The sequence below is a fragment of the Lissotriton helveticus genome, chromosome 12 (assembly GCF_964261635.1).
Source record: "Lissotriton helveticus chromosome 12, aLisHel1.1, whole genome shotgun sequence".
NCBI classification, from domain to species: domain Eukaryota; kingdom Metazoa; phylum Chordata; class Amphibia; order Caudata; family Salamandridae; genus Lissotriton; species Lissotriton helveticus.
Window position 1 is genome coordinate 348433562 of NC_136073.1, and position 72089 is coordinate 348505650.

Consider the following 72089-nt stretch of genomic DNA (forward strand, 5'->3'; position numbering starts at 1 on the left):
CGGGCACGTTGCCGGCAAGCCCGTTACTTTGCACCCGGCCGCGCCTGACCAGGTCCAGGGGCCACAACCCCTGCCTCATTTGGCAAAAATAATATCAGGAAATACTCGTCTAAAATTTTACTGAGTATGTAAAAGAGGTCCAAACCTGACTGTATCATTCTTAAGCCAGGCAGCTCTATTCTTCCTTGCCCTTGTTGTAATTTTACATGTACCTCCCTCCTAAATAGGAAACAGCTACTTAATAATTGTGGTAACTCAAACACTAGCACATCGCCAGCAGCGGGGGGAAAACAAACGATAGTTCATCGCACAGAGTTCACTTTTTTTTTATTTAAACTGCATATCTTTATCAAAACACAAAGAAGATATCTTTGACCTGTTACATAACTCTCAATGTCAACCAGATGTAATATTTCTCACTGAGACCTGGTTACATGAAAGTTCAGGTCCTGACATTGCAATGTCCCTTCCTGCCAATTATTCAATCGTTCGGAAAGATAGAGTAGACAAACCTGGGGGTGGCATTGCAATAATTTTTTAAAAGAATACTCATGTAAATGGGAAGACGGTTGTCTTGAGGGCTGTGAAGCCGGTCTTTTTAAGCTCCTTCTTACTCCGCAATTTACAATTACAGGCCACATAGTTTACTACCCTCCTGGCCCAGAGGGACGTTGGGCAACTAGCTTCCTAGAAGTCATTTCCCCTTTCTTGCTTAATGCTGCAAATTTTACTGTTGTTGGTGATCTTAACATACACCTTAATGACACTGCATGTAAGATTGGCTCTACTTTTAATAATGACTTAGAAGCCATTAATATGCTTCTTTGAAATTCTGGTTCTACCCACTGGGCGGGTCACCTGCTCGACCCTGTCTTTTCTAATTTACCCAATGTCCTATGCCAGAAAGCTCTCCCACTAACCTGGTCCGATCGTATTCTGGTAGAGTTTAAGGTAACAGCTGATGTCAGACTAAATAACTCCTTTAATCCTCTACTCAAACAGAAGTGTAGAAACTGGAAAAAGTTGAATATTGACTCTCTTAATCATCAGCTGGCATTGAATATGCCAAATATTCCTTCCTTAGTAATAGCAGATGCTAATACCATCCAAACTTGGATTATGGATTATGTAAATGCATGCCTTCCTTTATCTTTTAAGAAACTGAATAACAATTGCCCTCCTGCCCCATGATTCACGGAAGACCTATAGTTTGAAAAAACTAGATGCAAAGATCTCGAAAGACACTGGAGAAAGGATTACGCCTCTGAATTCAAACATAAATATAAAACTGCCAAAGAAATTACAATTCCCTATGTAAAGCTGCACGTGCTTAGCATGTAAATCATTCCATACTATCTTCTCAGAGCAATGCCAAAGTATTGTTCAAACTAGTTGGTGAACTTTTGGGAGCTTCTTGTCAACAGGCACCCCAGGCACTTGATGAAGCACATTGTAAAATTGTAGCAATTTTTTTTATTGAGAAGGGTGAAAAGATCTATAAGGAACTGGAAATGGCAACTAATAATGGGTAACAACAAAAGAATAATACACCTTATAACTCTAATGATAATAAGTCAGAGGAGACCCCTCCTTTCGCATCCTCTCACAAAATCATGAACTGGCAACCACTTGACTCTCTGTGGTAACATGAGATGGTTGTTCCCCTGTTGAAGAAATCTAACGCTGATCCAGTCCCGTCTAATTTCTGACCAATTTCTCTTCTCCCCGTGTTTTCTAAGATAATAGAAAAACATGTGAACCAATAGCTCGTTCAATTTGTGGAAACTAATAAAATCCTGTACGGATCCCAATCAGGTTTCAAAGCCAGATACTCTACAGAAACTCTTTTGGGGTTAACTGAAACAATCCTCCAGCTACTTGATAAAGGGGAAACGGCGGCACTTATTTTGTTAGATTTAAGTGCCGCAATCGATACCGTGTCACACCGTACCCTTCTAAATGTTTTACAATCGCTGGGAATTGCAAGTTTAACTCTGGACTGGATTAAAGACTTTCTTTCGGGAAGAACCTTCCAGTTTTTCTCCTTTTCAGCCAGTTCAAAGAGCTATGGAACCCCCTATGGAGTACCGCAGGGCTTAATATTGAGCCCTATATTATTCAACCTTTATGTTAGCCCACTGGCCAATATAGCGGAGTAAGCTGGTTTGTCCATCTTTTCTTATGCTGATGACACCTAGCTTCTTTTTTCCCTGTCTGCTAATGATACCTATAAAGTTTCTTCCTTGCAGACAGGGCTGCTTAAAATAGCTAGCTGGATGCACAACAACTGGCTGAAACTCAATGGGGGTAAAACAGAGGTCCTGATCATAGGGAAGAAAAAGATCTTTAGGGCCCACGTCATTGGCCCCCGGAAATGGGTACTCTTCCTCAGCCAGTCCAATATGCTGGCAACCTGGGTATAATGATTGATGATCCACTTTCCATGAAGCAGCAAGCCATCCAAACTGCTTCCATCTGCTTTACCATCTTGAGGTGGCTCCGGAAGATACTATGGATGCTGCCGGGACCTTCCTAAAGAACTGTAATCCAAGCATTGATAATGTCAAGATTGGACTATGGCAACATCCTTTATCTAGGAGCCAACAAGGAGGTAATTTGCATATTTCAGGTTGTACAGAACTCTGCGGCCAGGATTCTCTGTCATGTTCCTAAAACATCCTCCATTTCAGGCACCCTTCAGGACCTACTCTGACTGAGAATTTAGAACAGGGCTACATTTAAAGCTTTGTGCTATTTGCAAAAAATTTAACTAGGTACAGATCCCCATTATTTACGTTCCCTGGTTCCAGACTTAGCACCCAACACACCTGCTCAGATCTTCTTCCCAGGCTCAGTCCCAAGATTCAGATTTGCTCGTCTAAGGGGGCCGCTCTTTCTCTTATCTTGCACCCGTGTTGTGGAACACTCTCCCTATCCCTCTTTGGCATAAAACCAGTCATATAGGCTTCCGCAGGAACCTTAAGACCTGGCTATTTAACCAGTAACTTTGTTCTTTCTGTTGCTCTTGCCCTTGGCACCGGGAAACATCTGGGTAGCTGTGCGCCCTACAAATTTAATAATAATAATAATAATAATAATGAAAAATTGAGATACATTACTATATTCATCACACACCAAACTTTTCAGATACAAGCGCCTCAACTACGGGATCTCGTCAGCGCCCGAGATCTTTCAGGAGGCTGTCATGCGAGTAATCTAAAACATCCCAAATGCATTCAACTACAGTGACGATATCCTGGTGTTCAGAGAGACCGAGAAAGACCACAACAAAGTGCTGGACCAGGTGTGTCACGCCCTCCTCAACGCCACTCTCACACTCAACCAAGATAAATGGGAGTTTCATCAGTCGACTCTCAAATTCCATGGCCACATCTTCTCAAAAGAGGGCATGAGACCTGACCCCGAGAAAGTATCAGAACTGTCAGACACTCCACAGACACATGACGTCAGCGCCATCTGCTCGTACCTTGTTATGGCTAGTTATCACACCCGTTACATCAAAGACTATGGAACTATCAGCTACCCGTTACGAGAACTGACAAGACAAGGACAAAGCTTCCAATGGTCAGCTAAGTGCGAAGATGTCTTTAACAAACTTAAGACAGCTGTAAGCTCAGTTATCAACCTAGAATATATCACCCCCGAACGGAAGGTGTAATTCTGGCTCAATACGATGACGAAGACGACCAACGCCACATCATTGCATTCGCCAGTCACAGCCTCACCGACATTGAAAAAGCATATTCCCAACCAGAAAAAGAGAACCTGGCAGTCATGTGTGTGTGTGAGCACTTGCACCTCTTCGTATATGACAAGCTCTTAGCACTCATTGCCGATCACCAAGCTCTGACAACCATCTTTGGAAGCCCACGGGCGATGATGCCTCCGCGAATTGAACAATGGGGAATTTGTTTGCAAGATTAACATATACCATCATTCACAAACCGGGGAAGGTGGAGAATCCAGTTACATTTCACGGCATCCACAAGCCCTGACGCGAGTGCGACACTCTGTAGCTGAAGAATATCTCCACATTGTCAGTGACCAAGCCTGCCCACCTGCCGTTCCACTAGAAGCCATCATCGAGGCTGCTGCCAAAGAGGCCAAAAATATTTACAACAAGGGGTGGTGAGGGACAGAGTCTCTGAATTAAGCAGAATACTCTCACCCAGTCAAGAGATCAGGGCTAGATCCAACACCGTTTTTTAGCTCATTGCACCATCCCAGTTTCAGAACCTGGCTGTATGCAAATTAGTCTGTCCCTGGCCCAGTGCATCATGGGAACAGGGCAGACCAGACTACAAAATCCAATTCTTACACTGGGAAGGAAACAAGCTTCCGGGAACCGGTTTCTGGCATTACAGCCGTCTTCGGCCCAGCTTGCTTGAATCCTGATGGTGCAATGAGCAAGGGACTCATGTCTGAGTATACCCTTCCACGCTTAGGGTGGACAAAAATATTTACAGCAAGGGGTGGTGAGGGACAGAGTCTCTGAATTAAGCAGAATACTCTCACCCAGTCAAGAGATCAGGGCTAGATCCAACACCGTTTTTTAGCTCATTGCACCATCCCAGTTTCAGAACCTGGCTGTATGCAAATTAGTCTGTCCCTGGCCCAGTGCATCATGGGAACAGGGCAGACCAGACTACAAAAGCCAATTCTTACACTGGGAAGGAAACAAGCTTCCGGGGACCGGTTTCTGGCATTACAGCCGTCTTCGGCCCGGCTTGCTTGAATCCTGATGGTGCAATGAGCAAGGGACTCATGTCTGAGTATACCCTTCCACGCTTAGGGTGGAGAAAAATATTTACAACAAGGGGTGGTGAGGGACAGAGTCTCTGAATTAAGCAGAATACTCTCACCCAGTCAAGAGATCAGGGCTAGATCCAACACCGTTTTTTAGCTCATTGCACCATCCCAGTTTCAGAACCTGGCTATATGCACTGGGACAGGAACAGACTAATTTGCATATAGCCAAGTTCTGAGCTGGGATGGTGCAGTGAGCTAAAAAATGGTGATGGATCAAGCCCTGATCTTTGGACTGGGTAAGAGTGGTCTGCTTAATTCAGGCACTCTGTTCATCACCACCCCCTTTTCTGAATCATTTTGTCCACCATAAGCGTGGAAGGGTATACTCAGATGTGAGTCCCTTGCTCATTGCACCATCAGTATTCAAGCAAGCCGGGCCGAAGACGCCTGAAATGGCAGAAACCGGTCCCCGGAAGCTTGTTTCCTTCCCAGTATAAGAATTGGCTTGGTAGTTTGGTTTGCCCTGTTCCCATCATGCACTGGGACAGGAACAGACTAATTTGCATATAGCCAAGTTCTGAGCTGGGATGGTGCAGTGAGCTAAAAAACGGTGATGGATCAAGCCCTGATCTTTGGACTGGGTAAGAGTGGTCTGCTTAATTCAGGCACTCTGTTCATCACCACCCCCTTTTCTGAATCATTTTGTCCACCATAAGCGTGGAAGGGTATACTCAGATGTGAGTCCCTTGCTCATTGCACCATCAGGATTCAAGCAAGCCGGGCCGAAGACGCCTGAAATGGCAGAAACCGGTCCCCGGAAGCTTGTTTCCTTCCCAGTATAAGAATTGGCTTGGTAGTTTGGTTTGCCCTGTTCCCATCATGCACTGGGACAGGAACAGACTAATTTGCATATAGCCAAGTTCTGAGCTGGGATGGTGCAGTGAGCTAAAAAACGGTGATGGATCAAGCCCTGATCTTTGGACTGGGTAAGAGTGGTCTGCTTAATTCAGGCACTCTGTTCATCACCACCCCCTTTTCTGAATCATTTTGTCCACCATAAGCGTGGAAGGGTATACTCAGATGTGAGTCCCTTGCTCATTGCACCATCAGGATTCAAGCAAGCCGGGCCGAAGACGCCTGAAATGGCAGACACCGGTCCCCGGAAGCTTGTTTCCTTCCCAGTATAAGAATTGGCTTGGTAGTTTGGTTTGCCCTGTTCCCATCATGCACTGGGACAGGAACAGACTAATTTGCATATAGCCAAGTTCTGAGCTGGGATGGTGCAGTGAGCTAAAAAACGGTGATGGATGAAGCCCTGATCTTTGGACTGGGTAAGAGTGGTCTGCTTAATTCAGGCACTCTGTTCATCACCACCCCCTTTTATGAATCATTTTGTCCACCATAAGCGTGGAAGGGTATACTCAGATGTGAGTCCCTTGCTCATTGCACCATCAGGATTCAAGCAAGCCGGGCCGAAGACGCCTGAAATGGCAGAACCCGGTCCCCGGAAGCTTGTTTCCTTCCCAGTATAAGAATTGGCTTGGTAGTTTGGTTTGCCTGTTCCCATCATGCACTGGGACAGGAACAGACTAATTTGCATATAGCCAAGTTCTGAGCTGGGATGGTGCAGTGAGCTAAAAAACGGTGATGGATCAAGCCCTGATCTTTGGACTAGGTAAGAGTGGTCTGCTTAATTCAGGCACTCTGTTCATCACCACCCCCTTTTCTGAATCATTTTGTCCACCGTAAGCGTGGAAGGGTATACTCAGATGTGAGTCCCTTGCTCATTGCACCATCAGGATTCAAGCAAGCCGGGCCGAAGACGCCTGAAATGGCAGAAACCGGTCCCCGGAAGCTTGTTTCCTTCCCAGTATAAGAATTGGCTTGGTAGTTTGGTTTGTCCTGTTCCCATCATGCACTGGGACAGGAACAGACTAATTTGCATATAGCCAAGTTCCGAGCTGGGATGGTGCAGTGAGCTAAAAAACGGTGATGGATCAAGCCCTGATCTTTGGACTGGGTAAGAGTGGTCTGCTTAATTCAGGTACTCTGTTCATCACCACCCCCTTTTCTGAATCATTTTGTCCACCATAAGCGTGGAAGGGTATACACAGATGTGAGTCCCTTGCTCATTGCACCATCAGGATTCAAGCAAGCCGGGCTGAAGACGCCTGAAATGGCAGAAACCGGTCCCCGGAAGCTTGTTTCCTTCCCAGTATAAGAATTGGCTTGGTAGTTTGGTTTGCCCTGTTCCCATCATGCACTGGGACAGGAACAGACTAATTTGCATATAGCCAAGTTCTGAGCTGGGATGGTGCAGTGAGCTAAAAAACGGTGATGGATCAAGCCCTGATCTTTGGACTGGGTAAGAGTGGTCTGCTTAATTCAGGCACTCTGTTCATCACCACCCCCTTTTCTGAGCCAAAGAGGCCAGGCTCCAAAACATCATGCATCTTGCCCACACCGATTCATGGAGACACCTGGAAGAGCCAAAGACGAGTGCGCCATCAAAACTCAAGAACTCATGGCATTCAAACACGTCAAGGACAAAATTCCCCATCAGCACCAACGGCTTGTTACTAAGAGACCGGAGGATCATCATCCCTCACCAACTGAGACAAGGAACGGTCAACTTGGCACACGAAGAACACTGAGGGGTGGTAGACATGAAAAAAGCTCTGCGAGGGCGCGTCTGGTTCCCGTCCCTTGGACAGATGGTGGAGACCACACTCCAAGACTGCCCACACTGTCAACTGGTAGGGCGAGAAGAATCGCATGCCCCACTGCAGATGTCGAACCTCCCAGACAGAGTATAGCAACAAGTAGCCATCGACTTCTTCGGTCCGCTAAAGTCAGGAAAGTACATCATTGTCATCATGGATGAGTACTCCCGATTTCCCATTGCTCACAAAATTTCCTCCTCTAAAACGACCACCGTCATACTTGTCATTGACGAAGCATTTGCGGCGTAGGGAATCTCTACGGTGGTGAAGACGGATAATGGACCACCTTTTAACAAACAGGAATTTGCAGAATTCACGAGACATCTGAATTTCAAGCACCGAAAGATCACTCCCTTGTGGCCCCAGGCCAACGGGATTGTTGAACGATTTATGGCCACCATAAAAAAGACATTGCAACAATCCGAACTAGCTCATCGTGACATTTAGCCAGCGTTAAATGTACTACGGGCATAAAGGACCATGCTGCACAGCACTACAAATCAATGCCCTACCATTCTGATGCTCGGGCGAATTCCACGCACCCGGACACCGACCGCAGATGCTGTCACACAGTCCAGAGTCACAACCTCAGACCACAAGACCCTGGTAGAACTGGATCAGACCAAGAAAGCATAAATTAAAGAATATGCTGACCACCGCACACATGCCAAGACATCTGACATCCGAGAAGAAGACTGGGTGCTGATGAGTCAGGAAAAGAAAACCAAAGCGGACAGCTGTTACTATGCTCATCCGTTACAAGTAAAGAGAAGAAAAGGGACCATGATTACAGCTGAGTCCGGAGTCATGAGAACAACCAGAAACGTGTCACATTTCAAAAAGTGTGACCGGACAGCATATGCCCAGGCGCAAGAACTTGACTGGGACACAGACAAGTTCAAGAAGGGAGCAGTCAGGAAGAACCCAGACAAGTGTTGGATGCCCACAACAAGAGAGAGGGGGGGCCTCTCTAGACAACCACAAACAAGCCGAGCACTGAGAACCGTTTGAAGGCCCACCCGACTCATTGAAGAGCTCTGAAAAAAACATTGAACATTCAAAATACGAAGGGGGGAGATGCTGTGTTGCCATACCTGTCCTGTCTACATCCCAGGGTGAGGCATGGCAGGAAAAGGAAGAGGAGGAGCCTGGGGGGAAAGGGGAGTTCGCGCCTGTACATGCAACAATAAAGACCTGTAACAAGGCAGCTGGTGTCCCGTGTGTTCTTTGGTAGGGAAAACAAAATAAATATTGCCCAAAATGCCTAACATTCATCTTAGAATACACACTGAATAGGAAGACTTCCCTGCTAAGAAATCAAGGAGAGGGAAGCTGCATCTTTAGCTGAGCTTTATAACTCCACAATCTTTTCAACCAGTTGATTGATATGAAACTGTATCTACAAATAGACACACATCTATTTAATCGACAAGATATAATCACCTTGTGGAGCTCACACAGCAATCAATTGCTCCCACACAGGTTGCCCCTCACAATTCTTACACCTGCTATTTTCCCCTGAACACCATGGACGCCAGCTGTCCGATGCTGGCTTCCATCTCTGCTTCTACTTCTCCCTGCTGCTTTAATGGCTGTTCAATGAATATCTATTAATGTTAAAAGAGTTTATTGAATATATTTGAATATGCAGAGTGTTAACTGACAAAATATGTAACTGTAAAATCAGCTTTACATATTTAATGAGCAGTCTGGTTGTGCAATCTGTACATTTCATTGTCTCTCTATAAAGCTACACAACTCTGTATGCCTCAGCATATTGTAGATTCAACCTTTACAAATCTGAACTGAACTTTTCTCTGCTCCTCTGATGTGGTCAATCTTTAGTAAACTGAGACGCATATGTTCAGCAATGTGTCTACAAGATTGATGATAATTCATACTTTTAATGTGTAGAATCCAAAAAATGACATGCTCACATGGATTAGTGTATTTGGAGAGAATCTCAATGAAACCATGTGTACAATGGAATACGAAGAAAACCTATTTTTTTAAATCAAATATATGTGAAACTCTTACTTCTATATGTAAAGGGGCTTATTTACAAGCCCTTTGCGCTGCCAGTGCGTCACTTTTAACATGGATAAAAGTATTGTATGAGCGGTGCAAGGGACTTGTAAATAAGCACCAAAGTCCCTAATGTATGTACAATTTAAAATCAACATAGTATGTGATCGTAGAAATCTACATAGTGTTATACTACAAGGGAAAATTCAAATAGAATTTTTTTAATATATATCAGTAACATAGAGAACTCAGCAATTAAAATATCGACTATATATTGCAAGCTAGACATAGGAAATGATCAACAAGATGCTCATTCATAATGTTTTAGCGAGAGAGCTTCCATTTTTTCCTACTATTACGAAAAGATTATCAGTTTAATTTTTAAAACAAATATGATTTCCCAAACAGCAATTTCACATTTCTCAATAAAGGAAGGTAGAACAAGGAAACAATTCTCTCTGTAGATTGAAACTGCAACATTTATAATAACCATTGTGATTAAGACACCAGCTGCATCAAATTCTCTGCCAGGAAGCAACATGTGATACATTAACAGATAGGTGTGAAAATGTTGGAAAAAAGAACATTAGTCCATCAGACAGATCAAGGTGGAATTTTTTCTCGAAAGTTTAATACTTAATACAGAAATAAACTTAGATAAACGTGAAACAATGTGTTTATTAAGTATTTCACAAAAAGGTTCCCAAACCTATCAAGAATCAGAAACATGGAGCACACCATCAAGCCAATGTATATTTGGGCCACCAGAGTTTGAATGGAAATTCAGACTATTAATACTGTAGAACATATTTTGATAAATAGTGAAACATACTATAGTTTAGAATGAGTGTGCAGAATAAAAGTGTAGACTTAAATAGAAAGAGATACATTTTAAACACTTGCACTTGTAGTAAGCATTCATATTTACATGTTCTAGGCCGAAAAAATTAAAGCAATATTGCCTGACAAGTTGGCCTGACTAGAAACGCTGAATGTACATGACATGTTTATTTCTTGACCTATTTTTCTAAATGTATAACAGTTGCATAAATGTTTTCCTCTAATTCTGCAAAATATTTCTTCTTACAAAAAGATCACTGTTAACAAATAATTAGAAATTAGTCTTTTAATGGGACAATGAACAGTTCATATATGAAGATGCAGCATTCTTAAAGTGAATAAATGGTTGCTCTGTAAAATGTTTTTCTATTCATTATATTGTTGTTTCAAATTCTACATAGACTATTGTTAAGAAACTTGATATTAGAAGGTCAGAAACGTAGTTTATAAGTGGGAAAATAGACCTGAATGAGAGAATGACCCACCTGAATTTAGAATTGACACAACTTAGGGCCAGATGTAGGTAATTCGTATTTACCGATTCTTAAATACCGAATCGGTATTTATGAATCGGTAAATATGAAGGGGTGAGATGTAGGTAATTTTAGAATTGGAAATACCGAATCGGAAACATTATGGGGTCGATCAGGATGGCGGACGGAAGAGCCACCGCGGCCCTGGAGTAGGCGGAAAAAGCCTTTTCCGTGTCCGCCTGCCGCGGATACTCCGTCCGCCATATCAGGATAGGAAAACGTGTCAAATTTCCGTCCGCGACGGAAAAACACGCTCCGCCGGCCAACTACACACGACCACGCGGCGGACGGAACACATCCAAACGCTCCGCCGTACGCACTGACGTCGAAGACCGTCCCCCAAATCAAGATGGCGGAAAACACACATAAAACCGCTGCGGAAAAACAACCTGTCTTAACACGGCGGAATCCCCACAGCGAACATAGGTGACACAGCCGAGATACCCACCGCAAGCTGACCACCACCATGGACCCGGCGCTACACGCTTTCCCGATGCTCTTCGCGATCCACCACGTCCTAGTCATGGCCTACTATGGACGACGACGCAGGTAAGGTACAAACCATTGGCTGTCTGGAGGGGAATACCAGCAAGGGACGTGACGTAGGGAGGGGGAGTGTCATGTTACCGAAACCACTGATGAGAAGCATATACGAATACACATTAGCAGTACGCAAGCAGGAATGACAACGACAGACCACGAGACTTGATAGACTACCTTTATTGTCAAATAATAGGGGTCAAATCACAGTGTATGCGTGAACATGGGCAAAGTGGGCACCAGAGCAGGTACAACATAGCAGGTAACGAGAGGGCAGCATGCAGTATCAGAGCATCAACAGGGCATTGTGCATTACAGAGCAGGTACATCAGAGGCAGGTAACGAGAGGGCAGCATGCAGTATCAGAGCATCAACAGGGCATTGTGCATTACAGAGCAGGTACATCAGAGGCAGGTAACGAGAGGGCAGTATCAGAGCATCAACAGGGCATTGTGCATTACAGAGCAGGTACATCAGAGGCAGGTAACGAGAGGGCAGTATCAGAGCATCAACAGGGCATTGTGCATTACAGAGCAGGTACATCAGAGGCAGGTAACGAGAGGGCAGTATCAGAGCATCAACAGGGCATTGTGCATTACAGAGCAGGTACATCAGAGGCAGGTAACGAGAGGGCAGTATCAGAGCATCAACAGGGCATTGTAGAGTACAGAGCAGGTACATCATAGGCAGCACGTGAGAGGGGCAAAGTGCATCAACAGTCCATTGCACAGAACAGGCCCATCAGAGGCAGCACGTGAGAGGGGCTAAGTGCATCAACAGTCCATTGCACAGAACAGGCCCATCAGAGGCAGCACGTGAGAGGGGCTAAGTGCATCAACAGTCCATTGCACAGAACAGGCCCATCAGAGGCAGCACGTGAGAGGGGCTAAGTGCATCAACAGTCCATTGCACAGAACAGGTTGATAAAAGGCAGCACATGAGAGTGCAGAATGCAGCATCAGAGCATCAACAGGGCATTGTAGAGTACAGAGCAGGTACATCATAGGCAGCACGTGAGAGGGGCAAAGTGCATCAACAGTCCATTGCACAGAACAGGCCCATCATAGGCAGCACGTGAGAGGGGCTAAGTGCATCAACAGTCCATTGCACAGAACAGGCCCATCAGAGGCAGCACGTGAGAGGGGCTAAGTGCATCAACAGTCCATTGCACAGAACAGGCCCATCAGAGGCAGCACGTGAGAGGGGCAGTATGCAGTATCAGAGCATCAACAGGGCATTGTGCATTACAGAGCAGGTACATCAGAGGCAGGTAACGAGAGGGCAGCATGCAGTATCAGAGCATCAACAGGGCATTGTGCATTACAGAGCAGGTACATCAGAGGCAGGTAACGAGAGGGCAGCATGCAGTATCAGAGCATCAACAGGGCATTGTGCATTACAGAGCAGGTACATCAGAGGCAGGTAACGAGAGGGCAGCATGCAGTATCAGAGCATCAACAGGGCATTGTGCATTACAGAGCAGGTACATCAGAGGCAGGTAACGAGAGGGCAGGTTGCAGTATCAGAGCATCAACAGGGCATTGTAGAGTACAGAGCAGGTACATCAGAGGCAGGTAACGAGAGGGCAGCATGCAGTATCAGAGCATCAACAGGGCATTGTGCATTACAGAGCAGGTACATCAGAGGCAGGTAACGAGAGGGCAGCATGCAGTATCAGAGCATCAACAGGGCATTGTGCATTACAGAGCAGGTACATCAGAGGCAGGTAACGAGAGGGCAGGTTGCAGTATCAGAGCATCAACAGGGCATTGTAGAGTACAGAGCAGGTACATCAGAGGCAGCACAACTACGTGTCCCTACCAACCCGTCACAGGGACCACAAGAGTGCCACGCAGTTCTCAATGGACACACCATGTGAATTAACATTTGAGTGAAGTGTACAGCACGTCACATCACAGAATCAGGGGGGACTGCGTGAACTACCTGCCTCGGACACACTGGCAGCACCAGCAACAGGAGTGTGAGACACAGCCACAGCCCGAGTGACACACACATGGGCCACGGACCCAGACACACTGGCAGCACCAGCAACAGGAGTGTGAGACACAGCCACAGCCCGAGTGACACACACATGGGCCACGGACCCAGACACACTGGCAGCACCAGCAACAGGAGTGTGAGACACAGCCACAGCCCGAGTGACACACACATGGGCCACGGACCCAGACACACTGGCAGCACCAGCAACAGGAGTGTGAGACACAGCCACAGCCCGAGTGACACACACATGTGCCACGGACCCAGACACACTGGCAGCACCAGCAACAGGAGTGTGAGACACAGCCACAGATGTAGTCACTGACACGTGAGCCACTGACCCAGACAGACTGCCAGCACCAGAAACAGGAGTGTGCAACACAGCCACAGATCTTCTAACTGACACGTGAGCCATAGACCCAGATACACTGCCAGGACCTGCAACAGGAGAGGGCACAACTGACACTGTGCCACCATCTGATACATGAGAGTCAACTGCACCGGCGCCACTGGGACAACTGAAATGATGAGCCACAGGGCTGTATGGGCCAGGAGGCAGGGTGGGCCTGGGAGCTGGGGATAGCTCACCTAGAGCCAAATCGGGGTTTGCAGGTGTCAATGGTGTGTGTCTGCGTTTCTTAGGGAGGTGTGAGTGCACCCTGGACAGGACAGGACTGCCAAGTGGTGGGGACTCCAAAGAATCACCACCCAGTATAGGTGGAGCAACTGCTGCCGGGGATCTGGTTTCGGGGGACGTGCTGGAGCCTGCTTGTCGTTTGCTCTGTGCCTGCCGCCTGGACTCGGAATGATGTGTAATGGGGGATGCAACAACAGGGGACACCCTCCTCTGCTTCTGACTGGCCTGGATGGGAGTGGAGGTATGGGGGGACTCCGCCGCGGAGACATCAGTTTGGCGTTTAGTAGAAAACATCAGCCTCAGTGCAGCCAGGGGTGAAGTATGCCTGTCCTTGATTGCGCCATTGTCCATGCTAGATGCCTTGTCCGTAGGATGTGCCTTATCCTTAGGTGGAGTGTTGTCTCTGGATGTAGCCTGTGCCCTGCTCGCCGCCCTGTTCCTGCCAGCAGACTTGTCGTCTGTGGTGCACCTGCCTCCAGCAGACACCTGCTCCCTGTGTGTGTCGCTGCCCTTGGGAGTGTTCCTATCCACTGCTGTGGGCCTGCTCTTGGGGGTCTCCCTGCTCTCAGTAGGTGCCTTTGTCTTCTGACTGGCCTTGTCCAAGGAACAGTCCATGGACATGTGAGTATCCCTTGCCTTCGGAGTACCTTTCGTGTTGAATGCCTGTGTAGCTCCGGAAGGCATGTCCCCCAACAACACTTGTGGATCCTGTGTGTGTACTCCAGTGCATCTGACGTCGTCTACGTGAACAGATTTAGCTGATCTAGGGGATGGGGTCTGTGCCCTGCGTGCCCTGACGTGCTGTCTGACGCTGCTTCTAGTGCAATAACCTGTATTTGAGTCCTGCTCTGAATAATCACTACCCCCTGAGACATCCAGCGGTGTAGATGGGGAAACAGAAGTAGCACCCTGTTCATTCGACTGTACTATTGCAGACGACACACTGCTTGCCAATGACTGCACTGTCCTGTGTAGACCTGCAAGATCGCCATGCATCCCTTCCATGAATGCCACCACCTGCCCCAACTTCCTATCATGATCCTGGAAAGCATTTGTCATATTGGTCTGACCCACACACAGCTGTCGCAGCAGATCAACGGCCTCAGCACACAGTGCATTTTGGCTCACCGTGGCAGGGGCAGCGGTGCCTGCACCGAACGCCACTCTGCTCCCCCTACTCCTCCGGCCACGAACAGTACATGGTGCAGTTGGCGGAAGTGTGGGCCCTGTGTGCTGTCTTCCGACAGAAGGTGATGAGTGCCCACTCCCAGTCTGTGACAACAGTGCAGGCTCACCAAGAGTGTCCGACGAGGAGGACGATGGTGTCTCCACATGCGAGTCCTCAGGGACGGTCCTGTCCCCCTCTCCGGCGCTGGCCTCCTCCGTGTCAGTCTGCGTGTGTGCGAAGTCTGAGCCGGACTCATTTCCTCGGCTACTCTCCACCGTCTGTGGCTGAGTGTCCTCTGTCAAAGCTGAAATGCACAGAAAAGATGTGTGAGTCATGGGCACACTCACGTACAGAAGGAACAGGATAGCCAAATCACATAGCAGACAAAGGTTCATGAGCCCTCAGCCTGCACATGGCCCACCCCTACCAGTCATCCTCACATTTTCTGCCATGGGGACATGGACCACTAGGGGATGTGCTTTAACACTCAACTACTAAGCAAGTGGCGTGTCAACATGGCGGACCTGGATGTCAAATGAGTACCACCCAATGGGACCAAAATGCCATCACAGGCATACATACGCAACACGGAACTCAATAGTGTGTCTGTGCACCAATACATGCATAGCACTCACAAGTTTCCTACACAGACAGTATGCTCACCGCTAGTTTGCTGTTGATCGGCACTCAGACTTTCGGCCAGTTCAGGATGCGTCACTGCAATGATACGGTGCATGAGAGGGGTCATGGAGCGTCGGGCCAGACGGGGCGTCCTTGGAATCAGGCCCAGTGTTACTTCCGCTACATTCTTGCTCAGCCTGGAAATGTCGTCCCAGCGTTTGTGGCAGTGTGTATGTCGTCTGTTGCACACCCCCAATGCCCGTACTTCCCGTGCTATGGTCCTCCACAGGTCCTTGCGAAGGTGCAGCTTGACCTACCATGATGGGAGACAAAAGGGTTTAAGTCAGTGGACAGGTGGCCTGTCACACACATAGGGGCAAGACGTTACTGTCAGCAGCCATGCACAATCAGGAACATATGTCTAGCCCACACTACACAGCTAAGATATAAATAGGCCTGATCATTTGGCCCCCTCATGCACACCAACATGTCCCACACTGCACTTACCACCCGTCCCGGTGCGCCGTAGAGGCGTCCATAGTTGCGGAGTACACCGTCCACGAGGACATCAAGCTCCGCGGCGGTGAAGGGTCGAGACCGGATCTCTTTGCCTCTCGACATGGCAAGATCACGGAGTATGGCACTAGAGCAGCAGTTGGTGGTCAGCTCAGCAGCAGCAGCAGCAGGTCGAGGTGATGGTCACAGGCAGCAGTCGGTGGTCAGCTCAGCAGCAGCAGCAGCAGGTCGAGGTGATGGTCACAGGCAGCAGTCGGTGGTCAGCTCAGCAGCAGCAGCAGCAGGTCGAGGTGATGGTCACAGGCAGCAGTCGGTGGTCAGCTCAGCAGCAGCAGCAGCAGCAGCAGGTCGAGGTGATGGTCACAGGCAGCAGTCGGTGGTCAGCTCAGCAGCAGCAGCAGCAGCAGCAGGTCGAGGTGATGGTCACAGGCAGCAGTCGGTGGTCAGCTCAGCAGCAGCAGCAGCAGGTCGAGGTGATGGTCACAGGCAGCACTGGTCCCCAGGGTAGGAAGTTTCATGTTGGCCAAGACACATATATAGGGCCCTCAGCACGTGTCAGTGGCATACGTCGCCAGCAATTGGTCAGCCCTGGAAGCGTGATCGTGAAATGGGCCAATGACTGGCCCTGTTGTTGCGGTGCACAGCTTCCGCTACTTGCGATTGGCCGTATGCGGCCAGCGGCCCTCTTCCCATTGGCTGCATGTGCAGGGACCGTGACGGGCACACATCGGCAACCGCACGTGCAAGCTTCAGGCACGGATGCTTCAGTTGCAACAATGTACTATCACTGGCGCCTCCATGGCGGTGCACGTACACAGCGGGGGAGGTGCAGGCCTATACACCCTGCAGATGTACTCAATGGACATGCCAGTTCATGACCCCCCTTACAGTCACCTTGCATCATCCACCGTACACCGGCCGGAGCGGCCGGCCCATGAACATCCGCCGTGCCCGGCCATGAACACAACCGCCATGGCCGGGCACGGCGGTTGTTCATGGCCGGGCACGGCCATGGCGGTTGTGTTCATGGCCGGGCACGGCGGTTGTTCATGGCCGGGCACGGCCATGGCGGTTGTGTTCATGGCCGGGCACGGCGGTTGTTCATGGCCGGGCACGGCCATGGCGGTTGTGTTCATGGCCGGGCACGACGGTTGTTCATGGCCGGGCACGGCCATGGCGGTTGTGTTCATGGCCGGGCACGGCGGTTGTTCATGGCCGGGCACGGCCATGGCGGTTGTGTTCATGGCCGGGCACGGCGGTTGTTCATGGCCGGGCACGGCCATGGCGGTTGTGTTCATGGCCGGGCACGGCGGTTGTTCATGGCCGGGCACGGCCATGGCGGTTGTGTTCATGGCCGGGCACGGCGGTTGTTCATGGGCCGGCCGCTCCGGCCGGTGTACGGTGGATGATGCAAGGTGACTGTAAGGGGGGTCATGAACTGGCATGTCCATTGAGTACATCTGCAGGGTGTATAGGCCTGCACCTCCCCCGCTGTGTACGTGCCCCGCCATGGAGGCGCCAGTGATAGTACATTGTTGCAACTGAAGCATCCGTGCCTGAAGCTTGCACGTGCGGTTGCCGATGTGTGCCCGTCACGGTCCCTGCACATGCAGCCAATGGGAAGAGGGACGCAGGCCGCATTCTGCCTTTGGGAAGTAGCGGAAGTTGAGCACCGCCATGGCGGCGCCAAATATGTGATCTTGTCAGACGCTGCACCGTGATGTGTTGTGTGCAGTTGCGTCATGAGGGATGTGAGCGTGATTGTGAAAGGTCATATGTCATACAATATAGCATGTGTGTCCATACAATGGACATCGGTCGGCACACAATGGCCAACAGATGTGCATTCGTACGTGTTGACGTCGGGTTTGACCCTACAGACGTTGTTACATCTTCACAACTACACAGTACATCACGGCTGTGTGGCCAATTCATGCATCTGTTGTCGGTTTATTGTTGTGTCGAGGTGACTACAGTGGTGGTGGTACACATGCATTCCGTGTATGTGATTTATACGTTCTGTCACCATGCATGTCATTACCGTATGCACATCATCATTGGTGGTGGCATTTGTGCTTGATGACATGGCGTGTGTAAACTTATCGTTTGTGTGCATGCAGTTGCATGAGTGTCTGTGATGTGTCTACGATACATTAGGGTGACGACTGGAGTTATGTCAGTAAGGTACACATGTGATGGAGTTGTACACGTATGCGTCGTTTGTACGTTGACCTAAGTTACATCTCTCTCCCACACAGGAGGGCTCCAAATGTGCATCGCCCATACACTCAGCTGGAGGATATGGTAGACGAGGAGGTGATTCGGAAATTCAGGCTGGATCGACGTCGGTTGCTGGAGCTTGTGGCTCAATTGGCTCCTCATCTGCAGCCACGTAGAACGTATCCTGGCTCGTTTACACCCACTGCAAAGGTCATGGCGGTACTACATTTCTTCGCTACTGGCACATTTCAGTATACAGTTGGAGGTGCCGGGGGTATGTCACAGGCAATGTTCAGCACGGTTCTTCGGGATGTGTTAACAGCTATGATGCTGTACAAGGATGAGTACATACATTTCCCACGTCCGGAAGAGTTGCCAGCTGTCAAAGCTGGTTTCTATGCACTGGGCCACATACCTCACGTTGTGGGCTCAATTGATGGCACGCACATCGCGCTCATTCCACCACGGGCACGCGAACAAGTGTTCAGGAATCGCAAACACTTTCATTCGCTGAACGTGCAGGTGGTGTGCCTGGCGAGCAACATCATCTCCCATGTGTGTGCAAGATTTCCTGGATCCGCACATGACGCCCACATCATGCGAACCAGCAATGTCCCACGACTCATGGCAAATCTGCCACCCGGTCAAGCGTGGCTTGTTGGTGAGTGTGCAGTGGGGACTCTTGTGATCTCTGTGTTGCATGGGGTACCCACCATATCTTGTTCTGATGTTTGTCTCTGTCATCCCCCTACATAGGCGACTCGGCTTACCCAAACCGGCCCTGGCTCTTCAGTCCCCTACGTAATCCGAGGACGGCGGGTGAAATGCGGTACAATGAGGCACATGGAAGGACACGGAGAGTCATCGAACGTACCTTTGGACTGCTGAAGTCTAGGTTTCGGTGCCTCGATAAGACCGGAGGGGCACTGCCTTACTCACCAGGAAAAGTATGCAAGATCGTGATTGCCTGCTGCATGCTCCACAACCTGGCAGTACGCAATGACATTGAACTGCTGTTGGACCCTGAAGACGAAGGAGTTCCTCGGCCTCCCATCCCACCCATGTCGACTGATGAGGATAGTGGTGAGGAGGAAGGTGTGGACCAGAGGCGCCAGCTCATTGATCGCTACTTCCCTTGAATGTGAGTATCTACCTCTAGTGGCGGTTGACAATGCCTCATGTATGTTTTCTGGTGTTGTGTGGATATGGGGTTATTCAGCTGGGTGTGGTTTGTGATGGTTGCACATGTGTGTCTTCATGTCTTTGGACATAGGAGTGTCCATGATGTGTGTGCTCCCATCCCATGCTTGTGTGATGGTTGTCGTTTGTGTAATGTTGCTGTGCATTGTGTTGTGATGTGTGTGAATCTCTTTACTGACGTGTGTTTGCTGTCTCTGGTTTTCTCTAGGTCACTCCCGCAGCGCCATGATCATGTGCGACTATGATCCCTGTACCTGTTTACGTCTGTATCTGATGGCAATCATGTGAATAAACATGGAGGCAAAACATCATTGTGTGAGTAAATGCAATTTATTGACAGGTTGTGCTTTTGTGCTGGTGAATATTTACAAGTAAGTGGGAGGGAGGGAGTTGGAGTTGTAGGTAATGGCAGATGAAATGTCCGTGCTGACACCACATTGGGGGGTGTCAGGCTAGTCCAGCAGACCAGTGGCAATGATTGTCTATGTGGGACAGGATGGTTTGCAGGGTGAATGTCTGGCACAGGCAGTGGCATTGTCAAGGTCGTCCCCTCTTGGAGCGTGTGCCTGGCGCTCCAACACTGCTCTCAGCAACTTCCTGCCTCGGCCGCCCCCTCCGTCTCGGAGGTGGTACAGAGGCAGCTGGGAGGGCAGGTTGGTGATGGGCCACATCCGTCGCCAGGGGCTCAGGTGGTGGTGGCGGCGGTGGAGGCGGAGGCGGAGGTGACGGGGGAGGCGGAGGTGACGGTGGCGGTGGCGCTGACACACATGGTGGAGGGGGGGGGGTTGTTCCGGGCAACCCATTCCCTCCACATCGTTGCCTGCTGGCCCATGATCACCAACATCTGGCCAAGGATGCCAGAGATCTCGCGCAGGCTGTTGGTGTTGTCCACTGAGTCCTCGTGAACACGATCAGCGTTTGCCTGGGACCGGTCGTATGAGGCCTGGCACCTGGCAAGAGCTTGTAGGGACTGTGCCACTGGCTCGGGTAGCTGTCCCTCCTCTGACCGGCGGTGTGTGGGTCGCCTGATTGGCAGTTGTCCCGTTGCCTGTGTTTGTGGCCCACTCACCCTGCTTGTGTGTGGGGCCGTTGGACCAGCGTTGCGCGCTGGGTCATGCTGGGTGGCACCGGCAGGAGTCGTGGTGCTCGTGGTAGTGGTGGTAGTGGTGGTACTGGTGGTACTGGTGGTACTGGTGGTGGTGGGGACTGTGCAGATCACAGAGACGGGTGCCGCGGGAGTCACACATGCGACGTTGGTCGGTCCCGGGAGTCCCTGTGAGCCAGATGGCCCTGGCTGCGTGCTTGGTCCCGCTCCATCCTCCGCCCCGGAGCTGCCTGTGTCGTCGTCGGCAGAGAGTCCTGTAGGTGTGGGAGGCGAGGCTGGCGGCCGGGTACTGCTTTCCCCAGTCAGTTGACGATCACCTGAGGGACAAGATCGAGCAGGTCAGTAATGTGGACAGTACATGGTTACATTGATTTGTAGACATTTCTGTTTCCTGTCGCACACACCCCACCCTCCACCACCACCGCCACCCTCCCCGTGCACATGGGGGCCTGTTGGGAGTTGTAGTTTGGGCCTCTCACACACCCCACCCTCCACCACCGCCACCCTCCCCGTGCACATGGGGGCCTGTTGGGAGTTGTAGTTTGGGCCTCTCACACACCCCACCCTCCACCACCGCCACCCTCCCCGTGCACATGGGGGCCTGTTGGGAGTTGTAGTTTGGGCCTCTCACACACCCCACCCTCCACCACCGCCACCACCACCACCACCCTCCCCGTGAACATGGGGGCCTGTTGGGAGTTGTAGTTTGGGCCTCTCACACACCCCACCCTCCACCACCGCCACCCTCCCCGTGCACATGGGGGCCTGTTGGGAGTTGTAGTTTGGGCCTCTCACACACCCCACCCTCCACCACCGCCACCACCACCACCACCCTCCCCGTGAACATGGGGGCCTGTTGGGAGTTGTAGTTTGGGCCTCTCACACACCCCACCCTCCACCACCGCCACCCTCCCCGTGCACATGGGGGCCTGTTGGGAGTTGTAGTTTGGGCCTCTCACACACCCCACCCTCCACCACCGCCACCACCACCACCACCCTCCCCGTGAACATGGGGGCCTGTTGGGAGTTGTAGTTTGGGCCTCTCACACACCCCACCCTCCACCACCGCCACCACCACCACCACCCTCCCCGTGAACATGGGGGCCTGTTGGGAGCCATGGACATGTTAGTGTGTTGGTGTCCGACGTGCATGGGTTGGGGCGTGGGGGATGTTTCTTCTCAGTTGTGTGAGCCTGACCATGTCGTGCTGATCGTGGTGCTTGGTTTGTACTCACCAGTCTCTTCTCCTTCGTCAAGGCCGTCTAGGCTCTCTGGGTGTAGTATCACCAGCACCTTCTCCTCCCAATCGGTGTAGGGTATGGGCTCCGGGGGTGTGCCACCGCCAGTAAGATTGGCTCTGGCGTGGTTTTTCGCTCGGATGCCCTTGACCCTGGTCTTAAGGTCATGCCACCGCCTCTGAATGTCGTGCTTGGTCCTCGGCACAGTCCCCGACGCATTCACACGAGTGACGATCCTGTCCCACATGTGGTTCTTTTGCGCCACGGTCGTCTGCTGGACTTGGGCCCCGAAGATGTTGGGCTCCACACGGATAATTTCATCTACCATTACCCGCAACTCTGTCTCCGTGAATTTGGGTTTTTTTTTGGGTGCCATGGTGTGTGGTGCTCAGTGTGTGAGTTGAGTGAGTTGGGAGGTGCAGGTGTGTGGTGTGTGATGTGTAGGATTTGTGTGGTGGGTGTTTGTGTGGTAGGGTGGTGGGTGGGTGTCTTCTATGTGATTTTATGTGAGTTAGCAGTGTCTCGAATGGCCCTCTTGCTGGCAGCAATGCTGTGGTGCAAGGGATTGTGGTTGTGTGGGGGTGTCTTTTTATAGTCGTGTCTCGATGGTTGTTGGCAGTCAGGTGGTAGGTGGGCGTGTTGACTTGTGTGCATTATTGGATAATTGGGACGTGTCATGGTGGCTTGTGCTGGGGGGGGGGGCCTTGTCAATGTTCGTATGTTTGCTTAGGACTTGCGGTGCACTTTCATACATTTGTTAGGCGCTAGGGATGTTGTGCGTGTTGGCCTTCCGCCCTGATGCTGTGGTTCTCGTTGCATTGTTTCCGCCGCGGACGTGGATGGCTGTGAGTTCCGTTGTACGGGCGGATTTATCCTAATTGCGGCCACGGAGTATTCTCAGGGATGGCGGTACATGTTTTATTTTCCGCGGTCATTTCCGTCCGCGGCAGTGGTTGTTCATTGGACTCCGTCCGCCGCGGACGGACTTGGTTGTGTTCCGTCCACCGCGGACGGTGTTGGTTGTGTTCCGTCCGCCGCGGTCGGAGTTTCGTGACATGAATATCCTAATCCCAACCGCGGTTTCTCCGCGGCGCAGCCGGGAGTAAAATTTCCCCCACCATGGCGGACAGTACCCATTTCCGTCCGCCATCCTAATCGGCCCCTTAGTATTTACCGATTCGGTAAATACCGAATCGGTATTCCCTATTGATTCCTATGGGCTGTGAAGCCCATAGGAATCAATGGGAAATACCGAATCGGTATTTACCGAATCGGTAAATACCGAATGTTGCAAGGGTGCAGGGGGTGTCACTTTGACACCCTCTAGCACCACGAATTCAGGCACGTGTGACATGTGGCACACAGACATGCCCCAGGGGCATGTCTGTGTGTCACATGGCATAGGTGTGCATGCACACATGTGCATGAACACCTGGATTCGGTATTGTACCACCCAATTGGATTGGGTGGTAACATACCGAATCTGTAAGGCCTTTGGGACTCAGAAGAGTCCCACCTACATCTGGCCGTTACCGAATCGGTAAAAATACCGATTCGTATTTTACAGAATCGGTAAATTTACAGATTCGGTAAATTTACCGAATCTGTAAAATGATGCCCCTACATCCCAAATACCCATTTACCGGTCGGTAACGGCCGAAATTGGCCGTTACAGGTCGGTAAATGGCCTCCTACATCTGGCCCTTAGTTGCTAACTCAACATTGCTCTCTGTGGACTATTTTATTCCTGTGAGAAGGCGAGGAGGTATCTGTTTACATGAAGGCATCCAAAGCTGATTGGCTGACTGAAGAAGCATCATGTTGCAAAAGTTTAGATTGTGCTGTCTATAATAGTACATGTTCCACTTTTTCCTCACCTAATGTCCCATTTTCCTCACCCATTATCCCATTTTACCCTGCCCAATGCTTATGTTGCCCTGAGATTCTACTGAGTTTCTTGAACCTCTCTTCATGAGACGTTCTGCTTTGATATATTTTTGGTCCATTTGAGCTGACTTCAATGCTAAAGCTTTATGCTTATTTCTCTCACTCACTTGAACTAGAACTCTTTATGGGTTCTGAAATACTCAATTTTTTCTTGATTCTTAAAATAGGGATTCTTATCTTCATGGCAATCACTGACATAATATCGAAAAGCACATTATCGACCTACAAAAATATCAATACAAAAATATCGATAACATTATTATCGACATCCTATACTTATGTAAAAACGTACAAAAATATCGAATACACAATATCGACATACATAAATATGGATATCACTAATATCGATAACATACATATCAAAATAGTAAAATATTGACCACCATTAAAAAAGATACACTAAGGGGCCGATTCCGATTCGGTGAAATTCCTTACAAATAGCCGTACGGAGCATATTTCCCATACGAATCGTACCCTTAAACGTCCCCGTACGTACGATGAAGTACGATTCGGACCCAAAGCAGATCTCTGTAGGAATCGTACAAAAGACTTCTGGACTCTTCTGGAAAATAAACTTATGAGTATACGTACAGATATGAAAAGTTCTTTCAGGGAAAATAGCAGGTGTAAGATACTTAAATAAAAAATTTCACAATACGAATCTGGGGATCGAATAGGAAAGCTTCTGGCATATAAGGTAGCGGAAGAGCGAGCATCGACATTAATTAAATCTATAAAGGGCCCCAATGGTATCATATATACACAGCCGGTAGATATAAGGGAGCAATTTGTTTCTTACTATGAAGAATTGTACACCCCAGAGACTAGGGCTAGTTCAGAGCAGATCCAATCTTACTTAAATGATAATCTTCCCGTAAGACACTTTTTAGATCAGGAGATTTTAGATAATCTGGAACAGAACTATACAATAGAAGAGTTGCGCATAGCTGTGCTCTCACTCCCCTCTAATAAAGCGGCTGGGGAAGATACGATCCCTATCGAACTATATAAAATCTGTGCCGAAGAATTACTTCCTCTTTTCTGTTCAGTTGTGAACTCAATAGGCACATTAGGCAAAGCTCCGGAATCCTGGAAAACGGCGAAAATTATGTTTTTTCTAAAAAAACACAAACCTCCAATGGAATGTGGGTCATATCGGCCTATTTCTTTAATAAATACGGATGCTAAGGCCTATTCTAAACTAATATCAATGCGACTGGCATCTCTTATGCCGCAGTTAGTTAATGAGCAACAGCATGGTTTCATAGCTGGTAGGGATACTACTGCCCATGTTAATATGGCGATTACGGCATTCGATATAGCGGCAACTAATCTCACCCCACTCGGTATGATTTTACTGGACGCAGAAAAAGCGTTCGACCGAGTGGGGTGGGATTATCTGTGGAAAGTGTTAACGCAGTATGGGTTTAGAGAACGCTTCCTTAGAGGTATACAGGCCATATACAGGGATCCTAATGCTAAAATCAGCTATGCGGGGGTACTTTCATCAACTTTCACAATATTAAGGGGGACTCGACAGGGGTGTCCACTTTCACCCCTGTTGTTTGCCCTCTCTATGGAGCTTTTATAAATGCCTTACAGAACCAAGAGAAGATAACGTCGGTAGAACACGAATATAAAACTCTTAAAATTACTGCATATGCAGATGATTTAGCTATATTTACTACCAATGTAATAGATGCTCTATCAGGAATTACAGAAGAAGCGGAAAAATTCGGTAACATTTCCGGCTATAAATTAAACTTTAATAAAACCCAAACTATTATGAACTACCAAACTAACCAATCAGTCACTGGGCTATGTAAGTCGGCTGTTTACTTAGGGGTGACTATATCTTCTAAAATAAATGAAATAACCAAACTGAACTATGAACCTTTACTTAAGCAGGTTACATCAACGCTTAAAAAATGGCACAAAATCCCATTGAATATTCTGGGGAGAATTAATTTGATAAAAATGAATATCCTGCCCAAATTCTTATATTTTTTTCGTTCTATTCCCCTCCGAGTTAATAATATATTCTTTAAGAAATTAGAAGGAATATGCAGTAGCTTTATCTGGAGCTACAAAAAACCCAGGAGGTCTATGGCGATACTAAAGTTACCCCTAGAGAAGGGCGGATTAGATTTTCCGGACTTTAAGTCATATTATTTTGCATCTTTTATAGGACGCTTTAGGAGTTTATTAAATAGGAATACAATTTTTTTCTTTCACCAATTTATGTTAGGCATTAATTCATCACAATTTTTAACAAGAATACAAGACCCACATTTTTTCAAACGCGTCAAATTTAAGACCGCAAGGGACGTGGTAGCGATTTTTAAATTAGTTATGAAATTTTGTGACACCACTTATTTTCACTCATACTTACCATTGTGGGACAACCCAGGGTTACCTGGTATTTTTAACGATAAAGCCGGGAGAGAGTGGGCTAACTATGGGATTAAGAGATTGGGAGACCTATATGGCCCCGAGGGCTTTCTTCAGTTCTCGACTTTACAAGTAATATATTCGCTACCAAGTGAAATGATACTCAAATATCTGCAAGTAAGGGACTATTTTTTACGGAAAATGAACCTGAAAAAAATTACTAGCTCGGACATTTGGGAATTTTTGTACAGCTCTAAAGAGAAATCACTAATTAGCACAGGTTACAAACATTTAATCCAGCATAACTTGGATGACTGCCCTCGACTGTCCCAAAAGTGGACGCTTGCATTAGGAATCAATGTGACACCACAGAATATCTCAAATGCTTTCACAATTCTTAATAAAACTATTCATTCTTCGAGCTTAAAGCTTCAATTATACAGGACGGTCAGCCAACTTTATCATACGCCCCAGATTATTGCCAAATGGTCACAAGATATTGAACGTACCAAATGTCCTAAGTGTGACCTGGTGGCAGCAGATCTTATTCATATGATCTATTCCTGTCCAGCACTGAAATCGTTTTGGCAAGAAATAGAAATTATTTTATATAAAAAACAACTGATTAGTTCTCCACTTAATTCATCTATGGTTTTACTTTCTATACATGAGAGAAGCAAAAATAATCTAAATTGGTTAGACATAGCAATTTCATGTGCTAGATTGGTAATAGCTAGAGCTTGGATATCACCGAACCCACCTCATAAGACTGAGTGGCTAATGTTATTACATGAGATATACACTATGGAAAAAGCTCTTGCTAAGAACAGGAGCCGGAAATCTGTAGATAGAATGGAAAGGATTTGGGCTAATTTTGTATAAAAGTTAAGTGTTATAAGATGAACTTTCATGTGGTTTTTCCCCTTTTTTTTTTTTTTTTTTTTTTTTTTTCTCCCTTTTTTTTTCTTTTTCTTCTGTAAAAAGTCTTTTTGTTAGGCTGAAGCTGTAACATCTAAAGAATACTGGCTTAATTAGTATACTGATGCTATCCCTGATATCACTCTAAATTATGGTATGTTATTTTCTGCTACATTGTCTTTCAGTTTGTGACTTGTCTGCCAAATAAAAAATAAAAAATAAATAAAAAAAGGAATCGTACAAAAGACCATATGACTTAAAAATCCGTACGAATCGCATTCTGAACACCCAGTACGCGATGTCCGTCCGGTTCTAAGCAGCATTTTCCGACCCAGCAAGTACGATTCATCTCGTCAACACTCCGTACGACTCTTTATCTACGGGAGCTCAAAACGTCTGGAAAAGCAGTTTTCGACTCGAACCACGTTCCAAACGGACCCCCCCGAGTACGGTGCGTACACCCCATGATTGCAGGGGTACGGTGCATAGGGGTACGGTGCGTTGGGTTACGGTGCGTAGCGATACGGTGCGTAGGGGTATGGTGCATACACCCTATGATTGCAGGGGTACGGTGCGTACACCCCATGATTGCAAGGGTACGGTGCGTAGGGGTATGGTGCGTAGGGGTACGGTGCATACACCTCATGACTGCAGGGGTACGGTGCGTATGTGATTGTGTGGCTCTCCGTACGAATCGCTCATACGGAGCGTTTTCCGTATGAATTGCGTTCTTATTCCCCGTTCCGGATCTTATTTGTCGGGTCGTACAGCATGTTTACGATTCGTATGGTTCACTGTGAGGGTCCGTGTCATACGGATTTTCCCTTGCTTTTCGTACGGTTCGCAACGATTCGTTCGTATATTTTTCAAACAAATTGTACTACGCGATTCTGACAGAACTGTTCGAGTCGCACGGAAAGGGCTATGGATTCGATTCGGTCGTACGATTGGTTTACCGAATTGGAATCGGCCCCTAAGTAAAACATATCGTAAACAACATTATCAACAACATTGATATCGCAAATTTAAAAATATCGACAATATACAATAAGAATAAATACAAATATAAAACTACAAAAATATTCTTTCATTATTAAAAATAGAAAAAATGAATAATAATTTATAAAAACACTTTTACTCCAATAAAAATTAAATAAACAAAGAAATAAAATAACTAAAATATCACTAACAACACTACTTCCATAAATATTTATAATATTATATATAACAAGTACAAAAAAATTAAATTATAGAATATGGAACGAAAACTATTTAAATAAATAAAATGAACTATACATACCATATTATTAATTAGCGTTTTCCTTATGTGGAAACTAACTACCCAAAAAGAAATAAAAAAATACAAACTAACCAATAGAAACACTGCAAATTCGAATTTACCAATAATAAACTAATTACAACTTGAAAAAAACTATATAAACAGTTAAACCAATCACAATCCACACCCAAAAAAAGAAAAACTACAGGAGAGAAAAACTCTGGAGGACTTCAACTACACATAAAACTAACAGCTAAAATGTTAAAAAATACCAAACATTATCTAAATAGTAATGATTATCTTCTTTTTATTTTCTCTTACCACTACAGGAAAATAGACAGACAACCAACAAACAACAGAAAATGCTAATAAAGGATACAACTAACAAAGTAAGTATTTACCAAACCTTTAAAAAAGTAATAGATTAAAGAATCCACAGTTAAAAGTAATAGCAAAAACCCCAACTGCCACCTATATAAAATATAAGAACAATTAATACAAATAAATGTACTTTTGTTTTTCAGAGAAAGAAAATACAGAAAGAACATACCACAACTGAAGAGGAAACACCAGCAAACTCAAATACAGAATTATCAACAATGTAAGTATATAATATAACAATGTTTTTATATTTAAATTAAAATGCATAGAACAACATTTTAAATAATTATAATATATATTTTTCATAGATTAACATACAGCAAAATTACTGAAGGAGCAGAATTTATAACCAGCCAGAAGGGAAACATGTTACTGTGCTATATGGGCTACACTTATACACAGGAAAATCAATTTGGGTTGAAAGTGAACTGGAAATGTTGTAAATACTACTCAAATAAATGTTACGGGAGGGTAACAACTAGGGAAACAGTACTTTATACTAGGGAACATAACCACCCACCGAACGTAACAGAAATTGAAGTAAGATCTGCATTAGAAAATGTAAAAGAAGCTAGCATAGGTTCCCAAAAAACAACAAGTGTCATTTTAAAAGAACAGATTCCCAAAGTGTAGCTTCACTAAAAAGAACTTTTTCTCGTACCAAAAAAAACTACTACTACTACCATTCCAATTCCCAGAACATATAGTGAAGTCATTCTAAGTCCTGAACAAACAACCTTTTGTCATTTATGATAACCAAAACAATGACAAAAGACTAATAATATTTGGCACTGCTAATAACCTCATAAAACTTCAAGAAAGCCAATACTGATTGATGGATGGGACTTTTAATATTTGTCCCAAAACTTGTTTCCAACTATATACAATACATGGCCTATATCAGAATTGCGACATACCATTACTCTACCCACTACTACCAAATAAAAATAATTCCACATATATGGAATTATGAAGCACAATAAAACAAAAAACTAATGACTATTCCCCTGAAAAAATGATACTAGATTTTGAACAATCAATGCTTAGTACTATCTAAAAAATACACCCCATACCTGCATCCAAGGCTGTTATTATCGTTTTAACCAGTGACGATGGAGAAATGTGCACAAATCAACACTAAGCATAGAATATGCAACAAATTCATCTTTTGCTAATCAAATAAAAAATTAACAGCACTTGCTTATGTCCCAGAGATAGACGTTGTAGAACACTACAACATCCTAATTGAGAGTAACTTTTATAAACAAAATGAAGCTAAACTAAGTCCACTATTGGACTATTTTGAGGAAACATGGGTGGGCAGACTCCACAGATCTGGCCAAAGGAAAAAACCTAAATTTTTAATACCCTGGTGGAATGTATCAGTTCAGTGGACACTCAGCACCGAGACACCCTCGGGTATTTGTGCGCTTAATAAATCTCCCAAATAAAATAAAATAAATAAATAAATATATAGAAGTACATTAAATGGAGAATCCAAACAAACAATGCAGTCGAAGGATGGCATAATGCCTTCCATCAATCAACAGGCAGAACAATATCAAGGGGCCCATTAGGATCCGCCCGTGATCCGACCTCGCCCGCCACCCATTTCCCCCCGCCATATTACTATGGTGGGGGGGACCGCGGAGGACGGAAAGACCGTCTGCCGCTTGACTCATTGACAACTCGTTGACCAGGGGGTTAAGGGTTTAATATGGTGGCAGTGTCTAGCCATATTACCATGGATGAGGTAACATGCCTTTCCGTGGCCGCCAAGGAAAGGCATGTGGGAATAGACTGTGGGGGCAGTTGCGGGCCCTTAGGGACTGGGGGGTTGGGGGTGCACATGGGGGTACCTATGGTACCCCCTGCAGTTCCATGCACAACATGGCAGGCACCACGCTGTGCCTGTCATGTCGTGCATAGAACGCACGACACGCCTTCCTGGCATTGTGACGGCAGGTGCTGAGTGCATAACCTGCCACAATGACAGGAATGCAGGATGCTCAGCCACTGTGGCAGGCGCATCCTAATTGCCCCCACGGGACCCCCGCTCTTATGGTGGGCGGTCCTGTTTCCATGACTATCACCCAAAAATTACTAATAAAGAATTTCCAACAATAAATTGTAAGTAAAAGTCAATCAGGCATTTGTAAAGCGCACTACATACCCGCGAGGGTCTCAAGTGCCTGGGGGGCGCTACTGGTCGAATAGCCAGGTCTTGAGTCTGTCGTAGGCTCAGTGGGAGGGTGTTCCATGTCTTGGCGGCGAGGTGGGAGAAGGTTCTCCCACCGGTAGTTGTTCTTCGGATGCACAGGACGGTGGCGAGTGAGAGGTTGGCGGAGCGTTACTGGCGGTTGGGGATGTAGAAGGAGAGCCGTCTGTTGAGGTAGGCTGGGCCAGTCTTGTGGAGTGCCTTGTGTGCGTGGGTGAGGCGCTTGAAGGATATCCTCTTGTTGACAGGGAGCCAGTGCAGGTTTCTTAGGTGGGGGTTGATGTGGCCGTGGCGTGGTACATCGAGGATCAGTCGTGCCGAGGCGTTTTGGATGCGTTGTAGTTGTTTGATGAGCTTGGTCGGAGCTCCCGCGTAGAGGGCATTTCCGTAGTCGAGTTGTCTGCTGACGAGGGCCTGGGTGACTGTCTTTCTTTTATCTGTCGGGATCCATCTGTAGATCTTGCGGAGCATGCCGAGGGTGTTGAAGCAGGAGGAGGAGATGGCATTGGTCATTGAGAGCGTTGAGTCGAGGATGATTTCCAGGTTGCGTGTGTGGTCGGTGGGTGTCGTCTCAGGCCGAAGGGTTGGAGCCGATGATGAGGACCTCCGTCTTGTCCGAGTTCAGCTCAGTCGGCTGGTCTTCATGCAGTCGGCGACGGACTTCATTCCTTTGTGGACGTTGGCTTTGGCTGTAATGGGGTCCTTTGTGAGGGAGAGGATCAGCTGAGTGTCGTCAGCTTAGGAGATTATGTTGAGGTCGTGCTGTCGGGCTATGTGTGCGAGCGGGCCCATGTAAATGTTGAACAGCGTCGGGCTGAGGGAGGATCCCTGGGGTACGCCGCAGATGATCTTGGAGGCTTTGGAACAGAATGGGGGGAGGCAGACGCTCTGGGTTCTGCTGGAGAGGAAGGAGGTGGTCCAATCCAGAGCCTTGTCTCGGATCCCTGCGCGTTGAGGCGTGCGTGTAATGTGCACTGGCAGACGGTGTTGAAGGCGGCAGAGAGGTCTAGGGGGATGAGTGCTGTGGTCTTGCCGTTGTCCAGCAGGGTCCTGATGTCGTTGGTGGCGGCGATGAGGGCAGTCTCGGCGCTGTGGTTGCTGCGGAACCCTGACTGGGAAGGGTCCAGGATTCTGTTTTCTTCGAGGTATCGGGTTAGCTGTCTGTTGACAGTTTTCTCGATGACCTCGGCCGGGAAGGGGAGCAGAGAGATGGGCCGGAAGTTCTTGAGGTCTCTTGGGTCTGCCTTAGGTTTTTTGAGTAGGGCGTTAATCTCGGCGTGTTTCCAGATCTCCAGGAAGGTCGCGGTCTCGAGGTAGAGATTGATGATGTTGCACAGGTGGGGTGCGATGGTGCTACTTGCTCTGTTGAAGACGTGGTGTGGGAATCGGTCTGACAGAGAGCCGGAGTGGATTGAGCGCATGTTCTTGATGGTGTCATTGATGCTCATGCTGGCCCAGGCTAGCAGGGGGTTGTGGTTGATGCTGTGCGGAGGGTCTGTTGTGTTGCTGTCTGTTGGGGCTGTCTGGCTGTTGAAGCTGTCGTGGATGTCTGCTATCTTGCGGTGGAAGAAGGTGGCAAGGGAGTTGCACAGCGTTTGCGACGGCGGAACGCCGTTGGTGTTGGAGCTGGGGCTGGAGAGTTCCTTCATGATGTTGAAGAGCTTCTAGCTATTGTGTGCATTGTTGTTGAGGCGGTCTTTGAAGGACGTACTCTTGGCCGCCCTGATGAGGTGATGGTGGTTGCGGATGGCGTCCTTGTGTGCTGTGTGGTTGTCCGGAGTTTGTTCACTGTGTCGTTTCTTCTCTAGTTTCCGGCAGGTTTGCTTGGAGGCTAGGAGTTCTGGAGTGAACCAGCTGGCCCTCTTGCTGGTGTCTCTGTGGGGGGGTTTCTTCAGCGGGGGAGGGCGTTGGCGCAGTCCTCGATCCAGCGTCTGAGGCTGTGGGCAGCGTCATCGGTGTTGGAGGGTTAGGTGGTTGGGCTGAGAGCGAGGTTTGCGTGTAGTTGGTCTTCGGTGATTTTGCTCCAGCAGTGGCGGGGGATCTGTGGGGTGTGGTGGTGTGTGGTGGGTTTCTGGAAGGCGAAGTGGATGCAGCGGTTTGGTCCAGAGGAGTTTGGTGGTGTGGCTGATGGAGATGTACAGGCTTGAGGAGACGACTGGGTGGAGCGTGTGGCAGGCAGAGTGGGTGGGCGTTGTGACGAGTTGCTTCAGTCCGAGGTTGGCGAGGTTATCGATCAGGGTTGTGGAGTTGTTGTCGTTGTTGTTCTCAAGGTGAGAGTTCAGGTCTCCGAGGAGGATGTAGTTGTTGGAGGTCAGGGCGTGCGTGCTGATCAAGTCAGGCGATGGAGTCGCTGAACTGGGGCGGGGTCCGGGGGTTGGTAGACGAGGGTGCCTCTGAGGGTGGAATTAGGGTCTATGTGGATCTGGAAATGCATGTGTTCGGCGGTGCTGAGCGCGTTGTCGGTGCTAACAGAGACCCTGATGCTGTTCTGTGGACAATAGCGATTCCTCCTCCAACTCCATTGGTGCGGTCTGCGGGTGATATTTTAGCCATCTGGGATGGCTATGGCGATGTTGGGTGCGGAGGAGTCGTTAAGCCAGGTCTCTGTCAGGAAGGCGACGTCCAGGGATGTTGTGTCGAGCAGGTCCCAGAGCTCAACGGCATGCTTGCGTGCTAAGCGGGTGTTCAGTAAAATGCATCGGAGGTGGTTCGGATCTTTCTTGGCGGGTGGTTTGTCTGTTCTAAGGCTGGTGTAGCTGCAGTTCCGGCAGGTGAAGGGGCAGTCTGTTCGTTTCGGGGCGGCCTTTAAGCAGGTGTGGCTCCATCCGGAGTTGAGAGCGTGCAGAGTGCTGGCATTGTAGTGGCAGCGGTTGTTGTGGTGGGTGCGGGGGCCAGGGGTTATGGCACTGGGCACGGTCCAGGCGCGGACGGGCGCAGACAGCCTCGCCTTAGGCGTGCCTTCTGCGCGCCAGCGGCATGGCCGTGCAGCAGCTGGCATATATGGGGAGGTGGGAGGGAGGAGCAGCTTGGAGGCGGGGGCAGCGAATGGGCAGTGGGCAGTCAGGGGGGCGGGCCACAGGGGACACAGCGGCAAGTGCGAAGGTAAAAGGGCACAAATAACTAGTGGAACAGAAGGAAAAAGGGGCACAGAAACAAGGGAAAAACGAGTGGCACAGAGGGCAGATATATTTAATCACAAAATAATTATTGTGTGCAATTTATTTTTCATAATTTATGAATATATATACACACATTAATAATATTTGGAATAAAATAAAAATTAACAATACTAATAAAAACATTACCCACCCATAATGAATAAAAATTAAGCGTATTCCAAAGACTGTAGAATCCATTTTCTGCCAACATAATCCATAGATAAACAAAAGGTTGCCCCCCCAAAAAAATGAAAATATACAACTGTACGGAAAATGAATAATCCACGTAATGAAGGTCCTTCAGAAATCCATAAAAAAAAAATATATATATATATATAAGTGTAAAAAAACGCTCCAGGAAAACCGAATAATTTAAAGAAGTGTTAAAAATATACTAGTTAATAAAACTAACAAACATTACTTTAAAAAAAAAAATGACTCCTTCCGATACGAAGAACTCCTGAAAGTAAAAACACGCAAAACAAAATAACATACCTTCCCACCCACATAAAACAACACATAAACACTTACTAACAATAAAACTAACTTTACATTTCATCAAAATATTCTATAAACACCGAAATACTAACTCTCGAAACAGGCCTAGACAATGGTATCAATACGTAAAAACATCACACGTAATTACAACATATAAAAACGCCAAATTCGATCAACTAACTTCTAACTACACTAAACAGTATCAAACTAATACCAAAAGGAATATAAAACAAACATATAAAACAAACCTTACCTTAAGCGACGTGAAGTGTCTCCCAACCGCAAGCTTCTCTTCAACCCAAATGACATATAACGACCTAACGCGGTTACAAAATAGAAGACCCAAAACATAATAAAAATGTTAACATTACAAATATATCATTTAATGCATTTAAATATTACTTGACATGTCAAAAATGCAGTACTATAGCAATAAAATTGCATTTTTTTTTACTTTTATTAAAATATGTAACAAAATATGCATATGTTGTAAAATTATAAAAATAAATATTATGAAAAAAATAATATTTATTATTATAATTAAAAAAACTAAGAAAATGTACAAGAAACTTTACAAATGTTTTTCATAAATTATATAATTTAACATCTGTTACAAATGTGTTTTCACTTGAAAATATTGTTAAAAAATAATATGTAAAATATTATTTTTAATTTAAAAAAAATAATATGCACACAAAACATGTATTAACATTTTAAAAATTTAAATTTTGGGGCCGATTCCGATTCGGTAAAATGCCCTCCGAATAGCCGTACGGAGCTTTTTTCCCGTACAAATCGTATGCAGAACCGTACCCGTACGTACGATGTAGTACGATGTGTACCCAAAGCAGTTCTTCGTACGAATCGTACCGAAGACCATACAACTCACTAATCTATACGAATCGCATTTGGAACGCGCAGTACGCGATGTCCGTACGGATCGAAGCTGCATTTTCCGACCCAGCAAGTACGAATCGTATCAACAACACTCGTACAACTCTTATTCTACGGGAGCTTAAAACGTCTGTAAAAGCAGATTTCGCCTCAAAATGCGTACGAAACGGATCCCCCCCGAGTACGGTGCATACACCTCATGATTGCAGGGATACGGTGCATCGGGGTACAGCGCGTACACACCTGGATTTCAGGGGTACGGTACGTATGTCCCCGTGCGTACACCCCATGACCGTAGGTGTACTCACGTATGTGCGCATGTGATAGTACGTATGTGATAGTGTTGTCCTCCATATGAATTGCTCATACACGACATTTACCGTACGAATCGCGTACTCATTCCCCTGTCCGGATCATACTTAGCGGGTCGTATGGCATTTTTACGAATCGAATGGTTCACTGTGCAGGTCGAGGTCGTACGGATTTACCCATCATTTTCATACGGTTTGCAATGATTCGGACATATTTTCGGATCGTACTACGCGATTCGGACGATTCGGACGGAAACAGCTACAAATACGAATCATCGTACGGATTCGTTGCCCGAATCGGAATCGACCACTTTATGTAATAAAAGTGAATTTGTAAAGAAATTGTACAATTTAGTTTATAAAAAAAAAACTTTGTAAAAATGCTAAAATTGTTCTGAAATGTACATAACATATATTTCAAAATATATGCATTAATATATTTGTATAAAATAAAAATATAATAAAAATGTTTTCTGTTTCATTCTACTCATATTAAAAAAAATTAAAATATAACTCCCAAAAAATTGTATGAATTCTTTTTATTTTACTTTCTTTGCATTAGATACAATGCACATACATACAAAAGTACTTATACTTACACACATTATAAAAATATTTCTACTGAATATACATACTCCTATTTAACAAATACTAAATACAAAACTATCTTATATTTTTTTCTAACAATAAACTTTAATATATTAAAAATAATATTTAATTGAGGTAGGTGCTGGACATTAATAACAAATAGTTCACTACTCCCACTCTAGTCTACATGAAATTAGGGTAGGTGCTGGACACTTCTTAAAATTAATTTACTATTCCCACTCCAGTCTACATTAAATTGGGTTAGGTGCTGGACACTAATTAAAATTAATTTACTAGTCCCACTCCAGTCTACATTAAATTGGGGTGGGTGCTGGACACTAATCAAAAATAATTTACCATTCCCTCTCCAGTCTACATTAAATTGGGGTAGGTGCTGGACACTAAACCACAATAATTTACTATTCCAACTCCAATCTACATGAAATTGGGGTAGGTGCTGGACACTAATTAAAAATAATTATACTATTCCCACTCCAGTCTACATTAAATTGGTGTAGGTGCTGGACACTAATTAAAATAATTTACTATTCCCTCTCCAGTCTACATTAAATTGGGGTAGGTGCTGGACACTAAACCTAAATAAATTACTATTCTCACTCCAATATATATTAAATTGCGGTAGGTGCTGGATACTAATTAAATATAAATTACTATTCCCACTCCAATCTACATTAAATTAGGGTAGGTGCTGGACACTAAGGGGTCCATTAGGATGTCGGGCGGTGGTACCACCGCGGTACTGGCAGGGCGGAAAATGCTTTTTTCCGCCCGCGAGCAGCAGTCAACACGTCCGCCATATTAGTATTTTAAAACATAGGTCAATTCCCGTCCGCCGCGGAGCGATGCGCACAGCCATCAAAGTGCGCCCGCCACCTTGGCGGTGGCAGCCAATGGAGATTCGCCACCGTGCGGAATGACGTCCGCCCTGCTCCACAAATGAGGATGGCTCAAACAAGCAGATGCACCGCAGCGGAGACACCACCCAACCAGAGACTGCGGAAACTCGACAGCGGATCGAGATAGCAGAGACCCGGTCCACACCACCTGGTCATGACCGCCATGGACCCAGCTTTACATGTGTTTCTGGTGCTTTACCTGCTACAGCACTATCATCTAATGGGCCGCCGCGGACGCCGCTGCAGGTACGCAAATGCACAAATACAACACTCAACACACGGGCTGACACGGGGTCCAAATCCACAACAGACATCCTGCTGGGGTCAACAACACATCCACAAGGGCACCCACACATGACCCACCTGCCACCAAGTCACCCCACTGCATCCTGGACACACTTTGACCGTGAACTTGCTGCAACGCACCGGTCCGGGTCACGTCACTGCAGCAGTCAACACATGCGCACAATGCAGAATGCTGGGCCTGTCCAAGGCATGGACAGAGCACAAAGACCACAGGGACACACCACCCCCAACCACACATCAACACACCCCATGAAGTCACAGGCCAGGTGCCCATCCTGTGAACCCCCATGCACAGCAACAAGCAAGCTCAATCCACACCCTGCACCACACAACAAACGAACAGGGAGACAGCCACTGCAGGAGTGGCATTCAAGGAACACACAACACCAGTGCCACACACACTGAAGGCTGCCAATACTTGCCAGTACATACACACACACGCAGACACACATTGGGTATAGCCATAAACATAATACATACACAGGGATGCCTGAACAGATGCCTGCCCAGAAATAACACCAAACACTACAGAAAAACATGCAAAACCCCATCAGAAGCAGACATACCCTGTCAGCCAAACTGTGGAAAGGCAATGGGAGCACAGACAAAACAGGAGTGCACAACCTCATCACTCAGGAACAAAACACAGACAACATACCACAAATCACACAAGAAGTGCACCATCATAGAACTACACTGCCACATGAAACCAACCACAGATGCACATGAAATCAAAAATCAACAAACACTACAGGACATCAGGGGATGCATATCAGGCAATGCCAAGGCCACATACACACAGCACTGTATGCACAACAAGCAGTGTGTGCACACCAAGCTGAACATTCACACACAACTTAAAATAAATTAATAAGTAGAACAATTCTAAAACATATAATAAAATGACAAACAATTCTTATCAAAAACACTAAAATACATAACATTATTAAAAATTCGATATTTTAGTAAACTATATTTTTGTAAATGATATTTAATACAACAATATTTTGGAAATCGATATTACTAACCTGTCCGTCGATATTCTTGTCATCTATATTTTTGTGGTCGATATTTCTACCAAACGATATTTCTGCAGCGATATTTTTGTTCCACAATATTTCCCCGTCGATATTCCTGCTCTGCACTGACTGACACACAACCTCAACACACACAACACAAATCAGCACAGCACAAACACAACAGCACACCCAGGAAGTGAAGGAATACCACAGCCAACACACATACATCCAACACAACAGCAACAGATGCACCACTCTGGGATACAAGAGCAGAACCATCTTGACCAGAGCACTGGGCAGCACACACAGCTGAAGTGCACATGAGCAATCCTGACTGATTATTAGCACACGAACATCACACATAAACCATTGGGGCAATGTCCAGAGTGGACATCACTCTTGACCCAAGAACTGCACCACAAAGCACAGTTTCACAAATAAAGTGATGGGGAGGAACACACCCATGTAAACCAAGAGGACAGCTGACATCAAAATGAACTGACTTGCATGTTAGTAGTAGACATGAAAGGGGTGTACCATACACAAATAGAGGGAGTGCAGACCCACAATGGGTAGGCATAAGTGGCACATATGGGGGATGACATTACACCACACACACACGATGCCATACAGGAGTATAAAAGGCACCATGTGCCTGCAATGCATGAGAAACACAACCACAATGACAGTGTGGAGCAGCAGGACTACACAGTCTACACAAACATACTCAAGACACATGGATGATCAAACAAACACAACACTGATGTGCAAGTCACACACTTTTGCACACTCATAAGTGACTAAAACAACAAGTAGGAGTCAGACGGAACAGCGCGGATACACCAACACACTACACAGTGCACAACAGACAACTCACACATGTGCATACAACCATATCCACTGGGGAGAACAATCCAAACAACAGGCACACAACTCCTGGGTGACACATGTGTGTCTTTCACAATCCAGGGGCACACACACATCCACACCCCCTACAAAGCCACACCTTTCACACTGCACACCTCTTGACTACTAAAGAGCACCCATATCATGTAGACCATGGGACCAGGACTAAGGGCCAACACAAGATGACCATACACATACACAGCTGAGCACACATACAGGAATAACACACATACATGATGGCATTGCCCAGCCTGCATGCAAACCAGTGCACAGCATCACACCCTGTGCTGGCAGTGTCTGCCAACCTGACATGTGAACAATGTATCCAACAATAGCAAACCACTAAAAAGAGAACAGCATGACAGGTAAAATAGTCATCACAGATAACACTAGTATCAGTGTGTGAATTGACTTAAGACCCTGTCACCCCTGTTTAAAAATGCGATACGGGCAAAGAGCTTGGCAATGTTGAAGTGACACATAGAGCATGTTTTTTTTTTATGTCAAACAAACAAGGACCCCCTGATTTGGCGTTGTCAACTCCAGCGACAGGGACAATAGATATATTGGAATTCTTTTGTCAATATTTAATAGCTACAGAGGAAACTCATGAAAAGCAAGTAATAACTTTCAAGATAAGCATTAATTAAAAAATCAAAAATAATTTTTTTCAATAATTCAACATTTATTAATTAAAAAATAAATAAATACATCTAAAATCGTGATATCTTGTACACAAAGAAAGTTGACAAAACACAGGTCCTAGACAATAATCTGGAAGACAATATTCGCAAAGAATACCTATTATATATGTATAAACACACAGCTAAAAATATAACAATTATACTTCATAAATCATAATAAATTAAAAAACTTGAATTAGGACATTAATAATTCAAACATTTGAGTGTTTCAAAACATATCAAAGAAAGTGGCATGACATCATATAGTCTCTCGACGCGCGTTTCGGCGTTCCAACAAACGCCTTCCTCAGGAGCCACACAAGTACACTAAAACATACATAGAAAAGAGAAAGCAAATATAAGCACATATTTTGACAAATCTCTCACAGTCCTCCACAGTTAATTATAACCTGTCTACAATTTTCACCAACTTATTGTTATTGCGTACTTCTACCATTCTTTCTCGGAATCCAAGAAACAAGAATCATTGACAGTCTATCATATTCATAAATTTAAACATTTAAGCAATTTTATCCTTCTACACAAAGTTTCATGTCCTCTTTAGTGTGTAGCTATCTCTATACGACAACTCATAAAACAGATAAAAACAGGCACAAATTCATGGTTACTAAATGACTTTTGAGCAACTGTCAATGATTCTTGTTTCTTGGATTCCGAGAAAGTTGAATTATTGAAAAAAATCATTTTTGATTTTTTAATTAATGCTTATCTTGAAAGTTATTACTTGCTTTTCATGAGTTTCCTCTGTAGCTATTAAATATTGACAAAAGAATTCCAATACATAGAGCATGGGGCACAGGCAACCAAATGCACACACCAAAAGAGCTTTAATCAGCAAGGACACTGACAAAACAGACAACAGGAGTAACTGTCTTTATTCACATATTGCACAGATGTGACAGTAGAACAACAGGAGACAAGAGCAAGGCACAACATGCTGATCATATGCAAGATAATCTGCACAGGCAACCTCCAAACAGGAAGGCCAGTGTCCATGGGAAGGTGCACAGCAAGTACATGAAAGGCTGCACAGGGTAGAGTCCAACACAACAGAGCAACAGGGCCAGTGTCCATGGCAAAGTGCAGAGTGAGGCCATGAGAGGCTGCACAGGGAATAGGCCAACACAGCAGAGCAACAGGGCCAGTGTCCATGGCAGGGTGCACAGCAAGTACATGAGAGGCTGCCCGGGTAGAGTCCAACACAGCAGAGCAACAGGGCCAGTCTCCATGGCAGGGTGCACAGCAAGTACATGAGTGGCTGCACAGGGTAGAGTTCAACACAGCAGAGCAACAGGGCCAGTGTCCAGGGCAAAGTGCAGAGGCAGGACATGAGAAGCTGCACAGGCAAGGGAAGAACAGCAGTGAATGACAAGGCCAGTGGGCATGGCAAAGTGCAGAATCAAGACATGAGAAGCTGCACAGGCAAGGGCGGAACAGCAGTGAAAGGCAAGGCCAGTGGGCATGGCAAAGTGCAGAGTCAGGACAGGAGAAGCTGTACAGGCAAGGTCAGAACAGCAGTGAATGACAAGGCCAATGGGGCAAAGTGCAGAGTCAGGACATGAGAAGCTGCACAGGCAAGGGCAGAACATCATTGAATGACAAGGCCAGTGGGCATGGCAAAGTGCAGAATCAAGACATGAGAAGCTGCACAGGCAAGGGCGGAACAGCGGTGAAAGGCAAGGCCAGTGGATATGGCAAAGTGCAGAGTCAGGACATGAGAAGCTGCACAGGTAAGGGCAGAACAACAGTGAATGACAATGCCAGTGGGCATGGCAAAGTGCAGAGTGAGGACATGAGAAGCTACACAGGCAAGGGCAGAACAGCAGTGAATGACAAGGCCAGTGGGCATTGCAAAGTACAGAGTCAGGACATGAGAAGCTGCACAGTGAGTGTGTTTGACTGTACCCTTCCATGGCCAGCAACACACCCAGGTGGTAAACAATGGTCAGGAGTAGAACACCTGTATGAGAGACAGGTGTATGCGGTGACTACCACTCACTCTTGGCTGTCAGGCGGACTTGGAGCTGGCTGTGTGTCGGGACAGCAGGAGCACTTGACTGGGGAGAGAGAGGCCCAGGTGATATAGGGCTATGAGTGGCTTGGCAAACTGGAGGGCTGTTTGGACCCGGTGCTGTAGTGGCACGTGGAGGTGGAGTCATGCAGACCTGTGACACAGTGTGGGTGGGAGAGGTTTGAGGGGTGCCTTTCCACTTCTTGGGAATTCAGTCAGTCAGTCAAAATATCTTTATTCGACTCAATTAAAAGCAATACAAAGAAATTAAAAACATTTCATACAAAGAGTTAGGAACATTTCATACATGTTAGGATATGACAATAAAACCGTTTACATTAAAACAGAACTAGGCATACAAAAGTTAAAAAGGAATAACAATGGATCTAATGGGTATGTTTTTTCATCCTAGTTGCAGCTACCAAGAAATTAGCTATACAAAAAGTAATACGTGTGTTGGTCAATGATTGTAAAAAGAGCAGAGCCGGTCTCACTTGTGTGAAGCCAGCCTCCTTCAAAACTGGTACCAGATATTTTTTCCTTGGCTCTACATAAAACCCACAAAACATAACAAAATGCATAGTATCTTGGGGTGAGAAATGATCGCAGCTGCAGGGTAAAGCTAATTCCGGGTTTTCCCATGTTTTAAAAGTGCCTAAATAAAAATGTAACAAATTAAACCTAAACTTAGTTAAAAGAAACCTATGGAATGGGATTGTAACCAACCCAAGATAAGGTGCTAAAGAAAATGAATTGACAAGTAAGTAATGACCCCTTACTGATGGTTTCACTAATTCCCTTTCCTCACGGAATGCTCTTGCCCTCCCCATAAAGTGCTTTTTAACAAGATCAATGTCTTGGACCTTGATATCTTGGGGGGAAGTAAAGAGCTCTGGTCGTCCCAAATCTGAGAATGCCTTCAACAGATAGGCCAACCAAGGGATCTTTTTAAAATGGTCTAGGGACAGGACGTCGGACATGATCTTATGGTTCAGTGGAAGGACTTCATTGAGCCACGTCTTTAACCAAAAGATCAGGGGAGCCATGTTCAACCCATCAGTGAGGAAATCTAAGCCCACCTCCATGTGTATAGAGTAAGTTGGTGTTGACTGCGGCACAGAGAGGAGTGTCTGTATGAATCTGTTCTCCGCTCTCTGGATTGGTTCCACGTTTACGTAGCCCCAGAGTGGTGAACCATATGACGCAAGAGCGACGGGTTTACTCTTGTAAATTTTTAACAACGCTTTCATGGGCCTGGCACCTAACCTACCCGCAAAGCCCATGAGGGCAGACGATGATCTAGTAACCGCCAGCCTCTTCGCCCTCACTTGAGGACCCCAGGTTCCTCTCTGGTCAAAAAACACCCCCAAGTAGGGAAAAGTGGAAACTCTAGAAACCATATCCCCTCTACACGTGAAGGTTGTTGTTCTCCTCTTGCTGCTTTCTCGGCCCACCACCATGGTATGCGACTTGCTAGCATTTATTTTTAAATCAAGCTGTTCCATGAATGTGCCAAAGGCCTTTAAGAGGCGTTGAAGGCCGACACCCGTGTGCGCGATTAGCACGGCGTCATCCGCGTACAGGAGCGCTGGGATCTTAACTGCTCCTGCACGCGGAACGTCGACTTCCTTCTCCTCCAAATGTGCACCCAGACCGTTAATATAGATGGTGAAGAGCAGGGGGGCCAATATACAGCCCTGCCTTACCCCCTTCAGGGATTTGAAAAGGGACGTGCACCTACCCTCATTTGTGACCCGTACGGCCGCAAAAAGCTCCTGATGTAGGGAAGCCATGAATCTCACCAATGCCTCGTCGATCCCCATCTTCAGCAAGGTCATCCATAACTTAGCCCTGTTTACCAAATCGAAGGCCGAGGAGAGGTCCATGAGTGCTAGAAACAGGGACCCCTCCTTGGCCACCGTGTACTTTGATATGAGCAGGTGTAGGTTGGAGCATTGTTCGATTGTGCCTTTCCTTTCTCTGAACCCATACTGGATCTCTGACAACCCTCCACAACTCTCAACATTATCCCTCAACCTGGACAAAAGGACTCTGCCTAAGATCTTCACCGACGAGTCCAAGAGGGATATGGGCCTATAACACCCGGGGTCGTCCCGCTGGCCCTTTTTAAAAATGGGGACGATGGTGGAAATGTCCCAGGAGGATGGTGTAGGGTTGCTATTAACGGCAGTAAATACATTGGCCAATACCTCTGCCCACAGCTTTGGGGAATGTATGAAAAAATCGGCTGGCACCCCATCGGGGCCCGGGGCCTTGTGCTTGGTTGTGGCCAAAATAGCTTTCTCCACTTCTGTGCTATAAAAATGTATTGGAGTGGCATCTAAAGTGGCCAACGACACATCTTGGGTTGCCTGATCATTATCCCCATACACATTTTTGAAATGAGTCAACCACTTGTCATCTGGGATGACACAGTCCATGGCCTCGTTATTTTGGTCAGAGAAGAATGGCTGTTTGATTATTTCCCAGAATTTCTGACTGTCCTTCAGGACAGCCACGGAAAGGAGATTTTCCCACGCTTCCCGTTTGATACTTTCTTGTCTGGTTTTTATAGCTGACTTATAGATTTTCCTCAATCTAACAATCTCGCCCCTTACCCTAGGTGTTTTTTTCAAAGCTACCATCAGAGACCTGTGTGCATTTGAACATGCGGTGTCGAACCAGCGCTTCTTATTCGGTGCTCCTTTCTTTGGCTTAGCCAGGAGATCATGCGACACCTGCCCACAGATCGACTCAAAGGCCCCTATAGTTTCACAACCCGGAGCACAAGGATTCTGGCACACCTCAACCTGTTCCTTAATTTTCGGAAAAACCTCCGCGTAGAAGTTTTCTGGGACCACCTTAGCCCACTTAACTCTCCTACCCTGATCAGAGGTACGCAAAGTGTGCTCCAACCTCACTTTCCCCGGATTTGGCCCCATGTAATCTCCCCAAGCCACTTCAAGTAAGACAGGGTTGTGGTCACTGTGGTGAGATGGCACAGTGCAGTAGGAAATCACCCGGTTTAGGATACCTTGTGTGATGAAGATATAATCAATTATGGTTCCGGGATTGGTGCCAGTAAAGGTGGCTATTCCTGGGCCACCCTCTGGTTCGTACAAGTTGAAATTTGCTAGAAGATCTTCTAGCTCCTCTCCTTCTGTGGTATGTTCAAAGTGAGGTACCTCGGGACCTTCGCCCCATTCCTTATCACTTAAACTGCATGCTAACATGCAGGGATGAATGTTAAAATCACCTAGTAAAATATACTCTATATCAAGCTGAGTGTTCTGACTGCCTGACCTTAATATAGCGTCTAAAGTAGCGATATTGCTACCGCTATTGTCCCTGTTCCCTGAGTTGTAAAAATTAATGTATAAGGACCTCCTAGTGGGGTTAATCTCTCTCTCTACAATGAGGATGTTGTGCGAGTCAGTGCTAATCTGTTTTAGGGAGCCCTTCAGTTCCAAGGAAAATAACATTAACAGACCTCCCTCAGCTCTGCCAATGCGGCTAGGAATAGCCGCTTTGGCGAAGCTAATGAACCCATCCTACCAAAAGTTAGCAGTTGTATCCCAGGTTTCCTGGAGGGCAATAATATTATGTCTTACAACAAAGCTTGACCACTCCTTATCATTGCGTTTGGAATTAAGTCCCGCTACATTCCAACTTAGTATTTTGCAGGTTTCTATAGTTCTCTTCGCCGAAAAATCGGTCAAGGGGACCCCATCTTCTGCTCGTGGATGGGGGTTCCATTAGCCGATAAGTTACCCACTATCTCTGCTGCATTTAACTGATCATGAGAAATATAATTATCATTAACATTCTCATTAAAGGAGCCACCAACAATCTCGGCCAAAATTTGGTCAGGAGCAATTTCCCTTTCTGAGGCAACTTGCACTTTGCGGCCTTCCAAACTGGTTGTCTCATGCATATTTGTACCATTTATAAGTCCTCTGCCCCTATCTTTGGGGTTGCTTGTTATACATGAGACCCTTGATCCATTTTTTGACGTATTTGGACCCCCGTACGTCAATCGCAATCATTTAAGTTTGCCAAAACCCCATACCTATTCACTGTGCCAAACCCCCAATCATGGGGTGTGGCCCCCAATCCCCATCCATTTGTTGCTACATTCCACCTGGGTAGTGGGGTATTGGGACGCATCGGGAACTGTTCATCACCCAGCCAGGCTCCAAACCCATTTCCACAGCTCCCCCGGTCATTTACCGGGACACCCACCTCCCACCTATTCGTTGTAATCCAGTTTGATCTTGGGGTTTTAGAAAATAACGCTTTCTGATGATCACCTGGCCCTGTACCAAATCTATCTACTGGGCCAATACCATGGTCATTATGTATATGTCTAAGACCCCCACCCCATCTGTTACTTCTTGTGGTCCACCCTGATCTTGGGATATTTGGATAGATCGCATTTTGCTGCTCGGTATAGAAGAATTTTAGGGTAAGAGGGATTATGGTTCCACTTCTTCGTTGGGGGGGAAGTATGTTTGACAGGACATTTGGGAGCACGCCTGCGTTTGAAAAATGTAACACTACGCAGTCCCCCTTGAACTTTTTTTGCCTGTTCCCTATCCGTGTCATCCTCCTCGCCATTACAATTTCCCCTGCCAACTGCTCTTTCCCATAATGTGCCGTCTGCATGTTACTTGACAGCCAGTGTAACGCCTTGCTTGTCAGGGATGAAATAGATTCTGTCTGGCCAGGGGGTAAGATGGGTACATTAGCTAGTAACAGTACCAATGGTGAGGCTTCCACTATAAATTGTGAAGAGTCATCCCCTAGGGATGGCGGTGTTGGTGCAGTAGATGGGAGTATAGGGGCCTCTCTCGCTGCTTCCTGGCTAAGTACAACTGGTGGTGCCTGACCAGACAGGATGGTCTCTAATGAGCCTTCATCTGCTACTATATCACCCCCATTATTTCCCTTCACAGTGTCTACTGGTCTAGTGACAATGGTTACTACATTCTCTATTTCTTCTACTAACTTACATTGCAGTCCTCCCATCCTTTTCACCTCTGCGGTAAGCTTATCAATTTTTCCAATCAGTGGCTTAATGATAGTCTTTATCTTTAAATCTATCATATCCGCTAACCTGTTGAATAGGTCATCATCTATATTTGTCTAAGGTTATCTTCCTAGTGCTCCAGTTTTTTTGCCTTAGACTTTGGTGGAGAAGCGGCCCTTTTCCTCCCTGTCCGAGACCCCCTGCGTTTGGGCTGGATTTTTCTGCAGGTTCTCACCGCCCTAGTCACAGGCACAGAGGATGAGGATTCCTCTGCTATGAGTTCCACATGGGACTCGGGGTCAGACTCTGCATTTGTCTCTGAGTCAACCAACAGTTCTGCGCTTTGATCAAGGCTTCCGTTGTCAAGGAAGTTGGTATCAGGGATGTTCGTGCTGGGGTCTTGTGATGGTATATCAGTCATTTGCACACTAGTGGAGGGGCTCACTAAGTGAAGGACAGGGGATTGACTCAAGCCTAGCGATTGCCTTCTTTCACTGTTTATTTTATTTACCACCTGAACCAGATAATTATCTAGGGTGTTAAGCGTATCTGAAGCTCCAGAGACGATTTTCTTAGGCATATTATCAAATGGTAGTAAACACTGCTATATAACACAAACAAGTGTCAACAGGATAATTGCACACTAAATACGATCACAGGGAAACTGCTTTGATATAATAGGTGGTATGATCTTACTTCAGCCGGCTAACTTTGATGGTTGTACGGACAGAGTGGCGGGCCCAGTCCAGTCCCGGCCAGTCTAGGACTGTCTAAGACTGTCCCACCCTTGTCCCGGGCTTCTCCCCGTGCTTCGTCCCGCACGCGTCCCGCTACGCGGAGGGGGGGTGGGTGTTATATGCGCCTCCGGGCGCCTGTTGCAGCGTCACTCGACGCTCCCCCGCAAAGGCTCCTGGGGGTTGAAGTCCCCCCGCTCTGCGGCCGCTCCGATGGATGTAAGCGGTGGCGGGGGGGACTCGGCTCCTGGTGATGTGCTCGCTACCTGGACCTTCGCAGCACCGACACGAACACAGGGTCAGGTCAGTTCGTGGTATATTGCTCCCACAGCGCTTCGGGAGCGCAGCTGTTTTGTGCGCCTCCGGGCACCTGTTGCAGCGTCACTCGACGCGCCCCCGCAAAGGCTCCTGGGGGTTGAAGTCCCCCCGCTCTGCGGCCGCTCCGATGGATGTAAGCGGCGGCGGGGGGGACTCGGCTCCTGGTGATGTGCTCGCTCCCTGGACCTCCGCAGCACCGACACGGACACAGGGTCAGGTCAGTTCGTGGTATATTGCTCTTGGGAATTCAAAATGCCTTACCTGTACTGGAGTCAATGGGAACTGGTGATGACACAACAGGCATACACACCAACAGACCCGCATCAGGTGCAGACACTGGTACTCCCTCTGGTGACGTGCTGGATCCTGTGGAACGCTTTGTCTGGCTTTGCCTCTGGACCACCTTCCCCTGTTTGACAGGTGTCCCCCCTAGAGTGACCTCTTTCCCCTGTTTGCCAGGTGTCCCTCTACAGTTCCCTCATTTGCCTTTTTGCCAGGGGTAGCCCCTACAGTGCCCTCCTTTGTCTCTTTGCCAGGGGTAGCCCCTACAGTGACGTCCTCTGCCTGTTTGCCAGGGGCAGCCCCTATGGTGCCCTGCTTCATCTGCTTCACTGGGCTTGGAATAGGAGTTGATGTGGTGGGGAATGTGGCCCTGAGCCCTTCCTAGGTGTACCCTTGCCATACAATACCTCCTCAGTGGGCATAGACACTGCACGCCTAGCTCGCGCATGAAGTTTTAGGGACAGGAGAGTCCTACGCTGGTGATGCCTCTGAGGCATGTGAGCCTGATGTCTGCTTCATTGCTTTTTTGGCCTTGCTCTTCCCTGACGGGCTCTTGTCTTTGCATTCTGGGATGGCTCTGCTCTTCTGTGGGGATGGTGTCTGCAGGCGGGCCCACTTGGGTTGTTTCTGCTGGGTGCTTCATGTGCTGTATCGTGACTGTGATGCATAGGAACCGTGGTCACTATCATCCGATGTGGCCATTGACTGGGGCGTGGACAAAGGCACTGGAGCAGGAATGGTAGTATGTGCCTGTTGAAGGGCAGAAGTCACTGTGGACGAGAAAGCCTGGACTGTAGGGTGTAGCCCACCCACGTCAGAGTGTATGCCCTCCATGTAGGCAACCACCTGGCCTAATTCTTTGTCATAGTCACTGAAGTCATTGAGCAGGGCTGTCTGGCACACACAAAGCTGGCGCAGGAGCTCAACAGACTCAGCACTGACGGCAGCAGGGGGTACAGGTGCAGGCTCACCGGTGTCAGGTGTGAATCTACCTCATACCCTCTTACTGACACGGACACGGGCAGAACCAGAGGAAGTGGATGGGAGGGTGGCCACTTGCCGCTGTGTGGTAGAAGATGATGCAGAGTCCCGATTCCCTGTGCCTGCCAACATGGATGCATCACCGCTGGCATCAGATGATGTTGTACTTTGTGTCTCAGGCTGTGTTAGAACCGGGGTCTCTAGTTGGCAGGGGTATGCACCCTAGTGCAAGTAGGGACCACCGCTTCCGACCTGGTAGCTTGGCGCAGAGCAGCAAAGGCGTAACTTCAGAGGCAATGTGTAAAGTATTTGTGCAACACGCAGCAGCAGTGACACAGTAAAAACACTCACAAAAGGAACACCACACCAGTTTTGTATAAGAATAAGAATTTCTTTATCTAAAAATTATGCGAGAACCAAAAGCAGGTAAATCCAGCTCCAGGCAAGATCAATAATAAAAAGGATTCCAGTTTCCAAGCAAGATCAATAATCAATAAGAATGAATCCAGTTCCCAGGCCTGATCAATAATAAAAAGAATTCCAGGTGCCAAGCAAGATCAATAATCAAAAGGAATGAATCCAGTTCCCAGGCATGATCAAATCACCAAAAGCTCATATGTGCCAAGGGCTCCTGCTGGTAATGTCTTTCTCACAGTGTCCTTGGATGGCAAAAGTTCACTTGAGGTAGGTTCTTATGGTCAAAATTCACTGGGGGAAGGTTCTTAGGCCAAAGTTCCCTTGTAGCGTAATAATTGTGCCTCTCATAGAAATGATGCTCCCAGCGTAGGAAGTGCGGCTGCCCAGGCGCTGCTGGTATTGCTAAAAAAATGCCCCAGTGTCAATTACCAAGTAATTATGCCCCCGTAGGCCGGTTAGTGAAGGATGGTTCCCAGCCAAGCACAAAGCTCACACTCCAGGTACTCGGCCAACCCGCACCCCGCCCCCTCGCAGCAGCCTGGTTGCACTGAGGCGTTACCTGGGGTGGTGGTTGTGGGTGCCTGGCTCCTCTCCCCCCGGGGCCTTGGGCTCAGCAGGAGCTGCACGGGTGGGGGTCACAGCCACGCAGCGCTCCTTTAGCACAGCGCTTAACAGTGCCTCCAAGTCCTGGGCAACAACGGAGCCTCCTGCCACACAGCGCTTCGCTTCTCAGCGCTACACAGCGCGCTCCGGTCCCAGTGGCGGTGACCTCAGGGCCAGTTTCAGTCAGCTTGCGCCAGAAGCAGAGGCATCACAGAGCCCTCGGGAGGATCACAGGGCGAGCAGTGCTGAGGGCAGGCACAACGTTGCAGGGCAAATCTTGAGAGGGTTGTTGCTGTTCCAAAGGGCAGTCTTTAAAACGCTGTGGTCCAAGGACAGGTAGTTTCCTTTAGCTTAAAAAGGGTGCAGTCCCAAAAAGGCAATCTTTAAAAGGTGGTTCAAAGAAAAGTAGTTTCTTTGGGATGTTGTGGAGACACTCTGGTGGTGATGTTGCAGTCTCCCATGCAGGGCAGGATCAGCAGACAGTAGGGCAGCTCAGCAGGTTGTGGGGCAGCAGTTCCTTGGAGCAGTCAGCCTCCTTCCCAGTGGCAATCCTCTTGCGCAGCAGTCCTCACTCCAGCAGGGATTCTTCCAGGTCCAGCAGTGTAACAAGAATGTGAGGCCAGGACCCTCCCTTATATATCTTTTTAGTCTAAGGGCTAGAAAGTGGTGGAAGTCTCTGGAAGGGTCTGGGGGCAGGGGCTTCTGGAAGAGTCCAGGGAGTTCTGGTATGTTCCCTGCCTTCCCTGACCTAGCTGTCACAGTGACGAGAGACAGGCTGTTAAGGCTACAGTGGGCAGCCCATCACAGCTCATCCCAGGGAAGAAGGTGTGAATCACCACTCCCACCTCCCAACCCAGGCAGGCTATCAGTATGCAGAGGGGAGGGGGGAGTCTGCAGCCTAATCTAAGTGTAGGCAGGAAAAGGTCCCCTTTATAAAAGTGGGATCCCTAGCGAAGGAATGCCCAAACCCTATATATCATTGGAAAGGGTTCCCCGCCCCGAGTCCAACAAGACCAAACATGATAGACTTATTAGGTCCCTGTCAGAAGTTATTCCATAAGGAGAGGTTCCCAATATTAGCCTATGGAGGGTTAGCCTTACTGTAGTAGCAGTGGCTTGTGGCAGATATGCCAGCCTCACAAGGTTTTAGGGAAGAGCACCTGCACCTCAGCACTGTTTAGCAGTGGTGAGGCGCCCAGAGTCCTAAGTCCAACAAAATGTAAGGTAAAAATGGGAGGCAAAAAGGGCAAAAATGTGGGGGAGACCATCCTAAGGCTGACAGGTTTAACACGTGTCCCCCCAGCTGAAAGTGGGGAGAACTACCCAACCTCCAGGGAGTTCTCATCACTAAGGCGGAAAAACCTAGAGAGACCGTCAGCATTGGCGTGGTCTACTCCGGGTCTGTGTTCCACCCTGAAGTCCATCCCCTGTAGAGAAATGGACCACCTCAACAATTTGGGATTCTCGCCCCTCATTTGCATGAGCCACCTGAGGGGCCGGTGGTCAGTCTGAACCAGGAAGTGGGAGCCAAATAAGTATGGCCTCAGCTTCTTCACAGCCCAGACCACCGCGAAGGCTTCTCTCTCTATCGCACTCCACCGCTGTTCTCGGGGGAGCAGCCTCCTGGAGATGAAGGCTACTGGTTGGTCCCTTCCCTCCTCATTGAGTTGCGAAAGTGCCGCCCCTATGCCATGCTCTGAGGCGTCCGTTTGGACAATGAACTCTTTGGAGAAGTCAGGGGCCCTGAGCACAGGAGCTGTGCACATGGCCTGCTTTAGAGAGTCAAAGGCTTTTTGGCAAGCCTCTGTCCAAATGACTTTTCTAGGGTATTTCTTAGAGGTTAGCTCAGTCAAGGGGGCCACAATGGTGCCATAGCCCTTGACAAATCTGCGGTAGTAACCTGTGAGGCCCAGGAATGCCCTGACCTCAGTTTGTGTTTTGGGAGGCTCCCAGGCCAGGATGGTTTCTATCTTGGCCTGTAGAGTTGCACTTTGCCCCCGCCCACCAAGTGTCCTAGGTAGACTACCGACCCCTGCCCTATCTGGCATTTGCTAGCTTTGATAGTCAGGCCTGCCTGCTGCAGAGCCTGAAGCACTTCCTGGAGGTGACCCAGATGGTCCTCCCAGCTGATACTGAAGACAGGTATGTCGTCCAGGTAGGCAGCAAAGAAGGCCTCTAAACCGGAGAGGACCCGGTTCACCAGCCGCTGGAAGGTGGCAGGAGCATTTTTCAGTCCAAAGGGCATCACTCTAAACTGGTAGTGGCCCTCTGGGGTGGAAAAGGCGGACCTCTCTTTAGCTCCATCTGTTAGGGCGATCTGCCAGTACCCCGACGTGAGGTCAAAGGTACTCAGGTATCGGGCAGCCCCTGGTCGGTCAATGAGCTCATCCGCCCTAGGGATAGGATGAGCATCAGTCTTGGTCACAGAGTTCAGTCCCCTGTAATCCACACAGAACCTAAGTTCTGGTGTGGTGCCCGGTGGGGCAGCTTTTGGTACCAGAACCACCGGACTGGACCAAGGGCTGTTGGAGGGCTCTATCACCCCCAACTCCAGCATCTTAGTGACCTCACTCTGGAGGCTGGCCTTTACCTTATCTGACAACCTGTAAGACTTGGACTTGACAGGGGGGCCGTCTCCTGTGTCCACATCATGGGTACACATGTGGGTAATCCCGGGGATAAGGGAAAACACTGAGGCGAACTGTCCCAGGACCTGGCGACAGTCCCTCTGTTGCTCAGGAGTCAAGGATGGGGAGAGGACCACTCCCTCCACCGATCCATCCTTCTCTTTGGAAGCAAAGAGGTCCGGGAGATGTTCACTTTCCTCTTCCTCGGCCCCATCAGTCACCATCAGTAAAGTGAGCTCAGACCTCTTATGGTGGGGTTTGAGGCGGTTGGCGTGTAGCACCCTGTGGGGCTGCCTGGGGGTCTTAAGGTCCACTAGGTAAGTGGCCTTACCCTTCTTTTCCAATATCTCATAAGGGCCAGTCCAGCGATCCTGGAGGGCACTAAGCTCCCCAGGCTCCATGACCCACACCTTCTGTCCAGGTTCTAGCTCCACAGGGTGAGAATGATGGTTGTACCATTCCTTCATCACTGCCTGGCTGGCCTCTAAGTTGTCAGAAGCTCACTACATCTTGGGGAAGCCTACTTGGAGTCTTCTCCCACCCATCCTTCACTAAACTGAGAGGTCCTCTAACAGGGTGACCGTACAAAAGCTCAAAGGGGCTGAAGCCCACTCCCTTCTGCGGTACCTCCCTGTAGGAAAACAACAAACAGGGCAAGAGGATGTCCCACTTTTTCCTCAGGCCCTCAGGCAGACTCCTGATCATGCCCTTTAGGGTCTTGTTAAATCTCTCCACGAGACCATTGGTCTGTGGGTGGTAACGGGTGGAGAACTTATAAGTAACCCCACACTCTTTCCACATGGCTTGCATGTAGGCAGACATAAAGTTGGTACCCCTGTCGGACACCACCTCTTTGGGAAAACTCACTCTGGTAAAAATCCCCATCAGGACCCGTGCCACTGCAGGTGCAGTGATGGTTCTCAGAGGAATAGCCTCTGGGTACCGGGTGGCGTGGTCCACCAGAACCAGGATAAACCTGTGACCAGAAGAAGTCGGTGGATCCATAGGCCCAACAATGTCGATGTCCACCCTCTCAAAGGGGGTGCTAACGACAGGCAGCGGTTCCAGGGGAGCCTTCAGCTTAGTCCCTGTTTTACCACTAGCTTGGCAGGTCAGACAGGTCCTGCAGAATGTATCTGAGGAGATCCTCATCTGCGGCCAATAAAAATGTGGGACAAGCCTAGCAAAGGTCTTGTCTTGGCCTAAGTGTCCTGCCAATGGGATCTCATGAGCCAATTCCAAAAGAAAGGCCCTGTAGCACTGGGGGACCACTAAGGCCCTTGATGACCCATGCACAGGAGCCTTGGGCTCACTGTAAAGGAGCCCATCCTCCCAGTAAATATGATACTTCGCGGAGGCATTGCCTGCTGCTTGGGCTTCGGCCTGTCTCCTCATGCCCTCAAGGGTAGGACACTCCTTCTGTGCCCGGCAAAACTCCTCCCTGGTGGGCCCTCCTTCCACCTGCCACCCTGCAGGGGTAGGTAGGTCCCCCAAGGGAGCAACGTCCCCCTCCGTGGACTCCGGTGCAACCTCCTCAGGTGACCCATCCATCTCACGGGGTGACTGCCCCGGGCAGGGCTTCCCACGCCCTCGGGCTCCTCCCTTCTTAGCAGCTGACTGGGCCATTTTTCCAGGCTCCAGCCCTGGTTGACTCCCTTTCCGGGCAGCCATAGACCGTGTGGTAGCACAAATCCATTCCGGCAACCCCAGCATCTCCACATGCACTTTGAGCTCTACCTCCTTCCAGGCAGTATGCTCTAGGTCATTCCCTAACAGACAGTCCACTGGCATGGCAGGGCTCACAGCAACTCTTAAAAGGCCTGAAACCCCTCCCCACTCAAATGGAACCTGTGCTATGGGATAGTGACCCCCCCTATTGTCAGCCATCACAACTGGATGGACTGCATCGGGAATTATTTGCTCTCGGGACACCAGCTGACTCCTTACCATAGTCATGCTGGCACCTGTGTCCCTCAGGGCCTCCACCTCCCGACCATTGAGGGTGACCCACTACCTATACTTGGTAGTATTTGAGGGCACATGGACCTTGGGAACCATCTCACTGTCTCCCAGAGACACTAGGACAAGCCCTGCCCCCTCACTCCCATCATCTAGGGACAGCTCCTCCCCAAGCGCTACACTAGCCACCCCGGGGTTTTTACCTCCAGTGGGCTGTGGTGCTCTCTTGCGACACTTGGGATCCCCCTTGTAGTGTCCAAGTTCACCACACTCGTAGCACCGGACAATTCTGGGCTGCTGACCTTTGTCAGGATAAGTGGGCTTCTGGTGGCCAGATTGGGGCTGGGACCAAGACCCTTTCCCTTGTGAATTATTTTGGGGGCCTTTGGAGAACTCTTTCTTTTTGTCTCCCCCCTCTTTCCTCCGGTGGGAACCCTGACCACCCCTTTGGGAGTCCCCCCCAGAACCCTTGTTGGACACCCTGGTACTGACCCAGGTGTCCGCCTCCTCCGCAAGCTTCCTAGGATTGGTCAACTTGCGGTCAACCAGGTGTTGGCGCAGCTCTGGAAAACATTTCTCTAGAAGGTGCTCTCTTAAAAACAAGTCATACAACCCTTCATAGTCATGCACATTGCTGCCCCGCACCCAACCATCTAAAGCCTTACTAGCGTAGTCCAGGAAGTCTACCCAGTTCTGTGTGGGAAGTTTGTGGCTATTCCTAAACCTCTGCCTATACCTCTCAGGGGTAGGACCTCTTAAGCAATGCAGCTTTCATGACAGAATAGTTAGTCTGGTCTTCCTTCTCTAGGTAAAGGAGGGTGTCCCTAACATCTGGAGGTAGGTACTTATACAAACCACCCCTCCAATAACTCTCTGGGACCCCATGGGCTCTTAAAGACACATCATAGGCGGCTAACCACTTATCAATATTATCCCCCACCTTAAAACTGGCCATCACATCTTTAGGCATAAAGACCCTGGACTCACGTGAAGCTTCCATAGGTACGCTGCCACCATTCTTGTTGCTGTTGGCCCCTACTTCTAGGGCCCAGATTTCCAGTTCCTTCAGGCTGAGCTCATGGGCAAGTTCTTTTTCCCGCATAGCCAGTCGCTTGTTTTCGCGATCCTGCTCCATGGCCCACCTTTCTCTTTCCCGCTCTCTCTCCAGCTTGGCAAGCTCCAACTTGAGCTGTCTCTCCTCCCTCCTGTCCTCCAGGTCCTCTGAGGACAGGCTCTTCACTGACACACTACTGCCTGCCCTGGAAGGTACCTTTGTACCTGGTAACAAATTACCCTTTTCCGCCAAGTGCAGTAGGTCAAGGTTTCCTGTGGCGTCATGCTCTGGTCCTTGCTCGTCCCCATCTCCTTCTGAGTGGGCTGTTACCCATGCTCTCAAAGCTTTCTGAAGCTCTGCCTTCTTGGCGCTTCGCTTGAAGGGCACCCCTTTCTCCTCGCAGAATTCCTTGAGTTGTGCCACTGTGTAAACTTCCAGATTGGCCAGCTCAAATTCCATCTTGCTAGGTAGGGCCTCCGACGTTTGTCGAGAAAACCAAATGGGACTTAGGCAAAAGGACTTTTTAAAAAGAGCAGCCAGTCAGGGAGAATTTTAAAAAAAATTCAAAAATGCCAATTGAAGAGGGTAGACAAAAATTCAGTAGAGTCAGGTGTAGGGTTGCGGTGTACACTGCGTCGCTGCGTGGTGTTACACATGCACAAGTCCTATCCCACCGCTTGATCACCAATGTTAGAACCGGGGTCTCTAGTTGGCAGGGGTATGCACCCTAGTCCAAGTAGGGACCACCGCTTCCGACCTGGTAGCTTGGCGCAGAGCAGCAAAGGCGTAACTTCAGAGGCAATGTGTAAAGTATTTGTGCAACACGCAGCAGCAGTGACACAGTAAAAACACTCACAAAAGGAACACCACACCAGTTTTGTATAAGAATAAGAATTTCTTTATCTAAAAATTATGCGAGAACCAAAAGCAGGGAAATCCAGCTCCAGGCAAGATCAATAATAAAAAGGATTCCAGTTTCCAAGCAAGATCAATAATCAATAAGAATGAATCCAGTTCCCAGGCCTGATCAATAATAAAAAGAATTCCAGTTGCCAAGCAAGATCAATAATCAAAAGGAATGAATCCAGTTCCCAGGCATGATCAAATCACCAAAAGCTCATATGTGCCAAGGGCTCCTGCTGGTAATGTCTTTCTCACAGTGTCCTTGGATGGCAAAAGTTCACTTGAGGTAGGTTCTTATGGTCAAAATTCACTGGGGGAAGGTTCTTAGGCCAAAGTTCCCTTGTAGCTTAATAATTGTGCCTCTCATAGAAATGATGCTCCCAGCGTAGGAAGTGCGGCTGCCCAGGCGCTGCTGGTATTGCTAAAAAAATGCCCCAGTGTCAATTACCAAGTAATTATGCCCCCGTAGGCCGGTTAGTGAAGGACGGTTCCCAGCCAAGCACAAAGCTCACACTCCAGGTACTCGGCCAACCCGCACCCTGCCCCCTCGCAGCAGCATGGTTGCACTGAGGCGTTACCTGGGGTGGTGGTTGCGGGTGCGAGGCTCCTCTCCCCCCGGGGCCTTGGGCTCAGCAGGAGCTGCACGGGTGGGGGTCACAGCCACACAGCGCTCCTTTAGCGCAGCGCTTAACAGTGCCTCCAAGTCCTGGGCAACGACGGAGCCTCCTGCCACACAGCGCTTCGATTCTCAGCGCTACACAGCGCGCTCCGGTCCCAGTGGCGGTGACCTCAGGGCCAGTTTCAGTCAGCTTGCGCCAGAAGTAGAGGCAATCACAGAGCCCTCGGGAGGTTCACAGGGCAAGCAGTGCTGAGGGCAGGCACAGCGTTGCAGGGCAAATCTTGAGAGTATTGTTACTGTTCCAAAGGGCAGTCTTTAAAACGCTGTGGTCCAAGGACAGGTAGTTTCCTTTAGCTTAAAAAGGGTGCAGTCCCAAAAAGGCAATCTTTAAAAGGTGGTTCAAAGAAAAGTAGTTTCTTTGGGATGTTGTGGAGACACTCTGGTGGTGATGTTGCAGTCTCCCATTCAGGGCAGGATCAGCAGACAGTAGGGCAGCTCAGCAGGTTGTGGGGCAGCAGTTCCTTGGAGCAGTCAGCCTCCTTCCCAGTGGAAATCCTCTTGCGCAGAAGTCCTCACTCCAGCAGGGATTCTTCCAGGTCCAGCAGTGTAACAAGAATGTGAGGCCAGGACCCTCCCTTATATATCTTTTTAGTCTAAGGGCTAGAAAGTGGTGGAAGTCTCTGGAAGGGTCTGGGGGCAGGGGCTTCTGGAAGAGTCCAGGGAGTTCTGGTATGTTCCCTGCCTTCCCTGACCTAGCTGTCACAGTGACGAGAGACAGGCTGTTAAGGCCACAGTGGGCAGCCCATCACAGCTCATCCCAGGGAAGAAGGTGTGAATCACCACTCCCACCTCCCAACCCAAGCAGGCTATCAGTATGCAGAGGGGAGGGGGGAGTCTGCAGCCTAATCTAAGTGTAGGCAGGAAAAAGGTCCCCTTTATAAAAGTGGGATCCCTAGCGAAGGAATGCCCAAACCCTGTATATCATTGGAAAGGGTTCCCCGCCCCGAGTCCAACAAGACCAAACATGATAGACTTATTAGGTCCCTGTCAGAAGTTATTCCATAAGGAGAGGTTCCCAATATTAGCCTATGGAGGGTTAGCCTTACTGCAGTAGCAGTGGCTTGTGGCAGATATGCCAGCCTCACAAGGTTTTAGGGAAGAGCACCTGCACCTCAGCACTGTTTAGCAGTGGTGAGGCGCCCAGAGTCCTAAGTCCAACAAAATATAAGGTAAAAATGGGAGGCAAAAAGGGCAAAAATGTAGGGGAGACCACCCTAAGGCTGACAGGTCTAACAGGCTGGGATTCCTCCTGCATACTCCGGTACCCCTCTGATGCGCTGGTGACCTCTGTGTCACTGGGTTCCTGTGCAGCTATAGTGCTACTCTCGTCACCACTGGTTTCCGGCTCCTGTTCCTCCGTGTCCACTGGCACCGGCATGAGAGAGAGATGAAGGTTTGGGTTAGTGTCATTAACAGGACAAAGCAATTTAATCAGTGCAGTACAGGAGATGTCCCAATCTACATGGTGACCACCACACTCTACATTCACATTGCAGCAACTCACTACATAGACCACAACAGTGCCTGTAACCCTGAATATCTGCCATGACTGAGCAATGTTAAGGCCACACAGCACAACACCCTGCCCATGGATGAAGTGTACCAGATACACAACTTGCTCTGCCCACACCTAGGGACGTGATGTGGGCACACCACTTATTACCACTGATAGACCTTGAGGGAACAGGAGGGGACAACACAAACACCAAATAGGACATGACAGTCCACAATGCTAAGTAGCCCATACCAAACACCGTGTGGTACTCTGGGGCACATTGTTGTCAGATGTGTGGGCCTCAACGATCATGGTGCATGCAAAGTAGGCATACATGAAGTCAAACACAGATAGTGGACACTGCTGTTCAACCCCTAATAGATTCCGCCCACACTATCCCAATGCTGAATTATCATGTAGATCCTAACACATCTGGCTATGGGAATGCACAGCAGGGAGGATCACCTTTGTAAGACCAGTTTGACCCAATGCATGATACTGGCACCCATCCCAGCAGCCATTCACATGACACGGCACAGTACCACCCCATGAATATCACATAGGCCACCGCTCCCACAGGCCATGTACACATGCATCCTCTCCCTGCAAAAGTCAGCTTTCCCCAATACTCACCCCTGCATTGCTGCTGATGCTCCTTCAGACGTGCATCCAGCTCAGGATGAGTCACAGCCAATAAGCGGCCCATCAGTGGTGTCATGCTGCGCCGTGCCAAAAGCCCAGTGCATGGTAGCAGCCCCAAGGTCATCTCTGCCACATTCTTTGCCAGTCGGCTGATGTCGTCCCACCTCTTGTAGCATTGGGTGCGTCGTTGGTTAGATACTCCCAGGGCTCTCATCTTTGCTGCAATGGCCCTTCACACGGCCTTACGCTGGTGTACCTTGAGCTGCAGGCATGGGAGAAAAGAAGGGGAAATGATCAGTGACACACTATCATGTACCAACATTTATCAGTACAGTAGCAAGACACAAACTCATTACCAAATGTAATCTCTCTCCATCCCAACCTGGGGTACACCGCACAAGGGCACTCTGCATGGGCCAAGCATATGTTATTGCATGCATGTATGAGGGCGTATAGGGTCCCTGATAATCTCACACACATGCAGGATAACAGCACTGAACCCCCTCTAGTCCTATGCATGTCTTGGCACTACATACATAACTTATTGACCTGTGTCTGTGCATAGAATCACTGTGTGCATGACTCTGCAGCATTCAATGAGCATGTCCTGTGAACATATCTGTATGTCATGTGTGTGGCATCGGGGTACATGGACTCACAAAAAAAATATCCATCTGCACAAGTGTGGTTGTGTGCAATTATACAGGGCTGATATGGTGCATATTTTTATTTCAGTGTGAATGAACAACAGTAAGGACACAGTACGTGCAGTGATGTGATCTCTTCTTGGTGGGGGGGCACTGGGCATAGCCTCTGGGTTCACACTGAGTCGGATAACAGGGGCACACATAGACAATCAGCCAAGCAATTACTGTCCTGGCACCTGCATGTCCAACATCCTGTGGCTCTGTATGGCTGACAATGTAACACCCTCCACTCGGACATACATTGGGACACACACACTCCTTCACACTGGACAGCATTTTTGTCAGTGTATGACACAACCCCACACCCTCAGGCATATACTGCAGCAGTACACCTACATGTCTGCCCCCCCTACCCTACACCTCCCTTTAAAATGACTTACCACAACATTGGGGGCACCATACAGCCTTGGGTACTGTGCGAGCACCTTGTCCACCAAGACCTCCAGCTCCTCGCTTGTGAATGGGCTGGCACGGATCTTCTCTGTCCTTGCCATCCCTGGGGACATGGAACACCTGTGGTGGAAGTGGGTGGTGAGGGGTCTCTGGCAGCAGGCTGTGGAGGCAGCAGCAGGAGAGGGTCCCAGGCAGCAGGCTCTGGAGGCAGCAGCAGGAGAGGGTACCAGGCAGCAGGCTCTGGAGGCAGCAGAAGGAGAGGGTCTCAGGCAGCAGGCTCCGGAGGCAGCAGCAGTTGAGGGTCTCAGGCAGCAGGCTCTGTGAGCAGTGGATATGCGGGGCTCATTCCCACAGATTTATAACCCCCTGGGGTTGTTACTTAGATGCCAATATGCAACAATTGGTTGTCCAGGTCTGCCTCTTTCAAATGCATCCAATGACCGCCTCCGCGGTGGCAGGGCACGCCTTCCCTGATTTTCAAAACTGCATCATGCCACCGTAATCATCGCTCCCATTGACTGTAGGCAATGCCCCATGGCGGTGACACACCGCCGGGGCCAGGCGGTAGCTACCACGAGTAGGGTGGTGGAGCATGCCGAAAGCCATTTGGGCATGTCTTCATGCCAATGACAACCGCACTTGTGTGAGGGGTGGTGCTGGTGACACACCGCCGGGGCCATTCGGTAGCTACCGCGAGTAGGGTGGCGGAGCATGCCCATCACCATTTGGGCATGTCTCCATGCCAATGACAACCGCACTTGTGTAAGGGGTGTTGCTGGTGACACACCGCCGGGGCCAGGCAGTAGCTACCGCCAGTAGGGTGGTGGAGCATGCCCACTGCCATTTGGGCATGTCTCCATGACAATAATACCCACTCTTGTGTAAGAGGTGGTGCTGGTGGCACACCACTGGGGCCAGGTGGTAGCTACCACAATTTGTGGCACATACAATGTCAATGTCCATCAGGAACACTTCAACAGTGCACAGTGGACACATGGTGAAGTGCACATCATCTTATACACAATGTAAATGTTCCATTGACTCCACAGGATCCTACATGGTCCACGGTTCTGTATGTGTGACGTACATTGGTCTGTAGCCTCTAACATGTCACAGATGCATTAAATGGTTGGTGAGGTAGGACAGTGTTGTAGAGGACTCGACAATATGTACACATATGAATGTGTTGTGGGGCAGTGATTACCTCGGCAAGTCTTGTCTCACTGTATGATGTTGCTACTTACTTGTGCTTATCTGTGTGCTCATACACGCAATTGTCAATTCACCGCCAACTTTGATCATTGTGTTGCGGATGTTTGCCAAGTTTGAATGATGCATTGAGTTGTTACAGGTACAGCAGATGAGTATGAGACAGTTGTGCTGATTTGTTGCACAATGGCTGGATGACACGTTCCCAGGCGTGCACATGTGGAATGTGGCATTCAAAATATGTGCATTCACATTGATCTATGTGGTGTTTTACGCACTGGTGTACTGTAAATGGGGAGGTGTGCCCTCTTTGTGGCTCAAACTTACACCCATGTAACATGTTGTGTTACACATCCCTCAAGTCAGTGTTTGTTCATTCTGTTTCATCCTGAATGTGTTATGCTGTGGCCATCTCATGATGGATGTCATAGTCATGTGTCCAATTTCATCTCAATTAGAAGGAGGCCGAATCTGTCACTTGACACTGCTGGAGGACATCGAGGATATAGCGATCATTCGCAACTTCTGTCTCGACAGAGCCACCCTGAAGACCCTTTGTCTGTTGAAGCCTCTTCGCCACTACCCAACAGCTTTCACACCAACTTACAAGGTGATGGCAGCCCTCCATTTTTTTGCCACTGGATCCTTCCAGTAGACCATGGCCAGCGCTGCTGGGATGTCTCAACCCATGTTCAGCATGCTGCTGCGGGATGTTCTTGCAGCCATGATGATCTAAAAGGACAGATACATACATTTCCCCAGGGGAGCAGAATTGGCACATACCCCTTTGTAATGGGGCAGGGTCAGGGGGAGTGGTATCAAGCGAGACTGAGTCAGGGAATAGTGCTCGTAAAGAGGGTTTTATTTTTAAGTACGCTTTTCGTCTTTTACTAGTCTCTCTCAATCTGGCAAACTCGCTCGGCTCCATTCTGACTCCTCGTGGAAACGCCGAATACTCCAGACTGACGCCGTCCCACCGGTAGACTGGCTCCCACTGTCCGGTCTTGAAGGTGGGAAGGGTTGGCTCTTCTGGTTCTTTTTCCGCTCTCCGGCCGGACCGTAGTAAAGAAGAAATGAAAAGAGTGGGTCAAAGGGGCGTCCTTGACGATAGGGTTACAGGGCCGGGCGTGAGGGAAACCAAGTGCACAGTTATATACAGGACCTGCAGTGCTCGTGAAGGGGAAAGGGGCACAGAGGCTTTACACTATATACACTGGCTACAGGGTGTCTGGCTGTCTGCTACGCCCCACCCAGCCCGCTACTTTGCCCCGTACCTTGTGCAGCCACGTTCCTCCCGTGGGACCGTGGCAGGGCGAGTCGCCGAGTCGGTGGCCTCCTGGCTTGATGAAATCAGCTGGGCTCCGCTCGTCTTCTTCCTCTTCGTCTCTGCTGCTCGTCCGGTCTGCTCTCCGTCTCCACTCCAGTACTCCTTCCGCCTCCAGGGAAACGCCGTCCGCAGTCTTGGAGTCTCTTCCTGCTTTTAGCACCGCGTCGACGTCAGGGGGCGGGACCGTGGCGCTCTGTGCTCCGGGGTTAAAGGGACCCTGCACCATTCCCTCCTGGCTGTACCACACTGTTTCTCCGTCCGTGGGAAACCAATCCGCTGGGTCAGAGTCAGCAGTCTGTGCAAGAGGAACAGAAAGGGGTGTCAACGGTATAGCGGACCACCATTCGCGGCAACCACCATGTCCATATCCGAGGCACCCACCGCCCCGTCACACCCTTGTAGTTGGGGCCATTGATTGCACACATGTCGGTCTTGTGCCACCACAGGCGAGTGAACACATTCACTTGATCAATGTGCAGGTGGTGTGCCTGGCCGATATGACCATCTCGCATGTGTGTGCCAGATTCCCCCACTCAGCCCATGACTCCTACTTCCTGAGGAACAGCATTGTGCCCAGGCTGATGGCTAATCTGCTTCCCGAGCGTGCTTGGATTGTGGGTGAGTATGCCTAGTCGTATGGCGTGCTGGGTGTGTGACTTGCTACCCTCTGCCTGTGCAACATTGCAATGTGTGTTTGTCATTCCTAGGTGACTCTGCATATCCCAGCTGTCCATGGCTGGTAAGCCCACTGCGGAATCCCTGGACCCCGTGGAAATTGATACAATGAGGCCCATGGCAGGACAAGTCGTGTGGTGGAACGGACTTTGGCCTGCTCAAGTCACGTTTCCGCTGCCTTGACAGAACCGGAGATGCACTGTCATACTCGCCTGGGAAGGTGTGTAAGGTCGTAGTGGCATGCTGCATGCTCCACAACCTGGCCATTCGCAAGGACATTACCCAGCTCCTCGATGACGATGAGAAACCAAGGCCCCTGCCTGCACAAGAACCCGAGTCCAGTGATGAGGACAGTGGGGAGGAGGAAGGTGGTGACGTTCATCCACAGCTCATGACCCTCTACTTCACTTGACGGTGGGTGACGAAGTACAACATATGCATTGCCTGGCGAGATTGCTGTTGTCGTGAAGGTCTATGTACAAATGGTACAGACTGCCAGATGCCAAGTCACCTGTGTGTGGAAATGTGACAGCGACATGTCATCTGTGAATTTAAACGGGACGTGTTTGTTGACACTTGTTGCCCATTGTGTTGTCTGCATGTTGGCTTATGTACAAGGTTGGTGTAGTGTAATGTCTGTGATGCCACACTCACACCAGTGAATGTTGTTCTGTTGTGTTTCCTCAGGTTCCTCAAAATTATCCATGCCGACATACTGTACATCTTTCGGATACATTATGGACATTTGGAAGACTGTAAATAATGCTCTAAAGACAATGCTACCACAATTAAAGTGTGTAAGGTATTTTATTTGCAGAGATGACATGTGAGGGGTGCAGGCAGATTTAAATGAAGGTGGTGATGGAGCAGTGAGTAGTTGACAGTCATGGTAAATGAGATGAAAGAGCAGAGACCACATCAATGTGGTTACCCAGTCCAACAGACAGGTGCCATTCACAAGGCATTGTGGGGAAGGACAGTCCAAACAGTCAATGCAGTGAGGAAGAAGGTTGCCATCAGGGCTGGCTAGGTGACTGGCGTTTGGCTGGTGCTTGGCCACCTGAGACTCCCAGGCTCTTCTTCGGACGCCCCCTTGGTCGCTTGGACAGGGGGACCATGCTGCATGGCCTGCGACGTCTGAGGACTCACCCCTCTCTGTGGCCGCAGGGGAGGATGGTGCACTGTCATCCTGCAGCACAACAGAGGGAGGCGGAGGTGTTGTTTGGGACCAGGCCTATCCCTCAGTAATGCCACTTGCTGGCCCATGAGGTCCACTATTTGTCCAAGGCGTGTGTCGATGGACCTCATCAGCAGGATGAGCTCACGTAATAGTTCATCAGATCAGCCACTTTGTCCCTGAACCTGTTCGTATGCCCCAATTACTCTGGAGAAGTGGTCCAAGGATGGGGTCCCAACCTCCTGATGTATGGGCGTGACCCGGGCCCTCCCACCTGCCCTGCTGCCATGGACCTGTTGCCTCACCACTGTGGGTTCCCGCACACTCCGACTGCCGTCCACAGTTGTTGGTGTGGGCTGGTCATCCCCTGGCACAGGGAGGGTGCTGCAGGTGACACTGGTGGTGGTGGTGGTGCTGGTGGAGGTACAGGCCGTAACAGCAGGGCCCTGCTGTGCTGTTGTTGTTGCAGCAGACGTGGTGGTGGGGAGGATGGGGTCCTGGGACCTGGTGTTCCCTGGCGCACCAGATGGGTCGGCCTCGAGCTCATCGTCTGGAAAACCCTGGGAGTCTACATCCGAGAGTCCAATGACCCGGGGTAGACACTGGCTCTGCTGGTTATTGATGTTGTCCTCATCAGTGAGTTCTTGGTCACCTGTGGATTAGATGGGGAATGGTCAGTTGTATGCACTCAGCAAGAATTCTGTTAGCTGTGTGTCAGGCAGTGTCTGTACAGTACACAATTGACTGATCTTCACATCTTTTTCTATGTGCAGTACTGTGCCTAATGACATGATGCAGAGCTACATACATTACTCGTACATGTTGTCAGTTGTCGATGCATTGCATGCAAATCGTGCTGTGATCATGTTCACAGGGACCAGTTGCCATGTAGGGACCAGCACAAATGAGTTTAATGGTTCTCTCAATGTTGATTCGTGTGCCCTGGCTAAGGCCACATCTGGCCATGGAGTGGCCATTGTATTGTACTGCATGACTTTGACCTGTAATGTACATATTTGAATTTATGAGCCCACACATGCTTTCTCTAATTTTACATGCTCCTTTCTCATTGGGTCACATGGCTATGCAATCATCAGTGTGTGCTGTGCATGGTTGTGCACGGTCTTTCTTGTGCATGTCCATATGGCAGCATTTCATTGGTGACAGATGTGTGGCTGCACGTACATGCTACCTACCTGTTAGGTGAAGGTGAACAATGCAATGGCTGGCACATGTTTCTGGGTGAGGGAGTGATCCATCATGCTGGGGTGTGGGACAGGGGGCATGGTGAGAGTAGTAGTGTAGGCCTCCCACCCCCAAACAGGCCTCCCTGTGAAGATGGCTACCTACCTGTTAGGTGAAGGTGAACAATGCAATGGCTACCATGTGCTTTTGGGTGAGGGAGTGATCCATCCTGCTGGGGTGTGAGATAGGGGGAATGGTGAGAGTTTTGGTGCAGGACTCCCTTCCCCAAACAGGCCTCCCTGAGACGATGGCTACCTATCTGTTAGGTGAGGGTGAACAATGCAATGGCTTCCAGGTGCTCCAGGGTGGGGTGGAGGAAGGCTCCATCTTGGTAGGCTGTGGGACAGGGAGCATGGAGGGAGTTGTGGTGCAAGCCTCCCTACCCGAAACAGGCCTCCCTGTGAAGATGGCTAGCTACCTGTTAGGTGAGGGTAAACAATGCAATGGCTAACACATGCTTCTGGGTGGGAGGGAGGCCTCCATGCTGCTGGGGTGTGGGACAGGGGGCATGGTGGGAGTTGTGGTACAGGCCTCCCTTCCCCGAACAAGCCTCCCAGGCAAGATGGCTACCTACCTGTTAGGTGAGGGTGAACACTGCAATGGCTTCCAGGTGTTCCTGGGTGGGGTAGAGGAGGGCTCCATCTTGGTAGGATGTTGGACAGGGGGCATGGTGGGAGTTGTAGTGCAGGCCTCCCTTCTCCAAACAGGCCTCACTGTGAAGATGGCTACCTACCTGTTAGGCGAAGGTGAACAATGCAATGGCTTCCATGTGCTTCTGGATGTGGGAGTGATCCATCCTGCTTAGGGATGGGACAGGGGGCATGGTGGGAGTAGTAGTGCAGGCCTCCCTCCCCGAAACAGGCCTCCCAGGCAAGATGGCTACCTACCTGTTAGGTGAAGGAGAACAATGCAATGGCTTACATGTGCTTCTGGGTGAGGGAGTGATCCATCCTGCTGGGGTGTGGGACAGGGGGCATGATAGGAGTAGTAGTGCAGGCCTCCCTCCCCCAAACAGGCCTCCCAGGCAAGATGGCTACCTTCCTGTTAGGTGAAGGTGAACAATGCAATGGCTTCCATGTGCTTCTGGGTGAAGAAGTGATCCATCCTGCAGGGGTGTGGGACAGGGGTCATGGTGGGAGTTGTGGTACAGGCCTCCCTCCCCCAAACATGCCTTCCTGTGAAGATGGCTAGCTACCTGTTAGGTGAGGGTGAACAATGCAATGACTTCCAGGTGCTCCTGGGTGGGGTGGAGGAGGGCTCCATCTTGGTAGGCTGTGGGACAGGGGGTATGGTGAGAGTTGTGGTGCAAGCCTCCCTCCCCAAACAGGCCACCCTGTGAAGATAGCTAGCTACCTGTTAGGTGTGGGTGAACAATGCAATGGCTGACATGCTTCTGGGTGGGAGGGAGGGCTCCATCCTGCTGGGGTGTTGGACGGGGGTATGGTGGGAGTTGTGTTACAGGCCTCCCTCCCCCAAACAGGTCTCCCAGGCAAGATGGCTACCTACCTGTTAGGTGAAGGTGAACAATGCAATGGCTGCAAACTGATTCTGGGGGGGAGGGCTCCATCCTGCTGGGGTGTGGGACAGGGGGCATGGTGGGAGTTGTGGTTGGGGTCTCCCTCCCCCAAACAGGCCTCCCTGTGAAGATGGCTAGTTACCTGTTAGGTAAGGGTGGACAATGCAATTGTGTTTGCGTTGTACAAGGAAGTACTTATCAGTGTGTTGGTTAAAATTTGTTTGTACTTACCAGCCTCCACTCCCCCGGATACCCCTGTGAGACTCTCAGGATGCAGTATGGCAAGCACCTTCTCCTTCCATGGTGTGTATGGTTTTGGTGGAATGTGAGGGCTACCACCAGTCCTGTCAGCCAGCACCTGGTTCTTGCTTTTCCTTTCTTTGACAACCCTCTTGAGATCATGGCACTGCTTCATGATCTCCTTCTTGGATCACGGGGTGTTCCCTACTGCATTGACCCTTTGGACTATCCTTTGCCACATTTGTGTCCTTGTGGCTAATGGTGTCTGTTGGGACAGGCTACGAAACAGTTGTGGTTCCTCCCTGACTATCTCATTTACCATGACTGTCAACTCACACTCTGTGAATCTGGGCATTTTTTGTGATGCCATGGTGTGTGGTGTGCAAAGTGTTTGTGGGTACAAGGGTGTGGGTAGTGGGTGTGGTGTTTGTGTGTGAGGTGTGTTATGTGCTGGGGGATTGTTGGTGCTGGTGTGATGGTGGTGGTGTGCTCTGTTCTCTAGCCTCTCCTGTCAGGTCTGGTATATGCCTTTCTCTTCTGGAGTGTTGCAAAGGATTGTGGTCAGTGAAGGGGCTGGTTTTATACTCAGATATGTGGGTGTGTCCCAATGGAGATTTGCTGTCAGGTGTGTTGTGGGACTTGTCCTGGTAAGTTTATGTTTCTGTTTGTCATTTATTTGTTTCAGTGGGATGTGTTTGGTGTATTGGGGGTATGGCTACTTTTTTGGGTGCAATGTTTGCCTTTGTTGTTGTGTTTTTGTATCGACCGCCATGTTTTGTGAGAATCGTCCGCTGCGGTGGCTATACTGCATCTCTTCCGCTGGCTCTCCCATTCACTCCAGTGTGTGACCGCGGCGGTCGGAAACAGCGGATCGTACCGCAGGACAGTCGGAGATTTCCTAATTTCCCGGGCGGTGTCTCCGCTATGCTTGCGGCGGGTTGTTGCTTTTCCGCTGCGTTTCTGACCGCCGCGGTTGGTTTTTGATTGTCACCGCCCGCGTCGGGCTGTTTTTATTCACCCGCTGTCCTCAGCAGTGAGTTCTTGGTCACCTGTGGATGAGATGGGGAATGATAAGTGTTGTGCACTCAGCAGGAATTCTGTTAGCTGTGTGTCAGGCAGTGTCTGTACAGTACACAATTGACTGATCTTCACATCTTTTTCTATGTGCAGTACTGTGCCTAATGACATGATGCAGAGGTACATACATTACTCGTACATGTTGTCAGATGTCGATGCATTGAGAACAATGGAGAGACAACACACTATCTCGTTTTGTAAGTAAGGCTTCAATATGCACCAAAAGTTAATCCATAGTAGAAACACATCTCTATAAAACCACAATATTGCCATGAATCCTAGTGAATTGGAGAGACATTTTCAAACACATGAGACATTAGTGCAACCTAAATTAATAAGCTAATAACATACCTGCCAACTCACACGGTGCCACTGTGTGACACACAATATCGGTCCCCATCACACAGTCTACCGATGAGGAGCTGATATCACACAGTGGCAGAGAAAATATTCTGAAAACCACCATAAATAGTGGGTTTCCAGTTTGTTTTCTGAGGCTTCGATCTATGAGGTCCATCAGGACATCGGCACCAGCCTCAGCACGCTTTTTGAAGGGGAGAGTGGGCTTGGGGGCTGATTAGGGTTTAAAAGTGCCTTGTAGATACTTCTCGGCACGAGGCCCTGCCCCCTTCAAGTCCTGGCTCCTCCTCACACTGTGAGATTCTTCTTCAAGTTGACAGGTATATCAGCAGTTCTGCACCATTCCTGAACCATCTTCTCACAAAGCTATTCCTGGCACATTGCTCAAAGTGATATATTAGAGTTTTGGGATTTGAAGCCTTTAGCACCAAGTAGTAAATTCTTCTCTCCAGATGACATTTAATTTTGTGTCTCTAGAAGGACTACGATTGGTCCTGCCTCGGTCCTTTACATCTATTGTGTGGTCCAACTAGTTTATTGAATGCTTTATTACGTTTGTATATAGAATGCCATTGCAAGACGCCCTCGGGCATTCGTGCGCTCTACAAATCACAAAATCAAATCAAATCAATTCAAGATTGCCAGCATCTTATCTCATTTTTGGCAGGCTCATCTACTTTATCTTTTCCAACTGCATTTTAATTTGTTCAGGGACTCACATAGAAGAGTGGCATTAATGACTCCATGTCAGTTTAGCTAATTAATTACAAACCTCATAACTAACCAACAGTTAGACAAATTCACTGAATTTATCTAAAAGCATGTTCTCCATTTTAAAGCAATAATGATGAGGGTTCCCCTACTTTTTGCAGAAAATGTAGATGCGCTGAACAATGCTACACGTTGCACTCTTATAAACTGAGAACTCGAGCAGACACTGAGAGATGAGATGACACTGAACTTCAGTCCATTGAAAGCTTGTATCATGCCCTTTCTTCTCCAGTAGGTGAGATGATTACCAGCTGTAACAGCAAAATAAGCAATGAAAATGTAGCAGAACAGATGGTCAAATTGACTTGCATAATTTAAAATTCGAACAATAAAAAGCACTGTCATTTAACATTTTGGGTAACATGTTTCTCCTTGGAGACTGAAAGCAAATAGAAATGATAAATTTAAGTGCCACGGTAAGAGAAAACCGAAGAACAACCTAAACATAAGACATGTGGGACTTTGCAGAATGAAAGGACATGTCAAACAAGTAAAACAAAGCTATTTATATCAATTTAATGGCTTATAGTCATTTCAAGATGAATCTAAGCAGAGACATAAACTCCTCCACGTGTCTTTTTAAAAACTAGAGTTTTTTTAGCACACGGTTAAGCAAACTTCCACTTTGTAGATAAACCTTTGGGTGTCTATTAGAGGCATGTTTAAAGTCCGTCAAGCACGTATGTCAGCATGCCAAATAGGTTTAAAATAAAACGTGAATAAGGTGGTTGATATAGGCCACTAATTACATATTAGTGTGCACTTCATTTGTATGTGCACCAAAAGATTTGGTAGCCAAGGCACCTATAGTAAAATGTTAGGTTTTAAGGAATATGTCTAGACTGCTCTCTTTCAGAAGCAATCTATATAAAGTGTGTGTGGACACTGGGCAATGGGTTCTCTCAAATTAAATTAGAAGTTGGTACATGCCTGAACTCCTATGTATCAAGTTCAAAGCCTCATCCTCACAGCAATACTTTAAAACTCACAGCATGGGGTTTCATGCAAAGACCAGATAATCTTTGTTCTTCCGTGGAATTAACTGCTTTAGAGGAAAGAGACATGCCCATCTACACTCACAGCTCCTTC